This window comes from Thamnophis elegans, chromosome 4 (assembly GCF_009769535.1).
Source record: "Thamnophis elegans isolate rThaEle1 chromosome 4, rThaEle1.pri, whole genome shotgun sequence".
NCBI classification, from domain to species: domain Eukaryota; kingdom Metazoa; phylum Chordata; class Lepidosauria; order Squamata; family Colubridae; genus Thamnophis; species Thamnophis elegans.
This window is the reverse complement of record NC_045544.1, coordinates 115,682,285-115,739,394: the sequence shown is the minus strand read 5'-3', so window position 1 is coordinate 115,739,394 and position 57,110 is coordinate 115,682,285. Positions and strand designations below refer to the sequence as shown.

At 41.4% G+C, this 57,110-nt stretch overlaps 3 protein-coding genes and 1 long non-coding RNA gene across 13 annotated transcripts in view; 2 read left to right on the top strand and 2 right to left on the bottom strand.

The window, feature by feature from the left end:
• ABHD1 (abhydrolase domain containing 1) overlaps positions 1 to 3,983 on the bottom strand; it is a 10,480-nt gene extending 6,497 nt beyond the window's left edge. The window contains 2 exon segments of the mRNA XM_032216241.1: positions 3,787 to 3,809; positions 3,812 to 3,983. Coding sequence (XP_032072132.1) covers positions 3,787 to 3,809; positions 3,812 to 3,857 — 69 coding nt within the window. The 5' untranslated portion in view covers positions 3,858 to 3,983.
• Positions 3,984 to 8,384: 4,401 nt separating this feature from the next.
• On the top strand, positions 8,385 to 18,361 carry CGREF1 (cell growth regulator with EF-hand domain 1). Of its 4 annotated transcripts, none has more exons than XM_032216977.1 (6): positions 8,385 to 8,598; positions 9,347 to 9,509; positions 9,700 to 9,771; positions 10,526 to 10,596; positions 15,021 to 15,145; positions 17,104 to 18,361. In XM_032216977.1, exons 2-6 carry the CDS (start codon positions 9,433 to 9,435, stop codon positions 17,455 to 17,457), a joined length of 699 nt encoding a protein of 232 aa, XP_032072868.1. In that variant the 5' UTR covers positions 8,385 to 8,598; positions 9,347 to 9,432; the 3' UTR covers positions 17,458 to 18,361. The 4 variants fall into 4 exon arrangements, with proteins under 4 accessions (XP_032072868.1, XP_032072870.1, XP_032072867.1 ...); XM_032216979.1 differs by lacking the exon at positions 8,385 to 8,598 and adding an exon at positions 8,605 to 8,812 and having other exon boundaries at positions 9,394 to 9,509; XM_032216976.1 differs by lacking the exon at positions 8,385 to 8,598 and adding an exon at positions 8,605 to 8,812.
• Positions 18,362 to 19,264: 903 nt separating this feature from the next.
• KHK (ketohexokinase) lies at positions 19,265 to 36,997 on the bottom strand. Of its 6 annotated transcripts, none has more exons than XM_032217005.1 (8): positions 36,739 to 36,990; positions 36,145 to 36,261; positions 29,009 to 29,143; positions 23,416 to 23,488; positions 21,838 to 21,984; positions 21,042 to 21,130; positions 19,858 to 20,015; positions 19,265 to 19,611 (listed from the first exon to the last, which is right to left on the bottom strand). In XM_032217005.1, exons 1-8 carry the CDS (start codon positions 36,828 to 36,830, stop codon positions 19,526 to 19,528), a joined length of 897 nt encoding a protein of 298 aa, XP_032072896.1. In that variant the 5' UTR covers positions 36,831 to 36,990; the 3' UTR covers positions 19,265 to 19,525. The 6 variants fall into 6 exon arrangements, with proteins under 6 accessions (XP_032072896.1, XP_032072895.1, XP_032072900.1 ...); XM_032217004.1 differs by lacking the exon at positions 29,009 to 29,143 and adding an exon at positions 28,806 to 28,940 and having other exon boundaries at positions 36,739 to 36,988; XM_032217009.1 differs by lacking the exon at positions 21,838 to 21,984 and having other exon boundaries at positions 36,739 to 36,997.
• On the top strand, positions 36,391 to 42,678 carry LOC116508404. Of its 2 annotated transcripts, XR_004255331.1 has the most exons (3): positions 36,391 to 36,624; positions 39,508 to 40,363; positions 42,042 to 42,678. It is a non-coding gene; the product is annotated as an uncharacterized LOC116508404 (long non-coding RNA). The 2 variants fall into 2 exon arrangements; XR_004255330.1 differs by lacking the exon at positions 36,391 to 36,624 and having other exon boundaries at positions 39,153 to 40,363.
• Positions 42,679 to 57,110: the final 14,432 nt, after the last annotated feature.

Sequence of the window (57,110 nt, the reverse complement as noted above, 5' to 3'; positions counted from 1 at the left end):
AAACACCGGGGGAGGGATGAATAAAGCAGTTAAAATAAGAGATAAGAATACATTTTTCTTCCTCCCTCAGAATGCTAGGACCAGAAGTCATCTAATGAGTCTGAGTGGGAAAAGATTTAGAACATTTAAAAAAAGGAAGCACTTCTTCACCCAGATGTGGTGATGACAACTAATGGATGGTTTTCAAGGGCAACTGAGTAAATTCATGGAGGGAAGCCTGAAGATTCTTTGGACTGGATGACTTAGTGTTATCTCAGGGGTGGGGAGTTGCCTGCCCTAACCAGTAGCTGCAAATGAATCATGGCTGAGAGAGGTAGATCTGCCTCCTTGGCTTGTGAGTATCTTAGAGGCAACTGGTTGGTTACTGTAAAAAAAAAATTACTGGATGAAAATGAACATTGGCCTGATCCATTAGGTTTGTTCTTACGTAATAGAGGTATGTGTGGGCAGGCAGGCTAGCACATCAAGATTACACTCAAAAGCCACCTGTGGGATTATTTTGAAGGTCATTGTTCTGCCAGGTTTCTGGGAGGGAAAATTGGAGGTAAGATGATCCCTTTGAAGGATATGCCCTAATTTTGCAATCCTAGAACCAAAGCAATGAAGGCACAGCCCAGATTATGCATATTTCAGAATTTGTAATAGGATCCAAGGATCTGTTTCTGAGCAGGCAACTCGTCTGTCCTTATACGATAAATAACTACTGTTTCTTAAAATTCAGCCTGCAATGCAAGGTTCAACTGAATCAGGGGTGGATTTCTCGCCCCGTTCCAACCGGTTCGGCATCCTCGTGCACGCGTGCAGTGCACGCATGTGTACTAGCACCTGTGCGATGCTCCAGCTGCTCCTGGAGGATCGCGCAGGCGCTGTATGCGTTCTGCGCATGCGTGGAAGCGCAGAACTTGTCAAAACCGGGTAAGAAACGCGGGCGGGCGGGTGGATCCTTCGGCGTTCCCGGAAGTTACTTACTTCCGGGTTCATCGACCAACCAGTTCGCGGGGACCGCCACAAACCGCCTGAAACCCACCCCTGAACTGAATGTAAAACCCTGAACTCTGCATGGATATCTTCTGGATATTAAAAACCAGGGGGCTGTGAGTTTTAGTTCTACCATAAGCATGAGTGATTTTGGGCCAGTCACTCTTTCTCAGCAAAACTCACCTCAAAGGAGGGTGGTTACAGGGAAAAATAGGAGAAGGGAGAAACATATATTTATGTATATTTGCCACCTGAAATTTATAAAAATAATAAAGTTGAGAGAATAACTCAAGCCTAGCAAGATGGAGGAGTGGCTGTGGATATTTGGACACTCCAGAGACAAACTTCTTCCATCTTTAGTTCTGGGTGGGGTTTTACTACCCCAACAGACTTGCTAAGCAATCTGGAGGTTCTCTTGGACTTTTGGCTCCTGGTCAGGAAGTAGGTGGCAACAGTGGCAAGGAAGGTTTTTTCACACCTTTTGGTGGTATGCCAATTATGCCCATATCTAGACTAGGAGGCCCTGCTCACAGTAACCCATGCCCTTGTAACCTCTCATTTAGACTACTGTAACATGCTCTACATAGGGCTGCCCCTGAAGAGCATTTGGAAATTCCAACTAGTGCAGAATGTGACTGTGCGGGTAGTAAATGGTGCCAGAGATATCACACATTTAACATCACTTCTGTGTGAGCTCCATTGGTTAATGCTGGGTTTCCAGGTGCAATTCAAGATGCTGGATGTCACCTTTAAAGCCCTACATGACCTAGGACTGGGTTACCTGAGGGATTGCCTTTTTCCAAAAGTCTCTACCCATCCAACCCAATCTAACAGAATGGGCATCCTGCAGATTCTGTCTCCAAAGAATGGTGCTGATCTAGAAGACAGGCTTTTTCTGCAGTGGCCCCTGCTATATGGAGGGTCCTTCCTTCAGAGATTAGAACGGTCCCAATCCTGTTAGCCTTTCATAAGGCTCTACAAACCTGGCTATGTTCCAGAGGGTGAGATGCTGAATGTGTTCAGGGTTCTGTTTCCTGGCTGCATTGCTAACTGGTCCAGTATCTTAGTTACTATATATTTATTTTGGATGTTTCTATTGTTTTTATAGTTTTAAAATGTTTTTTAGTGTCTTAATAATGTTTTCAATTCTACACCTGGGCAGCTATAGAAATTGAATGAATAATTTAAAAATTTGATTATGTGAAATGTAGCCTTTCTAGTGGAGGCTATCTAGAATATCTTGGCTTTTGATGGAGCACTGATCCAGTGGTCCAGGCCAGCATGTTCCCTACAACCAGTGTGATGTAATGGTTAAGGTGCTGGACCAGAAATTGGAAGACGGAGAGTTATAGTCTTCCCTTTAGCCTTGAAACTGTCTGGGTGACTTTGGGCCAGGCACTCTCTTTCAGATCCGCCTACCACACAGTATGGTTGTTAAGGGGAAAACAGGAGGGACATTATGTATGCTGCCTTCAGTTGTACAAAGTAAAAGCAGAATATAAATTTAAATGAACTATTTATATAGTGAGTTAACCAAGCTGCAAAGGCATCTGGATGGGGCGAACTGGTAGTAACGGCTACGGGAGGCTCCGCCCACCCACCTGGATGCTTCTGTGCGGCTCCACCACAAAACCGTGTTCGACTAAAGCGCGCTCAACGAAACCGCGTAGCTGACGTCATCACACAGCGCGACGAAAAAAGCACGCTGTAAACACTAAAGCTAAAATTAACCCCTAAACCTAAACCTAACCCCCCTAAACCTAACCCTAAACCTAACCCTAAACCTAACCCTAAACCTAACCCTAAACCTAACCTTTAACCTAACGCTAAACCTAATCCTAACCCTTAACCTAACCCTAAACCTAACCCTAACCCTTAACCTAACCCTAAACCTAACCCTAAACCTAACCCTTACCTTAACTTGAATCGGCTTGCTTTCAAAGCGCTATTTAAAGCGCCCTTTTTCTCCGCGGTCGTTGTTGTCGCCCTGCTGATGACATCAGCGACGCGGTTTAATTGGGCGCGCTTTAGTGGAGCGCGCTTTTGTCGTGCCACGCTTCTGTGCATGCGCAGAAGCATTGCACGCCTGCTTGAGTGCACCCGAACCGGTAGTAAAAAGTTGGCAACCCACCACTGATCTGCACAGTAATTCTTGACAGCCAAAGCACGCACATCTCCACCCATGGGAAGGGCGTAATTGCAAACAGACTAAATACCTGGAGAGCTTTTGGCTAGAGGTATGATAAAAATTAACCCAAAACCAGTTTGTATATCCATGAATGAGAAGATGCATATTCCATAGAAAAAAGAAACACACAAAGGCAGTTGTATTATGGCCAGAACATGCCAACACTTGACAACTAAAATGAAAGTGGAAAAAACAAGAGTGGGCGGGAGAAAGAAAGAAAGGTGAGGAGCTTCTGTTCCTAATTATTCCTGTAGCAAGAGCAGAAAAGGACACGTATAAGTGCAGAATGCTTCAATTGAGTGGCTTTCTGGTAATCCTCCATGGGGCACCCCTGTTAGTAAGGCAGTAGAAGGCAGAAAGGATGGAAACCGGGGTCAGAGAAAGAACCTTGCTTTGGGGACTAACAGAAAGAGAGAAAAGTCCTGGGTTCCGTTTTGGAGTTTGGTGGGAACCCTCTGATAAAGTTCAGGGAAATCAAAAGTCATGTTTATTTTCCATCGCCCCGAAGAAAGAAAGACTCAGAAGCCGCTCCGCTCGTCGCCTGGGAACTTTTCCTGCCTCCCCTAACCCATCCCTTAAGCGTGCCCAAAGAAGCTGCAGTACCGGTGCTTAAAGCTGACCTTGGGGACGCGCGCCCAATATACAGGAGCCAACCGGTGCTACAGCCCAGCAATAGCGACAGTCCCAGCATCGTCTTCTTGACTTTGTCCTCCCTCGTCGCCGGAATCAAGCTCAGCCGCCGGGCAGACAGAGACAGCACCGCTTACACCAAACAAGGCGAATACAAAAGTCAGACACAGCCCTGAAAGGCAGGCCCCGCCCCCTTTGTGACGAGCAGGCGCCTTTGCTCCGTCAGCCGCTGCGGCCATCTTTGTGATGGGCACCGGGCGAAATAAAAGGCTGGAAGTCAGATCTCCCGTGTCAGACAGAGATCAGGGTTCAAACGTGTTTGCTGAACGGAACATCCTTGGACTTCTGCCGCCTTTCGTGCCATTTCAGTGTGTCTCCTTTTTTTCTTTAATGGGGAGGGAAGGGAAAAGTCCGCGGCGATCTTTCCTAAATGCTTCCTTGTAACGGGCTAACTTACTTTATTGAATCTACAACATCCACTACCATCCCGATCGTGTCCGCTCCGGTCTTGCTTTGCAAGGAGACGGACCAAATTTCCTGAGAATGGCCAGTTGGTGGGGCTGAATCGTGAGAATAAGAGACTAATGAGGAAAAAAAACCCTCTAAGTTAAGGCAATTAAGGAGTAAGGAGCAGAGAAAATAAAACATTAGGTTACTGGAAAAACGATTGTTAAGAAAGCATTAAAGTGACCAGACTGTCCACACCATGCTAATCGAGACATCAGGGAAAATAGAGGGGGGGGGGCTTTTATTGTATGATTTCACTTCCAAGAAAATAACAGAACCTCTGAAGATTCTGAACATCTTTGTCATGTTTGCCAGGTGAGGCTTCAAATTCCACACTAACATATGAGTAGAAGAAGATTAAACCTTTGTTTTCTTTATTATTACATTTATTGATTATAATTAAGCAATGTAATTGCACCCTTTCATCCAACACAAGTATCCTCTAACAGGAAGAATAGACTGACACTGGTGTTAAGGACATCATAGTGAAGTCTGTTGAAGCACGAGGCTAGGAATTGCATTTGCACATCTTAATTTTGGTTACATAAAGCTAAATTAAGCTTGAGGGCATAGTGTTTATGCACCCCCCCCCCTAAATAGATTAGATTAATGGCTGTGGGTATCAAACCACTGATAGAGTTCAAATATTACATTAACTTTGTTATTAAAGACTTTGAAGGAAGAGATCCCTATTAGTCGGTGGTGATCAAAAATCAGAATTTTGGTAGCATCAGATAAGGAATGTAATGATTCCATTTATTTGATGTTCTGATGATGTACCTGATGAAGTGAGCTGCAACTCATGAAAGTGTATGCCATTTAATAAAGTTTGTTAGTTGGAAAAGGTCTTACCAAACTTCTTCTGATTTAGGTGTTACTAAATTAACCCATTTTCTGGAGCCACATACAGTATGTGGAATAGTAAACGAAATGTGTTGGGTTCACAAAGCTTGCAGTCATGTACGTACAAAAATTAATTAAGGTTTAAACTAATCAAGTGTGGTATATTATGAAAATGCACATAATTAAGCATGCTGGGCAAACTCAGCCACTAAGAGAATGACGTACTTCAATCTCCTTAGCCAAGACAGATTCCGAATTCTGCCTCCTAACTGTTACTCATACACTGGCTGGGTTCAGCCAAAATGTGAGGTTTTTTGTTTCTAACTTGGTGGATTGGTGTTGAAGCAAACAGTTATTGTAGTTTATAAACCCAAATAAATGTGGGTTATTCAGTTCACCACAGTCAAATAAATAGTTTGATGTGAACGTGATTGTCAACAATTTCCAGAACCATACAGCAATAAAAAAATCTTAGTGGAACATTTAAGCTTGATAGCTATATTGTGAGAGAGTGTCAGCCAATTCTGTAAGTTCAGTGAAAATTCTGCCTTAATCATCTACCATAAAGCTGTTTTTTCCTTTCTAACATTTCTAAACAGATATTTCTAAGAAATTAATCAGCCAGAAAATATTAATTGTTTTGGATAATTGCATTTCACATTGCATTTCATTCACATTGGGAATGAAACTCAATCTTGGAATTTATTCAGCAAATCATTTTGTCATGAAGCTTCCTAAATGTAGATACCGTTGTTCTCCTGAAAATAAGACCCAGTCTTATTTTCTTTTGGGCCCCAAAATAAGCACTTCGGCTTATTTTCGGGGATGTCTTATTTTGGAGGTAGAGATTCCCCACCCACCCACTTACCTAGTCTCACTGGTGGAGCCACTTGCAGAATGCACCTTCACCCCCCCACCCTAGTTTTATTTTTACACCTGCGCTTTGCCCCACCTCGTACAGCCTTAACTAGGCCTTATTTGGGGTGGGGCTTATTTTAGGCGCAGGCGTGAAAATCAGGCAAGGTTTTGTTTTCTGGGTTTGGCCATATTTTCGGGGAAACACGGTAGCTAATGTTTCACCATCTGCCAAAATATACTTATTTATTACTGATTATGTGCCATCGAATCATTTTATTGCCCACTTTATACAGACTCATTTAGATTTAAATGACTGAACAGAATTTCTTTTCAACAAAATAAAATAAATAAGAATAGAACTGGAAAATGCCACTATATATGTTTTACTATTTGAGCATAGCTGTAAAAATTACAACTCCAATTGATATTTAAGTTTAAAATATTTTAATATTCTGTTATTTATATCTGGCCAACTGTGTTTCTGGGAGTAAAGAATTAATGAATACTACCGCACTATCACTAGATGGCAGCATGTCATAAACATAGGGTCATCTTATTGGATGAGGTGGCCTTTTAACAGAAGAAAGAAATCTCAAGAGTTACAGGCTAATTGGGAAGGGAGGAAAAAGCAATGACGAACCACTTTATAGTATTGCCAAGAAGCCTTGTAGATGGTCCATGAAATCACCAGGAATTATTTGAAGTAGGCAGATATTCTTTTATTGAATCTGAACTGCCAGATAGTTGTTGGCTTGCTCAATTGTTGCAAATAAGAGGACCTCTGGGAAGGGGCAACAAGGTGATGGCCATAGTTTTATAAGGGACAAAGTATGAGTAACATAATCTCTTCTTACATCACTGGATGGCATAGTTGCAGGATCACTTCCTCCCCATTTTTTCTTTCAAATACTTAAAAGTTTGTAAAGGAATGTAAACCTAAGCTTTAGTTAGATAGATGATACATAGTTAGATGGATGGATAGATTAGACAGTGAACTACAGCTTAGATTTGCATTATATCCCTTTACAAATTTATCTACATCCATATTTTGTAAGGAATGTAATGTATAGTTTAATATATCTAGGGAGATTGAACTATACACTACATATATAGTGTATATCATCATCATTCTCTTGAATGCAAATAAACATAAATTAGTAGTAGGATGGACTTGTAGGGCCAGCGCAACATGTAACATGTTCACATTGGTGTAATGAGACTGGGTTTTTGTTAATATGATTTATTGGGTTAGGATATTTTTTTCTTTCTTTCGTCTTCATCATTGTGAGTTGTATTGTGTTGGGGGATGCACTGAGGGAGCTCAACCAATCTCATTGTACATATGTTCTGCACTGACAATAAAGAATTATCATCCTCATCATCACACCACCACTGTCTATCCATTGCACAATGGCCTCTTCTACCTGATTCCAGCCAATAAGTCCTGAGCTTTCTTTTGCCAATTGGGCCCTCAATACTTGCTGATGTTGTCAATCTATCTTGTTTTAGGTCTCTTTCGTGAACGCTTTTTGAGATCCATTCTATGACTGCCTTGGTCCACCTGCCTTTGTCCACCTGCCCCAGTTCTTCTTGCTATGTGACCAGCCCATTTTGCTTTCAATTCTTTTACTCACTTGATGATATCGTATACTTTTGTTTCTTCTCTAATCCATGCACAGGCCTTTCTAACGCTGAACAAGTATCTTTCCATGGCTCTTTATGCCACTTGCAGCTTTTGTGAGTGTTCATGTTTCGTTCCAAAGGGAATCGCTCTTCCCAAAGTTATATAGTATATAATTCTCTCTCTCTCTCTCTCCTATATCTATCTATAGCTTAGGTTTGCATTGCATTCCTTTACAAATTTTGTAAAGGATGTGGATATGGCATAGGATAGGTATGTGTGGGGATTCGAACATGAGCCAGCCCTCCAGCCCTAACAGCACTATTACTCAAAATAAAACTTCCTTTCTTAATTTCACCCACCCTCCCACCCGTGGCTCTTGAGTTCAAAAGCAGAGGATGGAGTCTTCTGTGGGAGAGGAACTGCAAAAGGGATTTTCAGGGCTCCTTCTGTAGGGCAGGCATACCCCGGAGTGATGATTTCAGGAGCTCTGGGGAAGTGGGGAAAAAGACGCTTCCCGCATGTTCTCTCCTTTCCCCCATCCAGGAAACACGACGAGATCCCTCCGGAGGCCCTTTGGGAAGAGCGATTCCCCTTGAGGTTCCCAGCGCTTTCTAGATCCTCCCCAGGGACCGGCGTGCAAAGAGCGCGGCGGGGATCAACAAAGCAAAGCTGCCCTAGAGGAATACTGGAACTCGGAATGGGGAGAGGCGGGAATGAACGTGTCAGCCAGCACCCGCCTTTCCGCCACGTGGCCCCGAGACTGCGGCCGATGGGCACCAACCGGCGCCACGAAGCGACTGCGCCAGGAGAAGAAAGAGAAGGCCTCTCTCTACGCCTCCTCCTCCTCCTCCTCACCTCGCCCAAACCCCACACGCGGATCCGCGCTGCCTGGAATTTGGTAACTGGAGGAGGAGATCCATGCTGCACGGCGCTGCTTCCAGCTGCTGCGCCACGCCCTGCCCCGCAGAGGGTGAGGGCTGCCCTGCAGAATGGGTGTGCAACGGACTGGGGGAGGGAGGATGGCATCCCCGGACTCTCCGGCCCGAAGTCCTTGAGGGCAGGAGTGGAGGCAAGAGCTGTTGGGCACTAGGTTTCCCCCCCCCCCCTCGCTGGCTGCGTTCCCTGCAGTTGGAGCACTAGCAGTGGGAGAAGATAGGGAAGACTGTTGCCACGTCCACCTGCAGGTCAGACATGCTTTTTTTAACCGTTTCTATCTACTTTAAAGCAAAATGTGGATAAACTAATGGAGTAATTGAAGGGCTCTGGTACAATCTATCTCTCTAGTAGTGGCTTAGTTTTCTATTTGCAATGAATGACGGGAGAGCGGACACCCTAAGAAATGTATTTCCTCTTAGCTGCAGCTGAATGTGGTGCTAGAATCTGTGCTACCACTGCACCCCATCTTCTGACAGGTGATGTGGGAGCAGCATGAAAGGGGTGAGATGACCTGGAATGTGGGAAGGAAGAATGAAACATTGCTTCCTTGCTTAATTCAGCTTAGTAAAATGTACTAAGGATGTGAATTATGGGCTGACTGTTCTTAAAGGTAGCATAGCTGCGCTTGGTGGCAAATCAGAGCAGACCAACTTTTCTTCCAGATGGACGGGGTTATGATACTGTCTGTCTTCTGTGGCTGGAAACTTTGTTGTTGTGAGCCCACAGTGTGCAACAGGAGCCTCAGTGTTCATGAAGTGCCATAGACATCTCTCTCATTGCAGGGAACGGTCTCCGTTCCAGAGAGATATTTACCTCCTGTGTCCTGCAGAACGTGAATTGAAGTGTCTCGTCCCTGCCCACCACCAGAATGAAGGGGCTATTTCTAGCAGTTTGGTTCTTCCTTGTGCCGGCCAAATGGGCAGCACCAAAGAACAGCAGTGGCAGGTAACCACCAAGTTGTAAGGGATGAGGGTTTCGGTGAACACAGAGGTGGACAGGAAATTGTCTCCTAAAGGAGCCATCAGAGCTGAAAATGGGTCTACAATCCATTTTCCGTTCAGCAGAGGTGATTAAACATCTTTGTTTAATCACCTCTGCCCCCCCCCCACTCCTGCCTTCCCACTATGTCTTCTAGGCCTGAGATCCCCAACGATTCCATGGATCAACCCATCCTGAATCCTCTGCACCCAAGCCAAGTTTCTCTAAAGTAAGTACATGTCATCCAACAGGTGTGCCTCTCCCAAAGTTCCGCCCTTTTGCTACATACGACAGACTGAGATCCAAGGGGTCCAAAATTTGGAAAATGGTTGGCTAATTGTCTTTCTGTCCCTTTCCCTTTCCATCCCAGGACATTCCTTTTCCATATTATCTCTAAAATAGTAGGGAAAGATTCCATCTCTACATCAAGTAATCTGTGTATTGCAACTGGACTTGGGGACTTTTTAGATCTGGTTGGCCTTGGCCATAGCCTACCAACATGTTATTGTTCATAATCTACCAGGCATATAGTAGCTGGATTTAAACTACTTCCTAATCTAGGCTAAAATGGGAGCTTGGGAACTTATAGTTTAGCAAGTTGTGGGGCCCCAACTATTACCTTAGGTATTAGGTAGGAACACATCCTTTATTTATTTGAGCATAGCATGGGGTATGAACACAGCAACTGCATTTTGTTCCTTCAGATTTAGGATTTAGTATGTTGGCTGAACTCAGGGATTAAAAACTTATCTAAACCTTTGAAGAGTGTCCTCTCTGCACTATTGAGACTGGGCAAGTGTCCAAGAAAAAGGATTGGACACCCTAATAGCTTTGACTGCCCATCTTCCTACACACTGATTTTGAGAGCTACAGTATTCTCTGTTGCAGTGGTTGCTATCTTGTCCTGTGAGTCGGTCAATGTTTCCGTGCTGTGGTTTGTTCCATCATGGCAACATAACGGATGATGGCTTGGTCTGTTCCAGGGTGCTCCAAGACTATCTGGAGAACATTGGGCAGTTGAATGCGGATACTGCTACCATGACAAGGGAACAGGGTAAGAACTTTACTGCATAATGCATGTTGATAGCTCCTCGCTCTAGGAAACAAGAGACTAGTTTTAAGCACACATTTAAAAATAGGGGTCACAATGCAAGAGTTTCCCCAGTGTAGGGGGGCAGTAATCTTAAACACTCAAAGAGCCACAAAGGTCCTAACTGGAAGTCCCCCGTTTAGTTCTGGAGCCAAACGAAAGTCTGGTTCCCACATCATAGTTTCCTCCTAGCATGATGTCCTTTTTCCTCTGCTGACCTGAAATCGGTTCCCCCCCACCATAGAGTCTCCTCCTAGTGCGGCATCCTTTTTCTTCTACCTGTCCTAACGGAAAGCCCTATCAATTGGGGATCCAACCAGTGACGGAGCCGCAGCAGAGGGATGAAAGAGCCACATGCAGCTCCAGAGCTGTGGGTTGCTGACCCCTGCCATAGTGCTATAGTCCTTTTGAAGTTGGAAAAGATGTTCCAACAAACAAAGTATAAAGGATTATTTGAGAAAACAACAACACATAACAAAAACAACATAAGTTTTGAGTCTACCACCACAGCTAATTTTACAGATTGAGAGAAAGGTTGTCAGAGCAAATAAAGGAAGCAAAACAAATTATATAAGCTGCCTGGATATCTTTCACCAAAGAGAAAACATCTTTTGAAAGCAGTCAGCTGGGCTGCAGAAAAGGTGCAGCTTCTCTTATCTATTTGTCTCTTTCAAATTATTCTGCTGGAAGGCAGGACTTTTATTTTGAGTCAGTAGTTATTTTTCCACCTTCTTTGAAGTTAACCCCTCAAGTTCCATTAAAATGCAAAGGATAATCGATCACCATTTCCCTCTAAAAACACCTTTTTGATCACAGCAAGCCTGGCCCTGACAGACAAAAAAGGTGGTGGTTTCTTATGCAATAGTTTTGAGATGTTATCTGATTCAACGTGGCCTCTCTTATATTTTGCTTTCACTTTTTAATCTTGCGGTCAGTCTGAAACCCTCATGCAAAGTCTCTTATTATGTAGTAAAACTGGAAGCCTAAATAACATAAATCTCCAGCTTGCCCCGTACAGTTAGATGGCTGAGGTTGTGCTGGATGGTTTCCCTTTCCTCTGTTCCCATCAAGAAAAGAAGAAAGACAATCCAGTTGTGTTTTGGGGGTCTCCTTTACATGATTTGCAGTGTACTGGAGACAGTTCAGGGTTTTTAGAGCTCTCTTGCATAGGCTTGTTCTCCCAAATAGAACCAGAATACGAGTTGCCCCCATCTAGCTCTCTTTGGAAATTATGCTAGGCACAGATTTTATGTGGCAGAGAATGCTGAGGATCACTGGAATTCAGCAAACCCAATGCAGAGATATATAGTTTCCTCTCCATCAATCAGAGATGTTCCTGGACATGGACAAAATGAAATGCTCTTGTAATGGATTATAGGCTTGTTTCTGTTGTTGGTGCTGATATGGGTATAACTGCTGCCTTTCAGGATAGATTCATTCTGTTATGCTAAATTTGGAAATTGATGCTTGTGATGTTTACAGCCTGCCTTGCTCCTGTTATGCCAATTAAGCAGTAGACAGACAGGCATGGAATATTTCCAGGCATAAATTCCACTCACGAACCAGCAAGCCCAACTTTGCTTAGCATCAGAAAATGCTTTTAAACCTCATGGTTGGAGTATAAGAACCTGAAATGTAGTAAAAAAAATCTTTATTGTTTTTTTAAAGCCCTAGCAGATATCAACAGGAAATGAGCCAAGCCTGAACCAGCAAGTGTCAGAGCAGTGATTGGGTCCCAGGCAATTGGTTTTTAGGATCCAGAGACAATAAGGACACAAATAAATAAAGGGGTTTAAAGTTTCATTAGGGAAACTTTAGAGGCTAAGACGCTGAGCTTGTCGATCAGAAAGGTCGGCAGTTTGGCGGTTCAAATCCCTAGTGCTGCATAACGGAGTGAGCTCCCATTACTTCTCCCAGCTTCTGCCAACCTAGCAGTTCGAAAGCATGTAAAAATGCAAGTAGAAAAATAGGGACCACCTTTGGTGGGAAGGTAACTGTTCCGTGTGCCTTTGGCATTTAGTCATGCCAGCCACATGACCACGGGATGTCTTCGGACAGCGCTGGCTCTTCGGCTTTGAAACGGAGATGAGCATTGCCCCCTAGAGTCAGGAACGACTAGCACATATGTGCAAGGGGAACTTTTACCTTTAAGCTTCATTTAGCTCAAGCAACAGACTTAAAGGCATAATATAAAAAGCATACATACCAAGGAAGATGAAACCAGATCTCTTACAAACTTAGCCACATTAAAAAAAAAACTATCAGGAGCTCCTTAATAACAACAGCAGAGATATCATGAGGGCTGCTAGTTTCTACGGTACCCAATGCTAGGTTCTTGCAGAAGCTCCCAATGAATAACAGCAACCCCAAGGTTTTAATTAGTACCTGGTATGCTGTGATCATGAAACTACAAGACCTGACCTTGGCTGTGGGTGGCACATGACTCTGGGACGGGAACTGAAATTCTGAGATTTTCACAGTTTTGCAGCTACGTGAAGATTCTCTTTTCATTCAACAAGCAAGAGTGAAAAACAACCAGTGTCAGGGTTTCAACTGATGCCCTAATTAAATCATGATCCTCAAGCCAAGCTTCAAAAGAAATCCAGTTATTTATTAGGAGCTTCATGTCAGCCATTCCCAAATGAAGCCAGCTCTGACCCCATGTAATTTATGGCCCCAATCATTACCCTGTTCTCCCTCCCCCCCCCCCCCCCAGGGTATGTCATCAATCACATTTGCCAATGTGGCAATTTCCTGGATTGTAGAGATCACTCCCTTCTGGCAGATATAAATACCCCTGGGATACAGCCTTGAGAGAGATAAGTCTGCAATGACATCTGTCTTTTGCTGCCATGCCGTTTCATCGGTTTTCCATTCCCCCTTTCCTATGGCAACAACTCGCGAGCAGGCCAGAGATGCTTTGCCAGCTTAGCTCAGAATTAGCTCTACACTTCTACATTTTTCTTAATATGAAGGAGAAATCAAAACATGTTGCTAAACTCCTCAAATAGGAATGATCTTCAAACTACTCAAGATAATCTGGGATTGCACTGTGGGAGAGGAAACTGTAGATTCTTTAGCCACTCCGCCTCCCAGTAATCAAGAAAAGTGGGGCTTGGTGGGAATATTGTTTAGGAAAAAACATTCATAGAATCATTGAACTGGAAGTGCCTCTGAGGTCCTAGAATCAAAACCCCTTGCTCCATGCAGGAATCCATATGAAAGCATTCTTAACAGATGACTGTACAATCTCACAGAAGAGTCCCTTCACATCTCTATTGAATTGGATCCACTGTCAGATGCTCTTAATACAGTATTAAGAAGCTCTTGTGGACATTCATTGGGAGTCTGCTGTAATGGGCTGTGAGAATATCCTTGAGGAACAGGGGGAAGAGCCACAACCAAGATAGATAAAAATCTGAATCCAAAGAAGAAATGTAATATGAGAAAACGTTTCAGAATTGACCCTTCATAGAATAGAATAGAATAGAATAGAATAGGAGTTGGAAGGGACCTTGGATGTCTTCTAGTCCAATCCCCTGCTTAGGCAGGAAACCCTACACCACTTCAGACAACTGGTTATCCAATATTAAAAACGTCCAGTGTTGAAGCATTCACAACTTCTGGAGGCAAGTTGTTCCACTGATTAATTGTTCTAACTATCAGGAAATTTCTCCTGGGTTCTAAGTTGCTTCTCTTAGTTCTCTTATAAATAATGGCAAGGTGGTAGGGGCACTTTCAGGTTTGCAAGATTGTGTTATAGGTAGTCCTTGACTTAGGACCACAATTGGGACCAGAATTTCCATTCCTAAGTAAGGCAGTTGTGGAGTTGTGCTGGATTTTACAACCTTTTTGCTACTGTTAAGCAAATCACTGCAATTGTTAAGTGAAACATGCAGTCAATGAATGAATCCACTTCTTCATATTGACTTTGTTGTTGGAAGCTGGCTGGGAAGGCCACAAAAGATGATCATATGATCCCAGGGTCATATGCAGCCATCGTAAATACATGCCAGTTGCCAATTGCCCAAATTTTGATCAAATGTCCATGGGGATGCTATGACAGTTGTATGACAATTGTAAGTACAAGAACCGGTTGTGAGTCACTTTTTTTCAGTGCCTTTGTAACTTTGACCGGTCCCTAAACAAAAAGTTGTAAGTCAAGCACTACCTGTACTATAAGCCTTTAATAAAAGTAGCACTAGTTTTCTAGTCTGGTCTGCTGTGAAGATTGACATCTGCTATGCTTTAGCTTAAATCCATTGTTCCACATCCTGCACCCCGATACAGTGGAGAATAGCTCCATCAGTAGCTTCCACTAGGAGAGTGTTGGCCTCTGCTATTTTTTGGTTCACTATGCATTCCTTCTCCATTCCGATTCTTTCTAGCGCTCTTGCTTCTCTTTGCTCTTCATGACTATGACAAAAGTGGGCTCTTGGATGGTCTGGAATTCATGAGACTGCTGAATGAATTGGTGTCCCAACAGGCAAAAGGACAGCCTGCACCAGACATGGTAGGCAGACTCTGGTTAGGTTGGCACCTTTGCCAACTCTTTTTTTAAACAATTTTTATTAAACTACGATTAAAGATAAAAACTAATGCAAAAAAAATAGAAAGTGTAAAAAAGAAGAAACAAAATAGAAATAAATTTAAAACCATAAGAATATAGAAGAGAAAAAAATACTATATGAACAAATGACTTCCCTCTTCATCATAACAAGTATAAACAGTTTTAGTAAGTTATCACCTTCTTTTAAGATACAATAAATGGTATCTTCCCATATTGATCTCTTACCTATATACAAATCCTTAAAACCTCATCATTCATTCCTGAACCACAAACATCCAAGAAGTATTACCAGAGTTATTATTTGGTTATCTGTTTTTTACTTTGATCAAATAAATCAACTTTATGTCCCTTCCTTTTACTTTAAACAGTCACAATCTTTAATCCCTTCAAATAATGTCATAGAACTTGATTTCTTATTATTTTGCTTTGTCACCTCACAAAACTTTAATAGGTTTCTTGTAAACCTAACATAGCAAAGTTATTCAAATCATACTTTTGGTTATGTTATCTGTTTATTTTTTTAATCATTAAGGTATCAGCTGGTGTCATCTGCATTTCCAGTGCAGCATCATTTTCCATATCATTTTTGTAGCCTCTCATCTTCAAATCCACTTTCAAATCAGTTTCAGTTTTGGTCTTGTCTGGTAAAATTTCTTCCTCTTACTCTGTTGGATCCATTATTCACTAATGTCCCTCAGTATGTCTTGTGTCAAAGTATTGCTCTACTCTAAATTAGCTCATCAAATGTAAATGTTCTTCTCCTTTAATTATAATCTTTAGTTCTTTCTGGGTCTAGTGTCCAACCTTCAAAGTCCCATCCTATCAAGGGTTGTTTAGAATTCAAAATAACAGCATGTTCCAATGGAAAAGTTATAATTAATTTTAAAATCGTATATCAAAACTATCTGAACTCTTAATCCATTTGTGATTTTTCCAAAAACCATGTTCTAATCTAATCACCCTTTTGCTGTTTATTCCACATTTTTTAAAGCTTGTATGTACTTAAAACTTTTGTGAAGGATTGAAGGAAGCTCACCTGGTGCTATAAAACATGCAAAACCATTGGCTCCTAATAACTGAAAAGCAGTTAAGCAGTTTCCAAAAATATTAAGAAATAAGACTTAATGGACTTGTGTCCACATAGGCTATATTACAGCTGTGAGTTTGATTGAAATCCCTCAACTCACAAGCACTTAAGTCATAAGTCAACCGTAAAATGTCAGTTCCTACACCCTATTTATGAGGAGCCACTGTCTGGATTACAAGTAAGCAATTTTACAATCTCTCCTTTATCCAAGAGACTTCACTGGCCAGAATTTGTTGCTTGGCAACCTATCTCCTTTGCAATGCCATCACACTTTTATTGGGACTAGTTCGCCATGGATCCTCACCAGAAATCCCTACATTTTTACCAACTCTTGAGTAACACAAGAGTTGCCTCTAGCTGTTCCCACTCTTTATCTGGTTGAGCCTTATCTGAATCCCTGTATTCAGTAGGGGTTTTTTTGTGTCCATTCTCAGAGATTGCTTGAACAAATCCCAGTAGTTTTCTTGGCAAGGTTTTTCAGAAGTGGTTTGCCTTTCTTCCTAGGGCTGAGTAAAAATCCCTGGCCCAAGGTCCCCCCGAAATCAGATTTCTAGCCTGATGCTTTAACCACGATACCAGACTGGCTCTCTCTCTCTCAGTAGATAAGCTGGAAATTGTGCACGCCTGTTTCTATTCGAAAAGTATCTTGTTGGCTATGGTAGGAAAAGGAAGCTAAAGTAGACATGGCTTATCCAGCTCAATTTTTTTTATCTTTCTTTTGTCTATAGAAGATGTGAGTTACATTGTTCCTTATCTTAAATTTATGTTGATAATTGGAAAGCTTTCTTGAGTCCCTCTGCCATTCTCCTTTCAGGTAGTGCCAATGGTGGACAGTATCTTGGAGACTCAGGACTTCAACTGGGATGGACTATTGGAGCCTTTAGAGTTGTTTCTTCCTCCCCGGCAGGGAGAGACACCAAACTTCCTTACTGCTGTCAGTGAAGAAGATGGTCAGGTCCTGTGGGCACTTCCTAAGCCGAATGGCTTCCCAAGTCCCTCTGACCAACAAAGCGATGGAGACTCCCCACCTGCACCAGAAGTTCAGGAACAAGACATGATGGGTGACCAATTGTGGAGCCTGGAGAAGCATGGGGGAGAGCTCGGCCAGGAAACCGCAGGAGACCCAGATCAACAAGGGAAAGAGATGCCTTCTGCTCCAGGAGATTGAAATACACCCTGTACATACTTTAGATGATTAGCCAAGAAATGAGAACTGGAGGCGAATTTCAGGTCAATTTCAGAAATGGAATGCAGATAATCAACCCTTTCCCAACATTTCCTTCTGAGCAAACTATTCTGGGTTTCCAAGTCTTCTCTTTACCAAAGCAAAACAGAATAAGATTCCCTGTTCAGTCAGCTCTGCACCCTGTTATCTAAAGAGATCCCTTTTCCAACTTTCAAGGGATACATACCCCAGATCTAAAACTTGAGAAACAGAAGTCACAGTGGCTCCACTTTCTCCTCAGCACACCTGAGTGCATCATTCAGACATGGAAACCTTCCCTCCCTCCCCCAGTACCCAGGACCACAGCCTTTCCAGGAGGTGAGGCTACGTAGGTAGGAAAGATTTCTCTAAACTGAAAAGCCTGCCTCAGCCGGTTGTCTTCCTCAATAGTCTCTCTCTTCACAGAGCAGGCTCCCGATTCTAGAGGGTCTATTTAGGGTCCCTTGCTCTGCCTTCCTCAAGTAAGAAGCTCTTGCACAGAGACAGGACAGAACTTACAATTATAATTTCCCAGTCTGGCCAAGGATTTATCTGTGCATTTCAGATGACCATTCTGGTCACTCTCTCAGCAGGTTCCTTTGGGGAAAAGCTTATCCAACACTGCAGAAGGCATCATGTATATGGCCGTGGCATTTAAATTAGACTGCCCATCTCATAAAAGTGAAATTAAAAGGAAAACCACAACCCATGATTTCCAAGGTTAAACTGGTAAATTCCAATCACGAAAGAACACATCAGCAAAGCTCACCCAACCTCCTGGTTCAAATCCTAGGGAAACAGCCGGAGATGTGTACGCTTCTGTACTTCTCTTTTTTCAAATCTGCCAATAAATCATCTTCAAACTGAATATGCTTCTGGATTATATAGGAAGAGGAATCTTAGCGGCTTAGAGAGGCAAGGAGGAACTTCCCTTACGGGGTAGGAGAGCTGATAATCATAGTATCTGGCAAAGAGGAAAACTTCAAGGACATGTTGCAACTTCATCAGACTGGGCAACTACCGTGTTTCCCCCCAAATAGACAGGGTCTTTTGACCTCCGAAATATGGCCTTGGCCTTATTAGCGGGGCAAGGGGCTTATTATTTTGGAGCCAGGCTCTTTGGAGCCGCTCACAAGAGAGCAGCCGCCCAGCAACCCCCCCCCTCCAACCAGCATGCCACTCACCGACCCAGTGGTATCCCAAAGGCGCAAGCTGCGTGAGCCCGTTCCCCCCCCCCGCTTGCATGGCTTGGCGCCTTCAGGATACCGCTGGGTCGTGAGTGGTGCTCGGCCTGGCTGGAGGGTGGTGGTTGTCCACTGGGCTTATTTTCGGGGGAGGGCATATATTTTGCCCACCCCAAAAATCTGGCATGGCCTTATTTTCAGGACATGTCATATTTTCAGGGAAACACGGTAGCTGTTTGTACTGTGTTCTCCCTCACATATCTTCAGCAGGAGGAAGCAGGCTCAATAGTGGAGGGGTTGTTCTGGCTGTTGTTGGTGGCATGGATTAGCATTCTCCTCTGTTACTTTACTGAAGTCTTTTAAATCGTTCCTAGCCTTGGTGTACAAATAGCAACAAGCAGCATCTTCATTCCATGTCCTCTCTCCTCCCATGACTTCTGGCACTCCTGGATCTGGTTGGCTGAAGCACAGCCAATCCCTTTCCTTCAAGGCCCGCTTGTGTACGTGTGTATGTCCATGTGCACGCACACAAACTGGATAATTATTTTCATAATTATCCTTGACTGGATAAAGAATCAGGAGCAATCGGCAGCTTCAGGTATTTTATTTATCTTTTCATGGTTATACAGCGAAACCTCTTTTCCTCCTGGCAAGAGACGGGAGCATCTGAGCCAGCTCAGCCAGACTCCATATGGAATGTGTGGCAGGCAGCTTGACATGTCCTCCCCCTGCAGGAGATGCCAGAGGAGCCGTGCCAGTGCCATCAGCAAATAGAATACTACCGTGAGAGATACAGTATTAGTCCATGGTCCAGTGAAATCTAGAAGGTACAGCTTTCTGCATGTTGCTCAAACGATCCCATCATACCCGTGAACCCCACACTTCCGGCCTGCCACCTGGCATCCATAGGTTAATGCTGCAGGGAGCGTTTTTCCTGCCACAGAAAATGAGAAATCAGATTAGCTTTAGGACCGATGGGCATAATTGCTGTTCTTTAAAGTGCAGGAGATGGAAGGATGGCGGTCAGGAGTTTCCTCGCCTTTCATATCTGCTTCTTGATGCTGTTAGATAGTGGTTTGTTTGTTTGTTCAGCTTAAAAGTATTCTGTACAGAAGCAATTGCAAAGGGTTCTGCCATTCACGTTATGCCTACAGGAAAACGAGAAGCACTCAGAACTTACCCTTGCTTAGAGCCAGGATCACAGCAGCGTTGAATGTGTCTCCAGCCCCCAGAGTGTCCACAACAGTTTCAGGGGAGAATGCGTCTGAATGCACCAGCAGCCCATCTGGTCCCATTGCGTCAGCTCCACACTCAGCCCAAGCACAGATCAAAGTAGCTCTAGAAATGGAATACAGAAACTAACCTATGTAGTGTTTTGGATTCATCAAATGAATAAATCCAAATTACTACACAAGCAGGCAGATGCGTGAATGTATTCCCTCATCTGCAATATTCCAAACCAGGAAAAAGTAAAGATGCTTCCAGGTGTTGCTAAAAGGTGGTACATTTTTACACCTGTCTGCTTCGTAGTATTTTGGCAGGACTGAATCCAAAGCACTGGACTGCACTTATAGATATTTTCCTCCTTATTCCATACAAAACATTCTCTGTTCCGGCTTATTTGGGACCTCAATAGCAAATCTGAAGGAGTGTGAATTACTGCTAGAGACTTTGCCATATAACTGGGGAGGCTGACTCTGTGGATTTTCCACTCACTCTAATAATGTGCCAGGGCAAGAAGCTGAATCTGTCTTGGCTTTCTTTTCAGCTCTCAAAAGGGAGGTCTGTGCACCTCAGCCTTTGGCCTAAATAGAAAGAAAGAAAGGATAGACCTTAAGGGAACACTAGATAGGAAGGTGTGATATAAATCCAATCAATACGGTATTAAACGAATTGTGCTTCTGATATCAGATTGCTAACTAAAGCTGCTGCAAAAGATAGTATCCTGGATTGTGCTATCACACATGCATTAAGCGTTTAATCTGATTTGGGCGTATCGGCTTGTAGCACCAATTCAACCATGATCAGTACAGTTCTGGCTTAGCATGGTATGAAGCCAGCCTATTTTAGTTTATTCAACAAGATCCAAGTTGTATGTGATTTAGCACAGTCTGTGTGTGACTTCAGTCTGAACTTAGCTGCTAAGAAATATTTCTAAAGCTGCTGGAAAAGCGAATCGTCTCCAAATCATTAAATGATGTGATTTGAGCTTTGAGGTTTCTTACAATTGGTGAGGTTGGTTGAGCTGATCTCTAAAGGGCTCCCATTTTTGCCTCTGAGATTCAGTCTGCTATTCTTATTTCATACCACCCCTAATAAGTGGTGAAGGAACCAGGTTTGTCCCCATGTTTTCGTTCCCTCTACCCTGGTTTCAAACGTCCGTAGAGCCCCTTCACAGCCTCAGGAGCTGAGTAGAATCCAAACGTCTTGGCCACATCTTTGCTGACAAAGACCTAGAAAAAGAGAACCACGATAAAGTCACCACTTTTTGGCCAGGCCTTATTACATATACTCTGGATGATCAGATAGTGCCTCAGAGGGTTATGAATGAAGAAAATGAGTTTGAGTCTCAAGAGCATTGGGTTGTATTCTGGCCAAACGTTTAGAGAATTACACTTCACAGCTGTAGAAATCCCCCCAGGAATATTACTGTTTACCTCTGTGTGCACACAAAACTCACCTGCAGAAAATATCTGGAAATAAGTGACTGAAACAGTATTTATTGATTCAGAAAGTGAACTCCGAATCCTTACCATGTTTTCCCCAAAATATGGGTCTTATATTAATTTTTGCTCCTATTAGGTCTTACTTTCTATTTAGGTCTTATTTTTCAGGGAAATACGGTACTAAATGCATCTATGCTGGCAATCTTAACGGGTTTATTTTGAGAGTAGGACTTACATTACGAGCATCCTGAAAAATCATGCTTGGACTTATTTTACGATTGGGTCTTATTTTTGGAGAAATACGGTAATAAGGATTCTAACGGGATGCCAATTCATCTTCAGTAGTCACAGGAGGAGGAGGTGGCAAAATCTCTCAGATCTATCCTATGAGAGGAATTTAACTGAAGGACACGTTGCTCTTCATCACTGTGCTTGAGCAGCCACAGTTCCCACCTACATCCACCTGCATTACGCCTTTACCTTTAACCCCTTACCACATCTCCATAGCAAAACAGCTGGTACAGCTGTGGCCTGGTCTTTTCCACCTCCACAGATGTGGTCACTCGCTCAGATGGTGGGCAGGTTTGGTTATACTTTTCCACCAGTTGCAGCATTTTAACCTGTTCCGAAGCATTCCTCCCCTGGGAGAAAATACTACTATTAGTGACACAACCTGAGATGTCTGGATTTGATATTATTCCTGGAATTACTGAAAGCCTTTGTGACCTTAGATGCCTCACCACTTATAGTAGTTGGGCCATCGGTACCTGCTATTTCCAAAATAGATATCCAGCCACTTATGGTTTGGGTAGTGGACTGTGGTGTGTTTGATGATCCAAGAAACTCCAGCAAGTATGAAATACTTTCTTTCTCAACAGCGAATAGACACAGTTGGTATGTATTTTGAAAGTTTTGCATTAACTCTTCAGCCTATTGCCAGGTTCATCTCAAGTTTCTAGTTTTTTATTATAGGCTCTATAAACATAAAATACTTAACTTGGTTACCTCATTAACCTATTTTCTGAGTTCACACAATGCACCAAACCATAAACTATCGTATTTTTTGGAGTATAAGAAGCACCAGAGTATAAGATGTGCCAAGATTTTGAAGAGGCAAATTAAAAAAAAAGTTTTTGCACTGTGCAGATCTCCCAAAAACAGTTTTTGCACTGTGTAGATCTCTTCGCGAAAACGGGCCTGTTTTTTTTTAAAAAAAGGCACGAATAGCCTTTAGGAGGCTTGTAGAGTGCTCCTGGGGGCTGGGGGGGAAACTGAGCAAAAAAAGCCCTTTTTTTGCTCATTCTGCCCTCTCCAGCCCCCAGGAGCACTCTGGAAGCCTCCTAAAGGCTATGCACGGCCATTTTGGTGAAGGGGTGGGGTTTCGGGAGGCAAAAAATGCTGTATTCAGTGTATAAGACGCACCCAGATTTTCAGCCTCTTTTTTAAGGGAAAAAGGTGCATCTTATACTCCAAAAATATGGTAACCAACAGGGTAGGCTCATACATGATAATTTGCAGAACAATTTTATAAATCATCACATTGTGGAAACCCCTTTCTATGTGGTAAACGTATGGTCTAATCCTAATCAAGTGTAATCATTTGTCCTCTATAATACTCTTGGTTAGGATTAAATTCATTTGTATTCGTTAAAAGTAGATATGAACACAGCCACAGTATCTGGTTTTCCCTGCTCTATTGTTGAGTTATTGGCTTCACTGGGTATTTGGATTTTAGTTGTGATTACTATTTGTTTTATATAAAACATCTCACTCAAATTTTCTTTCAGAGGTACCATTATACTGATTCAAACAAATAAAAACAGCATGCAGAAGATAGAAAGTAGGGATAGAAGGTAAGAATGGAAGATTGGCGAAGTACAGAAATAGAGCAATAGACAAATGCTCAGAGAGATGAGCACAATTCAAATTGTTACTGACAATTCACTGCCATGAAACATCACCGATGCCTATGTGTAACAGAGTGCCCACATATTGTGGAAGGGTAAAAAGTCTGACCACCACCTTATCACATGAACAATCAAAAGCAATCCCCTTTCCAGTCAAGGCCTTACCTCCCAATGGATCCACTTGTATTGAGACAGGTCAACTTTTTCAAAATCAGCAGCTGTCACATCTGGCAGATTACTGCAATTGGGAGAATGGGAATGGGAATGGAATGAGAAGAGGAAGACAAAAGTTTAATTAATGCAACAAACTGATTTCTTGTCCATCTTAAATCAGTGAAGTGGTAAGCAAATGCATACTTACAATTAAACAAAACGGGAAACAAAACACTTATTGACTTGTTAAGCTCAGTGTATCCTGCGTAGCATCCTGTTTTCTTAGCACCAAACCAAATAATCTAGCCAATCCAAAGGGGACAGGAATTGTTTTCTTATTGCTTGTCCCGAGTTTCCAATGAATAAACATATTACTTCTGAATATGGTGATTCAGTTATATGCAGAACTGACTTTGCAAGCTTAAAGTTAATTTCACCTCCTACTGGGAGCAATTCCAAAGTACTTTGGAGCTGCTTTGAGCTTCACATCCAAAGGCTTTAAGCTGCACAGGCAGCCATCCCACGTAAGAATGTCTCTATAACTTCATTCCTTTCCCACAAATTTGACAAAAACATATGAAGAAATCTCTTGGTAGATGTATCACATACAATTGGTATGGAATTTATTTACTTTAGAGCCGTACCTAGGCATCTAACTGAACCATAATAATTATAATATGCCAACCTCTTTCTTGATTTCCATGATAACAAACTGAATTTGGAGCCATTGCTTGAGGTTAAATTGTAATGTACTGAGAATAAAGAAAGCAGACAGTACTGTATATACATATAGACTGAAATGCATTATCATAGAAAACAATGATGGCCATCAGTCTATACCAGGGATAGGCAACCTTTTTATACCTTCCGCCCACTTTTGTATCTCTATTAGTAGTAAAATTTTCTAACTGCCCACCAGTTCCACAGTAATGGTGATTTATAAAGTAGGGAAGTAACTTTACTTTATAAAATTTATAAAGCAGAGTTACAGCAAACCCCTACCGCCCACCATGAAAGCTGGAATGCCCACTAGAGGGCGGTAGGGACCAGATTGACTACCACTGGTCTATACAGTGTTAAAAAATACAAAATAAACATAAGGAAAAAAGGCTAATCCCAACTGCTTACTAAGTCTGCAATAATTGCACATTTAGTCCTAATAGGCTATTCAGTAACAGTGAGATTGACCTGCTTACCCTTGTTCTGAGTCTATGGACTCTCCTGGACTGTCCCTCCTTTGCTTAAGCCAGTGTTCCCAAACTTGGCAACTTTAAGACTTGTGGACTTCAACTCCCAGAATTCTCCAGCCAGCAGAGCTTAAAGTTGCCAAGTTTGGGAACCACTGGCTTAAGCTATTGTGGCAGGAAAAGAATGCTTGACTAGAATTGAGTTTGATCCTTGTTCTCAATTTGTTTTTTTATTTCATAGCTCCCTCATTTCAAAAACATTCTCTTAGCACTAGTAGGCCATACTCAAGAGCTTCATCTGGAGATATTCAGCATGGAAACAGATGACATTTAATTCTCAGTCCTCATTTTTATGGATTAACTGTACCTGAAATGGATTTGAATTTAATGATTAACCCACTAGCCCAGGAGACAGAGACTGCTTTGATCAAAGGCCACAAGAATCATATTCAGAAAGATGGGCCTTCTGCATGTCCCCAAATGATTAACCAGCCCTTGACACTCTATTGGTAATGGGAAACAGAAAGCTGCACACTTTCCACTATTGAGAAAAGCTACAGTAAGGGGGGTGGTGTCACACAAGCTTTTGCGTATATTTTTCATTTGTTCTTTCATTCAATTTGCCTAGCCACCCATCTCCACAAGTCACTCTGAGTAGCAAACAATCTTAAATTAAAAACAATTCAACACCCAGTTACCCTAAGGCCATGATGGTGAACCATGTCGCCTGGCATGCATGGCGTTGCCCATTCTTCTTTCAGGTTTCTTGTGTGCATGCGCACGTGATGATCAGCTGTTTTTTGTATGTGCAAAAGGCATACGGAAACCGAAAGAGCTGGTCTGTGCACATTTGCGCTGGTCAGCTGATCGTCGCACACTCATGCGTGCCAGTATGCGGAAGACAAGCTGGCCAGTGTGCAGGCATGTGCTGAAAACTGGAAGTTCAATTCCTGGCACGCGCATGCCCACTTGGAAGCTTGTCTTCCGTGACACGCCCCTGACGAGTGTGTGTGCATGCGCTCCCTTTTCAGCAGTCGGTGCCAGAAAGGTTCGCCATCACTGCCCTATGGCAAGATGGGCGGCCAATAAATTTTATAAATAAATAAATACATTCCCATCACAAGTATAAAACTAAAATACACAGTAGGAAAATATCACAATTGATAGTTGCTAACACAGCCAGGAGACAAGAGCCTTCAGACACTTGGCTCTCCCCAAGCCAGATGTTGAAACAGGACTTTAGTTCTTTATGAAAAGCCAGCAGGGCCCTGCAGGGATAATATAGCTACAATATAGAGCTTGGTTGTAGACACAAAACACACTTAATTTGATCATATAAGGATCAGTACGTAGAAAGATACAAACTTGATATAGGTTACTCTTGGTGATTTATTTTATTTTTGTGGTTGTGCAGACCTAGCCTGTAGGAATGCTGTAGTTGATTCTTGTATCCCCTCATGACTGATTTGTCCAGCCTATATCTCACCTGCTGTTGTCAAAAGCCCAGGTTCTTTCTTGCTGTGAGTTGGTGGGAGTCACACTTGAATTTCTCACTCAAAGCTTCTTGGGGAAGGGGAAGGTCACAATCATATTTGGAAAGGATAATCAAGAATTAATATTGGTAATGGTGATTGGCAGCAATCTGGACTAAATCAGCAATTGACCAAGAATTAATAATAAATCAGATTTTAATAGCTCATGCATGGATGTTTTTATTCCTCTCCCATTGGGTGGCACCTCTAGAGGAATTGGACAGGCATTTTAAGTCCTATTTTGACCTGCTCAAGCAACTCTTATTTTCCCCCAAAAATTCAAACAAGAGCTATATAATTCCTATGTGGTCTAAGGAATAAAGAACTGGCTATGCTATTTCTTAACAAGCTATAACCATTGTGATCCTGCTCTGAACATAGAGAGGAGAATCTATTCATTTACTGGCTGTTAATTCTCTGATGAGGAGGGGGTAGTTTTATATATCTTCCTGTTATCTTGATTGATTTTAAAAGACCAAGTCATGTTCTTTGGGGTATCAAGCTGACCCATAAGTGTAACCTAGTCAGGGGAAAAACATCCTAGAAGAAAGCAATAGGAAAGAACTGTCATTCTCCTTACAAACACACAATAAAACAAGTGACTGTATTTAGCACTAGCATTAACTTCAGTATGAGTCTTTAATAGCTTAGCATATTGTACAAATCCACTAAATCTGGCTAGTTTATAATACAGTGCATTGCGTCAATCCATGGGTTGAAAATAGGTTGATTCAGTAATCTGGTTAAGTGATGCGTGAATGTTGTGTAGGTGTTAAAAGTCTTGGTAGGTAAAAAAGTCAAGTTATTAATATTTGATAACCAGCTTGATAATTATTCCATATGCACTTTGGAAGTACAAAGTGCTTTTTAATTTATATCCAGGTCCTCAAATGCAATCAAACATTACTTTTATACAGGTAGAGGTCAGTTAGTACCTGCTGCATTAAAACTTTTTGAGGCCAAAACATTGGCACAAATTCTTTACGGGGCACAAACAGAAATCCTTGCAAAGAGAGACTTGTTAGAAACCATTCAAACAAAATTCCTGTGAGCCATCTTAGCTGCTCCCAATGGAACTGCAAATGCCCAGTTAAGAATTGAGACAGGCATGCCTCAAATTCAAGTAAGAGCCTGGAAGATGATGGTCATTTATTGGCTTAAAATGCATTTCTTTCCAGAGGGACTGTCCCCACTAGTGTTGACTGCCAATTTCCCTTCCCCCTGGAAACAAGCAATTGATCACATGCTGGGCTCTTATGGGCTTTCACCATTATTCTTAATGTCCCTAGGCTTTGAGCAAGCAAAGCAAGTAGTAATCAATAGAATGAGGGACATGGAGTTCCAAGAAGAACTAAATAGGTTGCCTTTCCACAGTAGGGACAGAATCAAACAGGGTGTGTGGGAATCGGCAAGATATCTAAATGACCTGATCTCTCCAAAACAAAGAATAGCTTTCTTCAGAGCCAGATTAACATTCTTCCTTCAGCACTCCTCCAGGGCAGGTATAAGACACCTATAGCCAAACGCGTTTGTATATGTGGTAAAGGAGAAGTGGAAGATAATTCACATGTACTATTACACTGCGAGCTATACAGAGCTTGTAGGTCTGCATATATTCTCCCCTTATTAGAGAGATTGCCAGGGAGGGCAGACAATGTTTATCTAGGCTTTCTCCTCCAGGACACTAACCCGGCTACCACGTATGCAGTGGCAAAGTTCTGTGCTGCTGCAATGTCCGTAAGAAAAAATTGGCTACAATATAGTACCATCTTGTATCAATTATCTGGACATACCTTTAACAATCTTTGGACCATAATGTTATTATCCACTTTTAATGTAAAACATTATATTTTAATGTTAGTATTTTTAATATAGTGTAAAAACAAATGTATATTGCTGGTCTTTGACCGTAATAAAGATCTTACTTACTTACTTACTTACTTCCCATTCTCTATACTGGGCAAGATTTTCAGGCAGATTTTAAACATCATGCCTATGAGCACTTAGCAGGAGTGCAAGAATTAATAGCAGTCAACATGAGCTTGTCATAAGCAAGATTAACCTTATCTCCTTTTCTCACAGAATTACCCCATCTCTCACATTTGCTTAATAGATCTGGACATCAGGATTCCATCAACTCTCGTGATATCCTCATTAATAAAATGGTGTAATATTGGCGAAATGATGCAACTATTAACCCAGTAATTACACCCCAGTACTACTCATAACCAGCTGCCCATCAGCTTGGAGAGTGGTATCAAGTGGAATGCCACAGCTATTTCCTGAGGCCTTTACCATTTTTATTAATGACTTGGATGAAAGGGGAGAAGAGGCAGTTTAGAAGAGAAAGAAAGAAATGAAAATCTAGGCAAGCTTGAGCCATAAACAAACAATACAATTTTATGAACCTGCTTCTCCACTGTGTGTGCAAGCAGCTAATCTGGGAGGCTAGGAAGGGCCTATTAAACCATTTACGGTAATGGTATAAACATAGTTATATTCTTTGTAATCTCTCCCTGAAACAAACAGTTGCTGTAGCAGGCCAAATCCTCACCCACCAGACACAGCAGTCAAGGCTACCTTAGTCTCTACTGGGGTGCTGAGAGTCCTTTTGTGCCGCCCATTGGTAGAAGAGGGCGGAGGGAGGTTGGAGGCAGCAGAGCCAAAGTGGGCCAGGTCTTACGTGTCATAAAGAGTAACTGTCCGAGAACCGTTGCGGCAATTGATGAGGCAGCAGGCACACGGTGTCTCCCCCTGGCTCTGCCAGACCAAGTGAGCAACTTCCACTTTGCGCCGTTGGAAGTCAGACAAGATGAAGCTTGGGGCCAGGGAAGAGGAGAGAGAAAAAAATTAGACTTCACTGTGAGGAATTCTCACCCTACGCACCTGGCAGCGTGCAGGATCGTGCGGGTGCCAGTGGCTGTGTTGCTGATCACCGTTGAAGCGGGCAAGCTGCATGCCAGATGCAAAACCACATGGGTGAGATCCACCTCATAGCGTTGGAAATCATCACGGACGAAGCTGGGAGGGCAGAAAACATGAGTGTCTCCTTGGGGAGCGGTGTGCGTGAGGTTCTCTGTCAGGTGGAATAGAAGGCAGATGCTCCCAAGTTTCTCTTCAAACAGCAGGGCCCTTACGGCTGCTTGGTAAAGGTTGCCAGTGAGCTAGAAGCTGTGAGGACAGAGGGAGGTAACTGTCTGAAGAGAGCAGATAAAATTGAACTCTGCAGTTTGGAAGCCGAGAGCTCTGATGCCCTCAGAGCTTAGTACTTATTTAAAAAAAAACTCTTATTACATTTACTCCGTAGCTCTGCTCCCTGAAGCTGCTCAGGAGTCAACCGACAGATTTATGCTATAGTAAGCAGAAGGATGGGAATAGAATGGCCTCAGATCAATTCCATAAAAAGTCTGTTTCCTGAAAGTAAAAGATCATAAATTTAGAGCTTGAGAATATAGACTATCTTCACCAACTTGCTTCACCAATTCACTTCAGGATTTGGCAGATGCATTTACGTAACATGCCAAGTTTGCTTCACGATTGTTTTGATTAGTTATTTTGTGGCTTAGTGTGTGTGTGACCTCATCTGTGTCAGTTTGTTTCAATGTATTATGTGAGCCTAAAGGATTAATTCAGTACCCAGGTAAAGCATATTGTGCGAATTTATTTAGATTCACCAGTTAGTGCCAATATGGTGTATCTAAATCAATTTGTACTTTGAGAAAACAGAATGCCTCGGAGTTCAGTTTGTGATGGATGCATTACTTGGAACCTAACATTCAGTACGTATCAAGAGTCTCTTGCATTTATTTGTATGGATTTTCTAGTGGGGCAAATAATTAAAACTAGGCTCCATAACTGAAATAAGGTGACCACACATCAACGCAATTTTGGCAAGTTTTGGAAAGCATGTACAAGAATTTATGCTGGTCTATGACTGTAATGAAGATTTGATAAAGATTAAAGTAAGAACTACAATGAAACAATGAAACTCAGGACTGATGGCTCTATAGCCATTCAGTGAGACATCATGGTTTACTTGCCTAACCAAATCAGCTGTGAAAAACAGTGTTCTGGAAAACTAGGAACTGATTTAATATGATTATTAATAGAGAAAACTGTAAAAGCATTGTCTAAATAGCACATTATAAATTTGTCAAGAGTTTTACAATGGCTAAAAAATTAATTAAAATTGGCAAAGTAGTTTATACTCCAAGGCATATTTGGCAAAAATATGCTTTGTATTGCCCTGTTAATATGCTATAAATGTTACATATGAAGACATTTTTGTGTTTTGGGTTAAGATTATTTTATTATTTTTATTAACTTTGCCATCTATTGCCTCAGGGCACCTTACAACATTAAAAAACCCTCGTAATCCCTTAATTCAGGGTAGAGTCAACTGGATGGAGCTGAGCGTTTACTAGCTGGATGCCTTTCCTGATGCCATAAGAGTTCACAGCAGATATTTTTTTGTGCCCTAGGACAGTGGTTCAGTGGGAGTTGAAGTCCACAAGTCTTAAAGTTGCCAAGTTTGGGAACTACTGTCCTAGGAGACAAACGTCTGTCGATACCTAGTATTGAATTTTCAATCTTCTGAGTGGGAGGCAAGTGTCTTCAGCTCTTGGCCACTACACCGCTTGATGGCTTACATTATTATTGATAGCTTACAATATTAAAAGCTATACAATCATAAAATATAAATATTTCCAAATCAATTTAAATAAATTTATAGTCAAATGTAAGATTATAGTTTTCATGTGTTTCCTATCTAAAACAGGTAGAAAATGTGCCATTAACTCAGTAATCATGGTTGGAGTCAACTACAAGGCCACAAAAATGAAACACAGGGACATGAAAATTTGCGACTGCAAGTTCCACATCTCTCAAATATCTGGATGGAAAATTTAGTGTAATATAAACTATTAAGGTCAGGTGATAATAGTCTGTGACTATCACTTACATAAATACTCTCACACACACATACTTATAGACAACATAATGACCATTTCTTAGTAATGGGTGCCAGTGATAAGATAATCAGGATAGCCTCATGTAGTTAATTAACCATTATCTTTGTTCTTCCAACAGTTTCTGTTCCAGTGCAAGTGTTAATTAACTTAGCAATGCTAGAATAATTCTGTGCAATTGCCAATTACTGACAATCTGAATGGTCATTGTGTTTGTATCACAAGTAATTTAAGCTTTAATTAAGTTATCAGACTATACATTTTGCCTTTCCTGAGCTGTTTATTCCCTGTTTCTATTTTTTCTATCCACACCTAAGAAAGACTGGTTAATTGAAAGTATGAAATAGAATATAGTTCACATAAACTTATATTATACTGCATTCTTTGCTGTAGTCTAGCCATGCATATTTAGAAGTAAGAGCTAATTACTCTTTGTTTGAATAGGTATGTAGGATTATTTTATTATTAACTTTAAGAATTTCATAAGACTTATTCATTGTACATAATATGATTAGTCTTTAAAGTGTCATAAGGTTCCTTATTGAAATGATTATTTTAAGGGAAGGGATTCTTTTGTAAAAATAGAACAATATTAATGAAAATAAGTTCCTTTAGAACAGAGGCAGAAATATGCCTGGCATCTGTCTGAATCTCATGCCAAGTCTGAATTGTTGATTGTCTGACTATCACCAGCACATGATAGACTTTCATTCCAAGGACATGGCTTGGAACATCCCAGCTTGGAAGAGAAGCAAAGTTAATGAGAAAACAAAATAAATAAAGACAAAAATCAGGGAGATTTTTGTTAGAGCCAGAAGAAAACTAGTCCACCATCACACAGAAATGAATCCCCTGCAGCCTGATTTGAACCTTATTTGAAATAATTGAAATCATTGAATTAATCCATATTCAGGGTTGTACCAGCAACACTTAACCAGAAGCTAAATGGACTGCATTCACACAACTTGCTGAGACATACAAAACAAGTTTTTAAAGTAATTAACCTTAATGTGAATTCAGCCCCAGGACTTTTATGTATCTTGGTTTAACATGTTAAATTGAGGCAGCTGACAGAGACAAGGCTGTCAGAAACCTGAGATGAACAGAGCCACCCTGACATGACAGCTTATGCAGCATTGGAAATGCGAAGGGGACTGAGCCCCAGATATTCCAAAGCAGAAGAATTCCATCTTACATTGACCGCTTATACGCACTGTGTGTACCCATGAAAGTGAAAGGTGTAGCATGTGTGCTCAAAACCCAAGGCAAGGACCTAGACTCCCACCTGGAAGTCACCCAAAGAATATTATCCCATGGATTCATTAGTTTTGATTTCACAGACATGCCCAAGTGTGGGCTATATACAATGCTAGTTATAATGGGTGAATGCATTGCCACTGGCATTTTGGTCTGTGTGATGCACTACACAAAAGGGAATTGGGTTATCTCCTTTTGAAATGATGTTTGGGAGACCCCCAGTTATAAGTGCTAACTTGAAAAATCTATAGGGCACCTAGGTCAAATAGGGGCCTCATGGGTGAACCAATGGTGGGGGAACTGAATAAGCAAATACAGGAAATCCAGCAATACTGTGTGTCCCTCAGTCCACCATTTCTGACCACCCCTAGTCATAATATTCAGGTGGGAGAAAAGTACAGGTAAAATACTGGAAAGGAGAGAATTTGAAACCTAGATGGAAGGGCCCATATACTGTGGTCACGTGTTCTCCACTTGCAGTAAAAGTGTTGGAATCCAAGTTTTGGATCACTGGACTTGAGTTAAGCCAGCTGCTGTTGAGTATTAGGAGGCAGACCAGGATGAAGCCCATCCTCTAGTGATATGCTTAAAGAAATGCCCCCTATAAGCTTCCCTACCGGCAATGGGAAGCTCTTACGGGGCAGAAGAAGCCCTAGTGAAACCACAACCGGAAGCTGGTTCTCAATGTATGGCTGAAGAATTAAAGGAAGGAAGACAACGTTCCATTTATTAGATATAAGATGTATTAGAAAGTTTGAGCACCTGTCAGGAAATGGCAAGCCAAGTATTCATAGTTATAACTGTTCTATCTCTCGCTTTAGTGAATGTACTATTTGTTGTATTGCATATTCATCCCTCAGGAATTGCCCCCTCCAGAGGAAAACAGTTGCTGAGGCTAAAATCATTGACTGTGACAAAGAGTGTGAATCTCTGATGACACTTATGTTTGAGGAACCATGGGAATGGGTTCTTTGTAGTATAATAGGAGTTGGTGTAGAAATTATAGGGTCACCCTCTATGTGCATCAAACGATATCAGAAGCCTGGCATTCCTGTGGGGTCACTATCAGAGGAACAATGCCCATCTGAAATGTATCTTGCCCCCAGGAAAACCCTGGTAGATGTAAGACTGACTCGCAGCATGTCTCCCCCTACTCACAAGATCTTCCCTCCACTTGTTTTTTAACCAATGGGAGGGAATATGACCACTAGAAGCTGCCCAAGGCCATTCCAACCACCCCGACTTCCCGTTTGGCTTTCAATACAATCCACTACGGGAGTTTGTGTTTTTTTTGAAATATCTCTTCAAAGGACCAGACCTCAGGAATAAGTTAATGGATCCTAATCAAGAAGTTCCATTACAGCCCCTGACTGGTATGTTCCTAGCAGGAATTGTACAAGTCTGGACTCATGAAAGGAACCTCCAAGCTCATGCCTTCTCCATGAACATCGGCGTATGTGTAGGAGAAAATGGAGTTTTCTTTCTATGTGGGAGAAATGCGTATCTAGGTTTACCCACCAATTGGACTGGCACATGCACTCTAATACACCTCCTCCCTAAAAATGGGTGGTAAGTAGGGAACAGACCCTCCCTGTACCCATCATGGGACATGTCCAGAAAGAGTGCTGCTCCTAATTCCGCTATTGGTGATCTTGAATAAGGACTGCAGTTGGAACGGGTGTAGGTGGAATGACCCACTCCATTACACAGTTCAGGCAGCTGTCGGAAGAATTCCAAGAAAGCCTGAACCAAATTGCTGAACCGGCATGGCATAGATCTTTTAAATGCTGAAAAAGGTGGGCTATGTGTATTCCTGGGAGAAGAGTGCTGTTTCTATATGAATAGAGCAGGGGCAGTCCAGGATGGTGGTTAAAGAAGTATGAGACCAAGCTTCCTCAACTGGCCAAAGAATGCGAGGGACAGATGAATGGTTCTCTTGGCTACCGGGAACATGTCGGATTAAAAAAGCTGTTTCTTTTGGTAGGTGGGATCACAAGCTGAGGTTTTTTTCCCCTTTGCATAATACTCCTATTTAAGTAACTTTTATGAGGCCCATAAAGGAAGTACTGGTTGAAAAGCAGTGGATATGAACAAAACCCTAACATTTATGAACTACACATTAATCCTTTGATTAGGGTGAACTTCAAAAGGGGGAAATGAGGCAGCCGGGAAAACGGCCAAAATATCACCATATCACCTGGGTATAGCCCACTCTCTAGCTTTTGAATATCAATATAGACTTAATATGGATTTTTATTAAGTTGCAACAAACCTTACTGGAACAGTGTGGCAAGACGCTGTAAAGGAGGGGCACAGGAAGCCAAGTGTGGGTGTAAGATAGAACAGAGGTGAAATGGCCGATAGCTTAAGACATTATAGGAACTTCTCTTTTTGTATTTTTCCTACGTACTTCTCTGTTTGTAACATTCCAAAATGAACTTTTCCTTTTCGAAATGTCATGTTTGTCTCCTGTATGGAAACGCCTTGAGAATGCACAGTGTGGAACACGGCATAAAAGTAGCAGCCTGGGCAGAGCCCAGGCAGTTCAGATTTTGGTGTGTGAACACACTGAACTCGATGCGTCAATAAACCTGTTTCTCTTGCACCTTTGTGGTCTCATGTCCCGTTTTTCTTGAGCATTGTGGCGAAAGCCTGCAACAAAATGAACTCTGACATTGTATGAACTTTACGGTCAGTGATGCATTAAGCTCACCGGTGTCGTAGCACCGACAAATCTTGGTGCTCATCCTTTGTACAAATCTTCATTGGTTTTTTTTTTCCCTTTCCCAACTTTGTGGTGCCCCTTTGGGCCTGGTGCCCTAAGCAACTGCTTAGCCTGCTTATGGTTAATACACCACTGTTTAGGGTGACTTCATAACAGAGTACATGCTGGTATATCACTGTCTCCTTTCTGTCACAACCAAATAACAGCCCAGTTTATATTTGCATAACATGTAGTTTGTTTACTGAATTAATCCAATTCTTTTGATTTGCACAATAAACTATAAATGACTAGGTTTATTAAAAAAATAAGCCACAAAATAGCCCACAAAACTTAGTGTGTTGTGAAAACAGGGTCCACCTATGATGCAAATCCATTACAATTTTCTCAATTCCAGGCAAGGAGCCACATCAGTGGATATAATATATATATATATTATATATGTCTCTAGTTTCGGGTTTTCTCCCGCGTAGATTGGAGATGTCTTGGCGACGTTTCGACGAAGTCACATTCGTCATCTTCAGGCTGCTTCAGACTACTTCAGGCTTGGTTTTCCAGGAGAAACTGAAACTCCTGGAAACACCAAGCCTGAAGTAGTCTGAAGCAGCCTGAAGATGACGAATGTGACTTCGTCGAAACGTCGCCAAGACATCTCCAATTCTACGCGGAAAACCCGAACAACTAGAGACCTACATACTACACCCGCGAAACCTCAGAAAACATATATATATATATATATATATATATATATGCAAACACTTTAAATTGGATACTGAGAAGGAGAAACATTTATAGACTGTGGGGCCAGTCACTTTGTCTCAACCCTAGGAAGGAGGAACTGGCAAACCACTTCTGAAAACCTTGCCAAGAAACTGGGGAGTCTTCTCTAGGCAGTCTCTGGACATGATTGAATGGGGGGAGGGAGGGAAGAGTAGTAAGATGGGATGTAATGCACAAAAAATATTTTTCATGAAGACATACATCTGCCCTTCCCCTTCTGGTTTTGTGCATGTGTATGTGTGCGTGTGTGTTGTGTATTAGTCACAACCCTCTCTCTATATTCAGCTGGCACTTACTTTGCAGCATGACCAGGAGCTAACGAACCCATAAAAGCACAAGGGGCTCCCAGCAGGGCCAGGACGGTACAGGTGTTGGAGGCGTTCCCTCCACGTTGCCAGCGCTGTGACAAACATCTGGAAAGAAGCACAGCCAACGCAGCCTCAGCGTCCCATTCTGACAGGCCCTCTGGGCAGCCAAGTATCTGGGACTCCGACAAGGGACCGAACTGAGCCGCAACACTTCATTGACTGCAGTTTCTTCGAAGATCATGAAACGGACAAAAAGGCTGATTCGGGACACAAAGGCAACACCTCCGCCCTCCTTCCCCCACCCCACCCCCGGAACCTGTTCCGCCAGCTACGAGCGCTCTGAGCCTCGGCCGGGGGAAACCGAGCCTCGAAATCCCCCCCCCCCCCAAGTGCGAGCTGGTTCCTGCTTATCGGGGCTTTGGAACACGGAACCGGACAGAGCAGAAAGCTCTCCACGGACCAGAACGGGTTAGCAAAAGCCCCCCCCCCCCTTCCCGCAGTCTGCACCCAGCCGTGTCTCGTTGCTAGGCCTTTCCTGGGGTGAGATGGGGGCGAGTGGGTGGGTGGGCAGCAGCGGCGTACCTGGTGTCCGAATCCTCCTCCGGATAATTGTCCACCACGCTGATTATGTCCAGGCACACGAGTCCGATGCACAAAATGCGCTTCTCCTCCATCGGTGCCCTTGAGCGTCTTCTTGGGCTCCTGTCACTTTAGTCTACGCTGGTCCCAGCCGGGGCTCAGCGCTCTTTTCTCTTTTGCTGATCTCACCCCGGGATCATCGGCGGACGCCTCCGCTCGCTCCAGGCACTCACTCGCACAGCCATTGGCAGGAGCGCATGACGGTCGGTTCCGATTGGCTCCCTCCGCGTATGCAAATCAATCAACTCTACCCTTTAGTTCAAAGTGAGTTTTTCCCCTCTTTTTCGTAGACTTCTCCTCCGCCGCCCAGGAAGTGCGGGTGCCAGTCTAGCGGGAGCCCTGTCCAGTGCCACCTTCCTACCCACCTTTTTCATCTTTGGAGCTCAGCGTCCCACTGACGCTGAGCTCGGTCGCTGAACTCCTGGCGGAGGAAGTGAGGCCGGCCTGAATCGTACCTGCCTACAACGCGAATAGAATAAGAATAGAATTCTTTATTGGCCAAGTGTGATTGGACACACAAGGAATTTGTATTTGGTGCATATGCTCTCAGTGTGCATAAGAAGAATAAATAGAATACATTCATCAAGAATCATAAGATACAACAGTTAGTATAGTAGATCCTAGGTTACTAATGAGCAATCCAATTATGCTAGGAAAGAAATAAAATATAAATTTTAAAGATACAAGCAACATGGTTATAGTCATAAGTGGGAAGAGACAGGTATTAGGAAATAATAATAATAATAATTAGAATAATAATTAGAATTAATAATTATTATTATTAGAAAAGATATGATAAAATCAAGAATGGAGAGTTGGCAGAACAAGCACTGCATGGCCAATTTCTGGAAAAAATAAAAGATAAAGTGGACAGTGAACAAACTTGGTTATGGTTAACAACAGGTACATTAAAGAAAGAAACAGAGTCACTAATCCTGGCTGCGCAAGAACAAGCTATCTGCACAAATGCCATCAAGGCCAAAATCGAAAAATCCTCTGATGATGCCAAATGCAGACTTTGCAAAGAAGCTGATGAAACTGTTGATCACATACTCAGCTGCTGTAAAAAAATCACGCAGACTGATTATAAATTGCGGCACAATTCAGTAGCACAAATGATCCATTGGAATTTGTGCAAAAATTATAATATTAAAACAGCAACAAACTGGTGGGAACATCAGCCTGAAAAAGTCACCGAAAATCAGATGGTCAAGATCTTGTGGGATTTCCGTATACAAACCGACAAAATACTGGCGCATAATACACCAGACATCACACTGGTTGAGAAAAATAAGGTCACAATCATAGACATCGCAATACCAGGTGATAGCAGGGTCGCCGAGAAGGAACATGAAAAAATCGCAAGATACCAGGACTTAAAAATCGAAATTCAACGACTATGGCACAAACCACAGTGATAATTCCAGTGGTAATTGGCACACTGGGTGCTATACCAAAAGCACTGGAATTACATTTAAAACAGTTAAAAATTGACAAAATCACCATCAGTCAAATGCAAAAAGCCGCACTGCTTGGATCTGCACGCATATTACGAAAATACATTACGATGTCCTAGGCCCCTGGGTGGGGCCCGACTAGTAACCAATGCCAAATCCGGCGAAACAACTGGCCGCTGTGATACAATTGTACAATAATAATAATAATCCACCCTACTTGGAACAGCTTATATCCCCCAACGTCATCTTAACAGTTCCTAGGTCCTTGGTTAGGACTCAAGCTGTTGAGCTTCCAACCAGCCCCAAAGGCTGTGAATCTCACCAAGGTTTAACCAATAATAATAATAGAATAGAATAGAATAGAATAGAATAGAATAGATGAATTCGAGACATTGGAGGTCTTCTAGTCCAGCGCCCTGCTCTGGCAGGAGAAGCTACACCATTTCAGATAAGTGACTGTCTAGTCTCTTCTTAAAACCTCCAGTGATGGAGCACCCACAATTTCTAAAACTGCTGTTCGGAAAAAAAAACTTGGGCAGTCCTGTCATAATTGAAAAGGTTACTTTCACACGACACTACCTAGTTATCGAATATTAACATGCTTTTGAGGTGGTGCAATAGATTAATCATAAAGAAGATGGATTTACCCAATAGGCTAAATTGCAGAAAACCAAACCAGGGTGGCATGAGGTGAGAATGCATTCCCTGATTGCAATTGGGGATTGTATAAATAAATGTTCTATAGGAACCATCTTTGGTGGGAAGGTAACAGTGCTCCGTGTGCCTTCGGTGTTTAATCATGCCGGCCACATGGCCATGGAGAAGTCTTTGGACAGTGCTGGCTCTTCGGCTTTGAAACGGAAATGACCACATATGTCGGGAGTGACTAGTACATATGTGCGAGGGGAACCTTCACCTCCATGCATGGCTTGCCAGTTGGCTAGTTTGTGAAAGTTTTAACATAGATTACAGGCTATGATAAAGCAAGAGTTCCAAAGAAGGAATACATATCCCGTCAACCAGTGTCAGGATCTAGGATCTACTCCAATTTCAGTGGTTTTAAAAACGACAACAACTATCTCTTCTACCTTATTTCAGAGGTTTCTGTGTCTAAAAACAGCTTGATCTGAGTTGCAGAAATTGCAGAAAAATTGGATGCCAATTCTGCACAGCTGACACTCCAGCAAGAAGCCTTCTATTTTGGTGTTTGTTGATTGTTTCCTCACATGTAAATCCAAATGTAAATGCTTTCCAGGGACCAATATCCATGAGAGATTTGGAGTGACATCCTGTTCTGCTCTTTCTACTATGCTGCCTGAGACATGGTTCAGCCTTCTCTCCTCTCCTGCTGATCTCATCCCAGAAAAAGAACTGAAAGTTAATGTAACCATCACAATCTTTATTAAATACTTGCAGGAGTAAACATGCAGTGCTCCCTGGGACAGACACCAGGTATGTGTGCAATGTTCTGGCATGGCATGTCTGCGCAGGGGGTGAGCTTGAAAGCTTTTATAGCCAACACTGAGCATTCTTTAATCAAAGGTGCAAAACAGACTGTCTACTAAAAATCTGTGGGAAACTAACTTATCAGCCTGTGAAATGCCTTCCCTGTGAACTCCTCTCTGCACCTGTCATTTATCTCCCCATGTACATCCCATTATGTGTCTACTATTTTTATTCTAAAATGATGCACTGGTTACATATGGCACTAGCTTGATCCAGTTACACTGATGCAAGGTGAATGTGTAGACTTAAACAAGTGAATATAACAAATAGATTATTTCAGCTCCTTTTTGCTGCAGCAGATAAAAACATTTGTTCCCATATAAGCAATGACAGCTGAAAATGTGCCTTTTGGAAGCCTCTCGGGCTGGTTTTCTCCCCACATGCTTGTTTTGAGTGGCAGGAGAGACATCCAGCTCAAGGTGATTTAGGATTCTTCGCTTTGAAGATTAACAGCTTCATATGTGCCTCTCTCTGTTACATGCTCTGGAAAGAAGAAAGAACCAACCCTGGAGCCCTTATGAAAACTGGAAAAGGGGCAGCACTTCGCCAGAAGATCTTGCAGGTTTCCTTGTGAGTTATCTGCTCACAAAGTAAATGGGGCCAAGGTACTACTATCAGTGTTTTGTTTGATTAGTTGTACCACTAAACATATTGAAGCTGGGCTTTATTGTTAAAAAAAATCTACTACTCTATTGGCAGTTGTTCTCTAAGGATGGAGATATAAGCCATTCCTCCATTATGATTTATAGTGTTTTCACATATACTGAAATGATATAGTGGCGCAGTGGTTAGAGTGCAGAACTGCAGGCCACCTCTGCTGCCTGCCCGCTGCCTGCAATTTGGCAGTTCAAATCCCACCGGGCTCAAGGTTGACTTAGCCTTCCATGCTTCCGCAGTGGGTAAAATTAGGACCCAGATTGTTGTGGGCAATATGCTGACTATGTAAACCTCTTAGAGAGAGCTGTAAAGCAATGTAAAACGGTTTGTAAGTTGAAGTGCTATTGCTATTTCTATAAGCCCTGCCTTAATTTAATTTTTTTTTTAGCATAATGATGGTTGGTGACTCTAGGACAGGGATGGCTAACCTTTTTCAGATCATGTGCCAAAAGCAGGGGGGAGTGCAGGGGGGCCATGCACGGGTGCCCACACCCATAATGCTATGTGTGCGGCCCCCCCTGCATGCTTCCGGTTTGCCTGTAAGGCCATTTTTCACCCTCTGGAGCCTTCATGAGGCTTCCCTGAAGGCTCCGGAGGGTGAAAAACGGCCAAAAAAGAAGGCTGAAGTCAGCTGGCCAGGGCGTGCATGCGTGCTGGAGCTGACAGTGAATGCCTCTCGTGCCCTAACAAATGGCTCCGCGTGCGACCTGTGGCACATGTGCCATAGGTTCTCCATCACGGCTTTAGAAGATGCTATAAATTTCTAGTGGGAAAATGAACAGAAAGATCCTTTCGCTGATAAAAATTCAGCTGGCTATCACTCTGCAGGCAAAATATGTGTCTCACCTCTCAATATGTTTCCTACTTCCATCGTCTACTTCCATACATTATGCTCTTGCTAATAAGGCAGCTGCATAGAGGACTTCTTTGGGCTGTTGTAATGTTCAATACTGTTTCCAAAGAGCTATTTTTATTTGCAGTGAACTGAAATTATGCAGGAAACTGTTACCAGGAATTTCCCTGTCAATCTTAGCAAGTAGAGGAGCGTGAATTTGGTCCTGAATTAGACAGCGTACATTAGCAAGTAAAGGAGTCTAAGTAGGCCACAGAGTATTATCTCTGGCACAATTTTCTTTAGGTACTGTAAAACTGTACAAATGTTCAAGCAAGACACTCAGTTTGAGGGGAGGGGCATAGATTTCTTTTTATTACAAGGTTACTGTAGTTAACAGTCAAGAAAGGTTGACAGTAAATAACAATAGCAATAGCACTGATATACCACTTCATTGTGTTTTACAGCACTATCTAAGTTGTTTACAAATTCAGCATATTGCTTCCAACAATCTAGATTCTCATTTTACCGACCTTGGAAGGATGGAAGGCTGAGTCAACCTTGAGTTGGTCAGGATTGAACTCTTGGCAGTGAGCCGATTTAGCCTGCAATGCTACATTCTATCCACCATGTGGTGCATCTAAATCAGATGCTTCAGCAGCTATTGATCATTATAGTTATTTTTGTCCTGAATCATAGATTTTAGGACTACAAAGTACTTCAGTTTTAAAATAAAAAAGATTTATTGAAGCATGCAAGATTGTAAAAGTAACACGTGTCCATCCTTTTCCCAGGAGCAAAAGTACCAATTACAAGCTACATTGCTTATGCTTTCATGAGAGCTGGTGTGGTCCAGAGGATAAAGTTAGTAAGGTTCACTAAAAATCAGACTCCTGCCTTAGCCATGAAACTGGCTGGGTGTCTTTGGACCAGTCACATATTCTCATCCCATGATATCAGCCTAGGTTGACAAGCCCAAAAGTAAAATTCCTATCACAGGCAAAGGATCAACACTAGGTTCATCCCAAAAAGTGGACCCTGCACTTGTAGAAAAATGCTACGAAGAAAAAATGTTTATGGCTAGCCTTATCAGGATGTCCCTGAACAGGAAGAAAGTCAGGAAAGTTCTCCAAGAATCTGGTCAAAATCCTAAAATGGGATTTAGTGAAATGGGTCCAACTGAATAGGATGAGCAACTATTGCAAACAGTTCTATGGATGTAATAAAACATATCTTATGTTGGATCAATTAAGAACAGCTTTTCAAATTAGTTCTTTGCAGGACATATGAGTGTCCATCTCTGACATAGATTTTAAAGTCGTTATAGTGTAATAGTATCATTGATTGTTGATGCGTCACAATGGTGAAAATAAAGAAAGGATTTATATTGCCATAAAATGATTGCACGACACAATAAAATGGCACAAATCAGTAGTTGAGGAAATGGTCTTTCTTTGTTAGGAGGAAACCCATCACAGTTTGTATTGGTGTGTGTTGAGAGGATTTTTTGGGAAGGCAATTTGGATCCCATTCCACAATATTCCCTTTGTCTTTATGGAAGGCTAACATGGACAAGGCATCCTGGTCTCAAGAGGGATACTGTTCCATAGGGTTGGTGCTGCTACAGAGGTCCAACAAGATGACATTAATGGAAAGAACCTGGAACATGGGTTTTAATTAGGGTTTAATAGGGTTTGGCATGAAGCTTTGACCCAAATGGGGCTCTTAATGTTGGGTGATCTAGGGCAGCCCAGGAGATCATGGGAACCATGGCAACTAGAGATCTTTTTTTCTTAAGCCTTGAATTAGGATGTTTCAGGCTGGTCCCTTTTTAATTGAGTAGGTGTTGATGTGGAAATATGTTGGTCCTCAGACTATTAACTGCTTTTTATTTCATGTTTTTTCTTTTAACTTTGTGAAGCTCAGTAGTTGTTTTGGAATTGGGTGACCTAGAAATTTAACAAACAAACAAACAAGCTACCTCACTTTCTTTTTTCTATGTCTGGTTCAATTGTCTTCCTTGAAGCTTTGTTGCCCGAGAGTTCTACTGAAGCAAGATAAGTTGTTGTCTGCTAAGAGGATACTGACAAGGATTGACCTCAGAGAATTCTGGCTACAAAATTAATCAGGTCAGGGTAGGAAAATTAGGCCACTCATTGAACAAATCTTATAGAGCGTTTTGAAGTCTGTTATGATGTATTTCCTAGTTTATACAATCATACTAAAACACAATTTATAAACCATAATGAGATGGCTCATAAAATGGGTTAATTAAAAACTAAACCGACTATATCAAGGCTTATTGCAGGAAAAGGCAACTTTTCTGCAGCCATAAGTCACATTTTGCATTATAATAAAATCAGCCTTCGGGAATTACAGCAGATGTTACCAATACAATGCTGAAATTGAAAAAAAAAGTTTATACTAGACTGTGACATACGAACATCAGAAAGTTAGAAAAACAAATCCCACAAATTCTACTTAAGGAAATGTTAGAATATTTTTATAACTAATAAAGGCTAGTGTATTACTGGGCCATAGGTTTACCACAAAAGGTGGTAAACCTATGCCCCAGAAACCTATGGTAAACTTTCTTCTAGTAAATCCTTCTCTTTTAAAGACAAGCCACTATTTATAGCAAAATTTAATATGTTTCAGGATTCATATCATTGGAAAAACATTTCATCTAATCCATCTATGAGGATTTAATAAAGTCATTTCATAGCATCCCTTTCTATGGTTCAACACTTCATTGTCAACAGCTGTGCTCTAATTTCCTTTACTCAGCAATCTGCCTGAATAAACACTCCTCATGTTAACATGTTGGATGGCATACAAAATAAATTGTTAATGTATATTTGCTTTGAATGTTTCATAGTTTGACACCTTATTATGCCTGTTTACTTGAGAGCTTGTCCAGTTCCCAAAAGTCTTATCAGTTCCTTAGTATGTTAAGAAGGTCAAATCTTTCAGAGTTCCCATCTTTCCTTAGGTAAGATGAATTGTGTCCACACAAGGTCTGTATATTTCAAAACATCAGCATTATCACTAGACCTGGATCAGGGGGTTTATTGCAACAATAAATAGGTCACAGAAAATGTTCTGACAGGCATCAGAGGTATATGGGTCTTGTCCTTTCCTTATTCTATTATGTTCTTTTATAAAGTGTTATCATCTAAAATGTTTGAGTATACTTTAAACCAGGCATGTCCAAAGTCCGTCCTGGGACCAATTGCGACCCGTTTTCAAATTTTGAGCGGCCTGCAGCATCTTCTCCCCACCAGCTCAGGCTATCACTCAACCCCGCTGGCCGGCGTTTTTTCCTTCACCGCACTTTAATGTTAATGGTTCAAAGGATGTCAGGCCGAATGGTTGGCCCCACATATTTTCACCTCACCAAATCTGGCCCTCCTTGCAAAAGGTTTGGACACCGCTGCCTTAAACCTAGAACTGACAACATAGCACTTGAAGTCTCTATGAAACTTGTAATCATCTGATGGCTACAACTATGGTATGGTATTACAAAGTAAAATTCAAATTAATTTTAGCTTATTTTTATTGTTAAGAAAATGGCTGAAATGTAGGTGTTATATTAGTAAAAAGTAATAGAAACAAAGAAAAAAGTGCAGAAAATAAAAAAAATAGGAATGTAGTAAAGAAAAAGAAATATATATGAAATGACTACCCATTCATAACAATTTTATAATTTATCAATTTTTCTTAAAATACAAATGATCTTCTCAATCCCAATACGTCCAACAATAAAGTATGTTGCCCATTCTAAATTAGTAAGTTAATTTAAATGTTGTTCTCTTCTAATTATAATCTTTAGTTCCTTCTAGGGTATGTTCAACCTTCAAAGTCTCAACCTATTATGGTTTTAAAAAAAAGAATTCAAAATAACAGTATTTTCCCACAGGAAAGATTCTTATAATTAATTTCAAAATCTTACTTCAAATTCCCCTGAACCCTTAGGCCATTGCTAACTCTCCTAAGCAAGAATTTTTAAGTTCTTAAACATGCATTTAAAATTTCTTTCATGGAGGATTGAAGAATATTCTCTTAGCATTTCAAAGCTTCCTAAAAGCTGAAAAGCAATTAATAAGCAATTTCCAAAAGTGATTAGAAAAGGAAGTATACAAACCCCCCACCCCCAATGAATATAAAAGCACCAACTGTGGGATTTGGTGAATGTGGTGTTCCTCATTTCCCATTGCTTTAAATTAATCAGAGGCCACTTTCTTGTGCTCTCCTCATGAGGAAGAACCATCTAGAACCTCCCTGTCCATGTTTTGAGAGGAACCCTGAAAGATCACTCCATTTGTCATCTCATTCTATCTACCTAGCATTCTAATTTCTACAAGTTGTTGGCTCTACTTTCAGTGGAACCACCTTCAATTCACATTTCCCCCATAGAAGTCCCTGAAACCCTCTTAAGATTAAAGATACTAGAAGATTTAGGGCAATTTTGTGCTAGGAGTATTGTCTTCTAATGTGCACTTGGCTGAAACAGCTGGGTCAAAGATGATATAATTTAATCACATATATTGGAATGAAATACAATTAACTAGTGAACTTAAGACAAGGTCAGAATGCTTCAGGAAATTAACTTTTGTTGAGAAAAACACACTGAAGCATCATAATTATAGGTAATAAAGAAAATAACAATAGTTAACTGGCAAGACAATAGGGGCCTGTAGGGTGGCTTAGTGCAGTGTACTTTAGAAAAAAAGGCAGAAAATTACTTTAGAAAAAGGCTTGGAAAGAAAAGGCCACCCAACAATTGTTTTGTTGATTTGTTCCTTCCTGTAGATAATTTTCACTTTTATACTTTCTTCTTTTATATTCTTTTCCCTTACTTTCCTTTTGGAACACTTTTCCAGAATGCACAATACAAGACAAGGTCACCTGATGATATGCTTTAAAATGCCCTATAATAGAAGAGGGTGCAGCAAAAATCTATAAGATGTTGCATGTAGTAAATAGGTATTTTCTAGTGTTGGAAGAAATGTCCTTCTGGGTTCAGTTCCAAGCAGGGAAAAAGACATTGGAAACACGGAAGCTGCTTAGAAAGATGGTTTTAATGGTGGATAGGACCACATGGTTTGAGGTCCTGGGGAAAAGGGGGATCACATGCCCCAAAGATGTTGAAGAAGGAAAAAAAGAGGCAGAGATGCTGAGTCCCTGGTTTTATGCCCTCTCTGGGCTTTGAACTTGAGCTTGTATTCTGATTGGTTGTCAGACTCCCATGGGGACTTGCAGGGGCAACTCTGTAGGCTGTCTCGCAGGCTTGCTTGACTTACTGAGTGATCCATGTGGTGAGATAGGTAAAGGGCTAATACTATCATGCTTTAATCCCATCACCCTGGAGCTGAAGGGGAGAGATCTTTGTTATGTAGAATAGACTGCCCCAGGCCTTAATGGCTCATTGACAAAAGTTGGGGGGGGCGATGAGTTTCTTCCTCCCTTTTAGGGGAAAATATTCTGCCCTTTAATATTTCCTAAAATATTTCATTTTTCTATGAGAAGTGTGGGTGCTAACTTCGTATACTAGTTACATTCAAAAAGTAGCTTCTAAAAGCAGACATCTATGAGGACATATATAAGATGGCAGAAGAGCCTTCACTTTCCATTTTAAAAAGTGAAATGGATCTAAAATCCTTTTTGCAATGCCTGCCTTTTGGAATCCTGATACCATGGAGATGTTGTGTTTTCTGCAAAATGCACATAGCTGTACTAATATGCACCAGGACAACTGTGAGTGACTCTGTTGTAAGGAACTATCTGACGGAATCCTTTTGCTTTCATCCAACTCTCTTCAGCAGCATCTTCTAAGCTTCTTCAACCTGAAAAGCCACTTACTTCTCAGTGGCTTTCATTTGGTCATTATTGCATAATGTCTATGTAGTTGAGCAGTATCTAGAGGACTACAGGTTCTTACACCATGGATGTCCAACCTTTTGGCTTGTCTGGGCTGCATTTAAATTGTTTCTTTACAGCACTGAATGTGACACTTAACATGTAGGTCCTACATTTTTAGCTCTGTCTCCATACTGCAATTGGATATCAAGCGCTAGCAAAAGTAAATACAAAACCAGCAGCACCGTGAGCGATTCACTTAGAAATATGGTAATGGTGGGAAGACACCATCAAGCAGGATGGTGCAGAAGAGCAGCTGCAGGCTCACTCAGTTTCTGGGTTCATACCATATGCTGAATTCTAAACAAATGCTAATAAAACACATTGCTGTGTTCTTTTAATATTCTATGCCTTTATGGCTTAACATATGATCTGATTCACACATCATGCTCAGACAATAGCTGAGTTCCCACAGTACATTGAAAAACAAATTACCAATCCCACTTCAATTTATTATGCAATGTGTTTTGCTAATCCACCTGGGCTATGAGCTGCTAAATCTTATTCAGTAGTGCCAGAACCTTCCTAACTACTTTTCTTTATAACATTGCTTGACCCTTTCACATTTTGTAAAGTGTATTTATTTATATGCAATATTACTAACACGCATGGTGCTGTTCAGAGTTACGAGGCAAAACAGGCTCCTGTTTCCAAGGAGTTTATAATGCAAGATCTCATAGATCTCATAGTGAAAATAAGGCAGGGATGGATGTGAATGAAAAGTATCACTGATCAGTTTGATTCCAGTTGGACACAAAATTAATGAATGCACTGATTGAAGTTAAATGTTAAAGGTCACTGCCAACTGACTGTTTTTAGTTGTGTCTTTGAGAAACACATTTTGCAAAAATGATGATTTAATTAACCCAATTTATCATTCCTTCTACTTTACCCCTAGAGGGAGCTCTCTACCTTCCTGGGTGTCGTTCATTTTCTTCCTATTTCTCCAATGGGGAAGGCACAGAATGTTTACCCAAGATCAAAGGGGGATCATCTTTCCCATTTCTGCATCTGTTTTTTAGTCAGTGGGTGTTACATAATCAAGCAACTCATTCATATTTTACTTTCTGATCTTCATTTACACACTTGACACCAACTCGTTTGTCTAAATATGTTACCACATGGAAATCACTTCTAAACTTTCCTAGAAACCGAAAGGAATACTGCATTATTTTGGGATTTGACAATTAGAAATATTTATAATTATAGAAATACTGTGTATTATTACATTTTTGATTTAGGTATTTTTATTTCTAACTGTCAAAGAAAGTAGGAAGTTACACTTTCTGCATCTCTTTGTTTTTCTTTATTCTTTCGCTCCTCCTTCTCCTCCTACATTTTTTTCTCAATTCTTGTTTGTTGTTATATTTTACCTTTTGTAGAAATTTAACAAAGGATATTTTTAAAAAATGAACGAATCAAATCAAAGATAATTATTCTTTAAAATCATTATAATCACGGCAATATGAAATAAACAGCATAAATATTATTTTGATTTGCTTTTCATGGCTACATCAAACAACATTTGATATTAAGAGAACATAGATACTGCAAGTAGCTATATTTGTGGGAGCACATAAGACAATAGGGAACAATAGGAATCTGCAATCACATCAAAACCATATCACAATAGTGTAATAACAAGCACACCAGCTCACCTCCCCCAGATTCAAGTCGCCCGCAAACATTCCCGCTCCAGAATATTCATTGCTAACCTAAGAAAACATCTACAAAAAATTCATTTCAGTGAATCAGCAAGAGAATCAGACAATTAATGTTTCATTCACTGAGTCAGACATAATTGAAACCAAAGTTGTTAAATTGTTATGTCTCATTTTATGTGGATTGAGGAATGGGCTCAATGTATTTCTGTCCACATACAAATAGGACATTTATATGGCTGGTCATCTTAAGCCAATAACACTGGGTAGCTCACAATGCAAAACAATCAGAATCTCATAATGGCAAGTACAAATAAATATAAAAACGCAAAATACAAAACTACCAATGCTGAGGCATCCATCCATTGATAATGTTCAGTCACAAATTAATCTGCAACTCAATGCCTGGGTTGTGAGTAGATAACAACTAATAAATCAGCCACAAACATTTTCATGATTAATTAAAGCAGAATATTCAAACAATTTCCACATACAATATACACACCTCTAGCATTAGGAGAGACTGTAGTCAGAAGCTGGGTTTACCCCATTTGCTTACCCTAGTTCAGTGGTTTCTCAACCTTGGTAACTTCCAGATTTGTGGACTTCAATTCCCAGAATCCCCCAGCTAACCATGCTGGCTGGGAAATTCTGGGAGTTGAAGTCCATACTTTTTAAATTCACCAAGGTTAGAAACAGTGCACCTAGATCTTGTGCAAATCTGTTTTCTGAATTTTCACAGTACACTAAACCAAAAGCTATCGAGATAGTGTGGTACACAGGTAAAGCTAATAACATGCCAAACATGCTTAGATTGTTTTGGATACAGCCTCTATAACTGAGCTAATTGTGTATGTACCGGTACTCTTGAAAACAACCTACACACAGAAGAAGTCAATCTCACTATTGATTTCAATTTTTTTCTGTCCTTTTACCTTAGTAGAGCTGTGCCCATCACTGTTGACCAGCAGTTGATGGTCTTTTGGACTGAATTTGGACTGAATTAGAAGTATTTTTTACATCACTAAGCAAACAAATCCCAAATCCTTTGTTGTAACTCCCAGAGCTTTCTCCATCTAGAATTGTGAAAATTAGCAGCTTTGTTTCCTGCTGTTTTGAGATGTGAAATACTATGGTGTTTTGTTACTTAAAATAGGCTTATAAATCCTCAACCCTCTTCAAAAAGAGGAAATGAACTTTTACTTCTCAATAAATATGAAACATTATTGCTGAATCAGCTGTGATTTTTTTAATCCTAGGTAGGAATCCACTTATAGTGTTTTTAAAAAAGATTTGTTTGTTTGTTTGTTTGCTTGTTTGTTTAACACATGGCATTTCATACATGGACTAGCAATACATACACGTGTGTGTGTGTGTGTGTGTGTGTGTGAGTGTGTGTATGTTTGTGTGTAGGATAGGCCAATGTCAGGGTTCCAAGTAACACCCCCAACGAAAGAAGACTCCGAGGCTTGAAGTTCCTCAAAGTTCCATTTTGTTAGAGATGTCATGTTGGCACATCTGGGAAAACCCAAATCTGAAAGCTTTACCGAACTCGATTTCATTGAGGGCCACATCAGGGTTGTGTTTAATCTTGGGGGGGCCAGGTGGGCATGGCCAGGGTGGGCGTGGCCAACTCAACATAACTCGTGTCGGGAGCACCTGTATTGACCTGGGCGGGAATGGGGAAATCTTTCTGCAGTCCTCTGCCAGCAAAAACGGAACTTGTGGCCATCCCAGGCTCTGTTTTTGCTGGCAGAGGCACCGCAGTCTGGCCCTTTGCTATTTCAAGGGCAGCCCCGCGGGCAAGATCTAAGCACCGCATGGCCCGTGGGCATTGAGTTTGACACCTCTGATCTGGGGCATCTAACTATTGAAGCACACCATCGTTTATAGTTTTTAAAAAATCAGATTCTGCGGTATATGCCCTCAGCTTGCAGCGGGTCACAATGAGATCTACAATTTGATCTCATTGTGACCTCACAATCACACTGAGGGGGGTATACTATGCCCCATTTATACAGTGAGTCCCGGCAGAAGCCATGTGTTGTGTGAATCCTATTCAGGATTGTCCATTTGCTGACATGGTAGTTCAAAGCCTGGCACCTTTTTTTATGGGGTCATTTATATGTCTTCCTATATCTGGGCATTCAGCCACCCATTTGGCTTTCCATTTGGAATCGATGTTAAAGTTGTTGAGCAGATATTGGGCAAGTGCCAATGGGGCTTTCCTGGATTTGAGTCTTCAGGGTAAATTAGGAAGATTGGTGTACACAGACAGTGGTGGGTTCCTACCGGTTCGGCCCGGTTTGGCTGAACTGCTGGTAGCTTGGCGGCGTGGGTCGCTGGAACTGGCAGTGACTCAGGCCTGTCACATCCCCAAACCGGTTCTGCGCACACACCGTGAGTCCTTGGGCGAACCGGCAGTACTCTCTGCTGTAACCCACCCTGTGTACAGATATTATCTTTTTAAAAAGATAATACAAATCAAGCCAAAGGTTTGTTTAAATCATAATTAGAGCTAAAAACGAGGTGAAGCTAATAATGGGAAAAATAATAAAATAACATTTTTAGATATGTTAAAATGAAAAGAAAAACTATATCAACTGCTCAGTTGGTAAAATGTAACAGGTATAAAGAAAAGAGAATGCTTCTCAGCTCCTATTTTTAGATGCCTTTTCCCTAACAACAACAACAACAAATGTTTCGTAGGAAATCTTGTGGCGAAAGATAAAGAAAAAGATTGAAGCTTAAGATTAGTTGAAATGTTGTTTTTCCTCCTTGACTTTAAATCTTCCTGATTAAAGGCATCCAATCCTAGATTACTGAAGGAACTACTGAAGCTTCATTTATTGTCTTTCAAAAATTCTGGAGAACTGATGAGGTACAAGATGACTGAAGACATGAAATATTATTCCTATCTCCAAAAAATAAAAGAGCTAGCAAATTAGAAACCAATCAGTCTAAGATCAATATGGAGAAAACTTCTAAAGTAGTTCATAAACAAATTGATCTGAAAGTGCCTTGAAAACTATCTGGTAAGTAAGAGAAGTCAGAATGGACTTGTCAAAAGTAAATCTTGCCAGGCTAATATTTCTCACATTTTGATCAAACAACCAGTTTAGTGGATTGTGGAGATGCCATAGATGATATGTCTAATGCACATTGAATTCAGCATTGCATTGTATTTGTATTGACAAAGTATTCCATCTTGTGCTGATTAGCAAGCCAGTTAAGTATGGACTACATGGCATGACAGTTAAATGGATACATAACTGGCTCAAAAATTATGCCCTAAGAGTGCTTATAAATATTTCTTTATCAAACTGGAGAAAGGAACTGGGTAACTGCCATAAATTTCAGTGCCAGATCCTCCTGTGTTAATATTATAATGATTTGGATGAACTAGAAAAGAAAATGTTTACCAATTCTGTATCTGATCCAAAGTGTGTGGGAGAACTATCCTAGAATACTTACAAAATTTGGAACAATCTCAATAATTTGGAAAAACGATGCACAAATAAAAGAATACAAATTATCAGAGACAAATGCAATATTTTTCATTTAGGAAACAAAAATCAAATCCAGAGGTATAGGATGGGGCTACCCAATTAATTAATATATAGTTTGCAACTGAGTAAGCATTGTGATGTGACTATAAAGAAGGCAAATACAATTTTAAACTGTGTCAACATTAATATAATTTCTAAATCACAGGAAGTAATTATCCCATTCTATTTTGTCTTGATTAGATTCCATTTTGAGGTTTTATTTGGAGGGGGGGATGGTTGTAGGGGATAAGTTTGTTTCTTTACTCCTTATAATTTCCTGGAAAACTCTTTTCACTTTTCTTGGCAACTTTTTGGTTGTGTCTTGCCATTGTTTTCTTCCTAGGGCTGAGAATGTGATTGGCCAAAGGTTACCCAATTGGCGTCAAATGTGAAGCAGGACTAGACTCTCAAAATCTCCCAATTTCTAACTCTGGTGCTTTTAAGCCCTACACCAATTTGGCTCTTCTGTCTTGAGTACCGTATCCAATTCTCGGCATCACATGTCAAAGATTCAGAGAAACCAGAAAGAGTCAGAGAAAGGCAAAAATCAGACAACAAATTACTAAGTAGGATAAAATATTAAAGAACCTAGCATATGATAGCACACTTCAAATCCCAATGTCAGATAGAAGATGAAGACCTATTCTCTATCATTTCAGAGTGCATGGCACAGAATATGTATTATACTCTGTAGTATAGAAAAAAAATTGTATTATAGGGAAAAACAGTGCAAGAAATTTGACAATGGAACCAATTAGTAGAGAAACATTGGGCTGCCCTTCACACTAGATTGAGGTTAAACAACCATTGGTTGGAAGGGCCTTGGATTCTTGCATGAAGCACAAGGTTAAGCTTGATGGTGTAAATGTTAACTCTGTTCTCCCCTGAGTTGTTTCTGTTTTGGAAAGGAGCTGACATTCTCTTCAACAATTTCTGTTCTTTAAAAAAAGCTTGTGTGAGAAAATTAAGTGAACTATTCCATCTCTAGTTTCTTGCTGCACCTCTTTGGTTCTTTCCTGGAACAAGCAAAATCAGTTTCTTTGTCTCAAGGCCATGCAATATACAGTATCCATGAAAAGGAGGGTCAGAGAAAGAGAAATATCATGCTGGAATAATCCAGTTCCAATCATGTTTTTTTTCCTGCTCATGTGTAATTTTTTTTGTGTGCTTTCAATGTTCAGATTTTTAAAATAATTCAGTGCTGCCTTTTGTTTCTTGATTAACATCCATAGGATTTTTAAAACCTGCTATTATTCTGGTGACCAGAAAACCACTCAGTTATCATCTGAACTTGGATCTGCTGTTTCAGTCTCATTAACACAACATTCCAGAGGGTCTAGGAACATGATAGCGAACATATGACACGCGTGCAACAGGTGGCATGCGGAGCCATATTTGCCGGCATGGCAGCCCTCAACTCCCAGGTGATTTTCAGCCTTCCAAAAGGCCAGGGGAGGCCCTTTTTGCCCTCCCCAGGCTTCAGGAAAGCCTCCAGAGTCTGGGAAGGTGAAAACTCTCCCCCCATGCAGGGGGGACTCGTGCATGTGCAGGTGAGTGGGGGTTTGTGCATGTATGCACAGGTGGGTGGGCACACATGTGCATGCAATAGCATGTGCATGCGCAATTTTGGCACACCTTTAGAAAAAGGTTAGCCATCATTGATCTAGGACAACTCATCACTATGGCCAACTCACCGGTGGCCAACTTGCTGCAGCCAACTCGCTACAGGACAATTTGCCACGGCCAACTTGCGGCAGGACAAAAGTTACCTAATATCAAAGAAATGGTGGAATAGAATAGTTAAAAGTTGAAATGTAAATGACAAAAAATTAAAATATCTTAAAATTATTTTAAATAATTAAATAAAATCGTTGAATTGTCCCGCAACAAGTTGTCTCGTGAGTTGTCCACGGGGAATTGGCAGCAGTGAGTTGGCCATGGTGAGTTGTCCTATTCTGCCTTCCAGAATGGACGGATTCATGTGTGAATGGATGTTTAGAAATAGAGAGAGAAAGAAAATGGAGGGAAAGTCCTGTATACTTTTTTGTATTTTCCATCATTTAAAAGGGAAGTACTGTAGGCCATAGAACTACCAACACTGCTCTCTGCTCTTGGTGGGTAGTTTTCAAGGTTTGGCTCTAAGTGGCTGTCTTTTTAGAGCAAGCAAGAGGCCTCTTGTTGTGGGATCTGACCTTCCCTCCAATCCCTGATACCTGTTCCATTCGGGCCCTTGCAATAAACCTGTTTGCTGGCCTGCTTGTCTCCCCTCTCCCTTTATAGTCACATAGAGTCTTTTGTAGTCGTAGGACTTTGCACAAGGCAGAGGCGTTCCTCTTTGTGAGTGTGTATAAATATGGGCCGGTACTTCAATTGCTTCATTTTCTATCGCAAACCTTTTTTCTGCATTTGCAGCATGAGGACACTGTGGCTTTGAAGAAGTCCTGCTGTGAGCCTGGCTCCCACCCATTTTCCTTCTTGTCAGCAGGGAGCTGGGAAGGCAACTCCAGGCTCTTAACAGGAGAGACATATCTTGTGATGGGAGGGGGGAGGGGGAATGCAGGGAGGAGGATTAAGCAACACCCAGATTAATGTGTAACTGACAGGCAAGGTGTGGCTGGTGGCAGCTGGGGAACACGCGAGGCTTCCAGAGCTGAAATGGATCCTCGCAAGGGACAGGTTTGTTCAAAGGTGTTCTGGGGAAAATGGAGGGAGGGTAAGCCTGTTTATAGCCCTGACGTTCTGCACCAGATTAGACCTCTTGATGGGGAGAGAAAGGAAAGATGCAAAATCTGCCCCAAGCCAAGGCTTAGAATTGGGCAGTTCTAAGACACATGTATATCCCATCTTCCATTTTCTGAAAATCCCTTGGAGGAAGGAGATAGACACACAGCTCATTCACCCCACCTCACATGAACATCAACACAGATGTCTGTGGTTTCCTTGTCTGTCTTTGTGGTTGAGTGGCTCTGAAACTGTCAATCTGTGTTGGCAAGTATTATTCCTCAGATGCCAGTAAAAGTGTCTTTCATCGGAATGTATGCGGAAGCTTAATTGGCTGCAAAACTCACCTGATAATCTTTCTTTAAAACCAGATCCGTGTTCTAAAAATACTGAAGCAAGGAGAAGAATAGCTCTGGGAACGTGCAGAGTGCCTACCAGTTCCCGCTGGGCTGTTTGGAACCAGCTAAGTCAGCTGTGCATCTGACTTAGCTGGTATAAAAGGCTATAACATTGGCTCAGCTTTGCTCTTTCAGGACTCAACAGTTTTCGGCTCTTGAGCCAGGCTGTGCATTTTCAAAAGGACAGACAAGCTTGATTTTTGGTCATGCTTGTTACCCTTTTGCGGTGGATGGGTTCTCAAGCTGCTGGCTGTATTAACAAGTTGCAGGACAGTCGGTCATTTTTGCACAAATGTGAAAGTAGCCATGTGAAAGAAAATCACCATGTTAAACATTTCCACCCGCCTCCAGCTGAACCAATGCCCAGACAAGATAGCTCATCTGCAACTGAACATGTAATGGCAGTGTTTTTATGGACTAGTGGGTAGCAAACGAGGCATTGATCCTTTCCCTTGCCACATTACAGGCCTGCCCTTTTCAGACTGCACATGCCATATGGAAAGCATGGCACAAACTCAGTGGGCAGTGTTCAGACAAAGGAAGCTAATCAACAATCACAGAGAGTCTAAGGACGGGCTCCACAATGCTTTACTGCTTGAAGCAGAGCTGAAAATGGTATCCTCTTCCAAACTTATGCTAGCCAATTTATTGTAATACACGAGAAAGAACATTTCTCAAGCTCTTTTCCCAGTCTCTGACAGTACAATCCCAATATAGCAAATGAAAACAGTAGGGTTTCCCCCCCCTTCTTCGTGACAGTTATAACCTGCTGAGAGAGACACCTTATTTTGCTTTTCCTTAGGAACATATCACTGACTAGTTGGAAACTGTCTTCCAGCTTTCTATCCCACTTTAACCAAAAGGTTGGGAAACTGACAGCACTTTTTAAGCCAGGAACCACATGAAAACTATAGTATAGTCCATTTAATGGAATTACTATAAAAAAACCCCAAAGAAATCCCCACAAATTATCCCCCTCAAGACCAGCAGATCCACATATGATGGATTTCCATATTTTGTGGTCTTCCATCCCTCCAAAAGTAATAAATATAACCCTAAGCCATCACCTTTGGCCTAATTTGCATTTGTTACTTTAGGAGAAATGGGACGCGTGGCTCAGTGACTAAGATGCTGAGCTTGTCAATCAGAAAGGTCGGCAGTTCAGCGGTTCGAATCCCTAGCGCCCACCTAATGGAGTTCCCATTACTTGTCCCAGCTTCTGCAAACCTAGCAGTTTGAAAGCACTTAAAAGTGCAAGTAGAAAAATAGGGACCACCTTTGGTGGGAAGGTAACAGCGTTCTGTACGCCTTCAGCATTTAGTCATGCCGGCTACATGACCACGGAGACGTCTTTGAACAGCGCTGGCTCTTTGGCTTTGAAACGGAGATGAGCACTGCCCCTAGAGTTGAGAACGACTAGCCAATATGTGTGAGGAGAATTTTAGGAGAGATGGTGCTGGAATATAACTGAGCAGCCTTATTTTTATTGATGCTCAGATCTCAGGAAGATATGACTTGATCTCTCCTTAGGTTGCCTGCTGAGTGTGAAGGAAGAAGGCTTCTCCCAAACTTACAACCTTCTCTTTGGCTACCCAATGATGCCATTACGGCTGGGT

Excerpts from the sequence above, each read along its gene's own strand:
- CGREF1 (XM_032216977.1), top strand. The coding sequence starts at position 9,433 with ATGAAGGGGCTATTTCTAGCAGTTTGGTTCTTCCTTGTGCCGGCCAAA. Across the intron at positions 9,510-9,699 it reads CCAAAGAACAGCAGTGGCAG|GCCTGAGATCCCCAACGATT; the intron begins GTAACCACCAAG and ends TATGTCTTCTAG. Across the intron at positions 15,146-17,103 it reads GACAGCCTGCACCAGACATG|GTAGTGCCAATGGTGGACAG; the intron begins GTAGGCAGACTC and ends TTCTCCTTTCAG.
- KHK (XM_032217005.1), bottom strand. The coding sequence starts at position 36,830 with ATGGAGGAGAAGCGCATTTTGTGCATCGGACTCGTGTGCCTGGACATA. Across the intron at positions 21,985-23,415 it reads ACAAGTGGATCCATTGGGAG|GGGAGGAATGCTTCGGAACA; the intron begins GTAAGGCCTTGA and ends ATTTTCTCCCAG. Across the intron at positions 21,131-21,837 it reads TGTTTTGCTATGGAGATGTG|GTCTTTGTCAGCAAAGATGT; the intron begins GTAAGGGGTTAA and ends CTCTTTTTCTAG.